The 72,089-nt window shown below is 43.1% G+C and overlaps 1 protein-coding gene across 1 annotated transcript; it reads left to right on the plus strand.

Moving 5' to 3' along the window:
• The first annotated feature begins 1,696 nt into the window (after positions 1–1,696).
• Positions 1,697–39,193, plus strand: MAPK11 (mitogen-activated protein kinase 11). Its single transcript, XM_069956102.1, has 12 exons — positions 1,697–1,883; positions 8,174–8,303; positions 15,385–15,443; positions 21,269–21,380; positions 24,890–24,919; positions 25,247–25,294; positions 30,571–30,685; positions 33,922–33,993; positions 36,045–36,124; positions 36,522–36,600; positions 36,876–37,049; positions 38,860–39,193. The coding sequence occupies exons 1-12, from the start codon at positions 1,771–1,773 to the stop codon at positions 38,931–38,933; spliced, it is 1,086 nt and encodes a 361-aa protein (XP_069812203.1). The 5' UTR covers positions 1,697–1,770; the 3' UTR covers positions 38,934–39,193.
• The last annotated feature ends 32,896 nt before the right edge of the window (positions 39,194–72,089 follow it).

The following is a 72,089-nucleotide window of genomic DNA, read 5'->3' on the forward strand; positions in this document are numbered from 1 at the left end:
TATCTCACAGACTACATAGAACATGGCGATCCGTGATACAATTTTGGGTCTGCTCTAGGACCTGTGCTTTTTCTTGTTGTGCAGCAAAGATCGGGGCCCTGTACACACATACGGACCTGTGAATAAAGCCATTTAAATCTATTGGCCTATGCAGGGCTGCTTCTGCCATAAGGCAAGGTGAGTTTATTGCTCAGGGAGGCAGCTTTGTAGTCGTTTGTAAGGGCGGCAGATTCTATGGAGTGGCCATGAATTATACTGTCTTCTACACACCACTGACTTCCCTGACTCCATGACCTGTGGATGACAGCTGAACACAGAGCTTTTTTGCATATCCTTTCTTCCCAGAATTCTCAGTGAAGCAGCAATGGTCTGTAAGTCTCCACACATCTTTATGACGGCTTCTCCTTAAGGAGGGTCACTACCCCTTTGATCCACAGCTGGACACAGAGGTAGAATGCGAAGAAGTCAGGACTGCAGACAAACCTAGAATCGGCCCTGGGCCTATATTCTGTCCGCAGTTGCAGTTCTGTTAAGGTCCTCAATGTCCCATAGGTTTCTATGTGCCTATACACATCAGCAATGTTTACAGGTCCATAAAAAGACATATACTAGTGAGGTCTGTAATTACAGCCTGAACACACACACACCAATAGTTTTAGGGTGGCCTCACACGTAATTGAATCGCAGTAGATTTTACACTGCGATTGCTGTAATGTCAGTTTGAATAGGATTTCATACTCGCCACTGAATTTTTATCCCGCAGCCAGTATGTAAACGCCGCCCCCCTTAACCAGTGGCAGCCCGGTGAATACATTACCGGTCCACTCTCTGGCTCGCTTCTGTGGCTCCCAGCATCCTGACGTCCCGCCACAGATTGGCTGAATAGGACATGAGGATGGTGTGAGCCCCAGAAGTAGGCCGAAGCGTGTACCAGTAGCATATTCACCGGGCCGCCGCGGGTTAAAGGGGTTATCTAGCGCTACAAAAACATGGCCACTTTTCCCCCTACTGTTGTCTCTAGTTCAGGTGCGGTTTGCAATTAAGCTCCATTTACTTCAATGGAACGGAGTTTCAAAACCCCACCCAAACTGGAGACAACAGTAGGGGGAAAGTGGCCATGTTTTTGTAGCGCTGGATAACCCCTTTAAGGGGGGCAGCGTTTACATTCCGCTGCGAGTATGTAATCCTATTCAAACTGACAGTACAGGAATCGCAGCGGCTTTTGGTAAAAAAAACACTGTGATTCTGTTATGTGTGAACCCACCCTAACTGAGCTGCAGAAAATACAAGCAATGCGGAAGATACTATGGAAATTTTTTTTTTTATATTGCTGACAGAAAACTGCCAAAATACGGTGTGCAAAAATATAGTGATCTGTGCATGAGGCAATGCAGATACACAAGAGATCCCATTGACTTCAATGTTCGGGTTTCCATCTGGTTTCTTTTGCAGAATTTGAGAAGACAGTGATTCTTGTCTGCTCAGATCCTGCAAATAGAGCCTCAAAGGAACACCGGGGGAAGCGTGAGAGGAAGCTGCGGTACCGGGGCAGTGTCCATAGAGAAGTAGTGGTGGCGGCTGCAGGTGTGTGACAGGACGCCCTGGTATTCCGGGAAGCTGGCCCGCTCGGACATGGAGGACTAGTCGCTTCCCTCTTCCCTCCACCTGACCCGTCTCTCCTCCCCCACCCGCCCAGTCCTCTTCTCCCTCCGCCCCCTCCAGCCTCCTCTCCTACCGGGCGGCCAGAGCTGTGTTGGCCGGTTCCACAAAATGAGCAGCCGCGGCGGATTTTACCGGCAGGAGCTGAACAAGACGGTGTGGGAGGTACCGGAGCGGTATCAGCATCTCACCCCCGTGGGCTCCGGGGCCTACGGCTCAGTCTGGTAGGTAAATGGGCCCTGAACAAGTGCGCCGCATCCCTCCCCCCTCCCGGGCCCTACAGCCAGTGTCTGGGGCGGCTCGGTCCTAGTAGGTGTCCGGAGTGATGGTGGAGAGTGCGGATCCGGGATCTCTGGGGCCCTGTACCGCTCTGCTGTGTAGTGTGTACAGGAGCCTAGTGCATTCCTCACTTTGCCTATGTATCTACCACTGTATCTGTGCCTATGTATCTACCACTGTATCTGTGCCTATGTATCTACCACTGTATCTAAGCCAGCTACAAATACTCCCCAGTGTGGGGCTTTAGTGTATGGCCTACCCTCCCCACCATATAATTAAGTGTAGCTTTCTGCCAGACTTCAGGTCATTTTGTGGTTTTATTCTAGGTATATATGTTGGGCCGGTGAAGACCACCCTCCTAATCCCCTCAGACTTTTTAGAATTTTCAAGTACTGCAAAGAGTCACACTTGGAATATGAGATGCAACCTTATGTATGAGACTGCGGCAATTTTGCAGCATAAGTCAGTGGGGTTTGTTAGGTTCTGTTGGTGCGTAGTTTGTTGGGCTCAGTAGTTCCTCTGGCGTGATCAGCAATCCTTTGTTAGACTTTACATTGAATTTAAATCTGTGCCCGATCTATGGCACAATGAGCTAGAAATGGAGATAAGAGTGGTAGTAGAGTAAGGCCTTGTTCAGTGATTTCTCTAGGCCGCAAAAACCTCCCACAATTTTTCTTTGTGATCAGTGAGAAATCATCCATACTTGCATCCATATCCGTAAAATAATACTAGTTTGTTTAGTTTTGATCCGTGCTTTTCACATACATCAACAAAAAAACACGGATCCCACAGACTTGTACTGGTAATCCGTGCGGATCCATAAAAAAGCTGAACGTGTGAATATCCCAATAGAAAACAATAGGCAATAAGTTGATCTGTAATTGCAGCTCCGCAATTCCGGAAGACTTTGTTGGAGCATGTGATTAGGGCCTAAACGTTGCTAACTGGTCCGTCAGTCATGCAGGTGGTAGGATAACTAGTAGATATTAGCACATCTCGAGACCGATCTTTTTGCGTTTGAATACCTGTGGCTGAAGAAGTTGTATGCCACCCTAGGGAGTACAGGAAAACATGGCTACAGCCTATGGCCTATGTTCACACAATGTATAAACAACGGCCATTGTTTTGAATAAGAATTGCACTGAAGTCTATGGAAACGGCTGGAAATAATTGACATAATCATTTCGTAGGCTGTTGCTCAATACATTGTGTGAAACAAGGGCCGTTGTTTGCATTGACTTCAGTTTTCTGCGGCCCTAAAGAGTCCTTGAAAACCTGGATACAGCCTGTGGTTTTATTTATTTCCCACTCCTTCCTTCCTTGTGTTGTGATGGTCACACTGACATGTCATCCTATTACACAGAATTTTATGTATAAATGACATATGTATATATCGTATATAATATACACTTACAACTATCCACAACATTTGTCATCTTTGCTTTTTTTCAAATAAATCTACCAGCCTGTCCTATTAAATGATGTTGAGCTATGGGATTTGGTTAATAGCCGAATCTATTATTTAGTTCAGGTCCTAGAACTAGTAGTTCCAGTTATATGGATATACTCCTCCCTGCATTTTTGGAATATTAATATAGCAACGATTCACATTTGTAGATTACTAGTCACTGACTTTGCTTGTGTCAGGGCTGTCGGCTGCATAGTGGCTGGGCAGGTTCTTAGAGGTGATGGTGAAGCCACATCTGTATCCTGTGGTTCCAGTTTAGCAGTCAGGAATATTTCTGGAGATTTCTGATTTGCGCATTCCATATTTTACCCATTAAACTGTGCTTTTCTATTCAGAGAGATCTAAATAGGATGGGAATAATTCTCGGATCATATCTAGAAGAATCCCTGCTATGACCCACAAGGAGATTCTCTGATATCATCAATGTTTCATCTGTACAGTCATAATAACAAACTAATAGTTGTTAACGTAGAAACATTTTATAAGAGTCAAAAAATTACAGGTTCCGTGTACACATGGCTATTATGGCTGGACACTGACATATTTTTTTTAATCATTGATAAACTTGACCAATAGCAATCCAAAAAATAAAAGATACACACCATGAGATTCTTTTCAATTTCTTTATCCAAAATTGTTTCAGGATAACAATGCACATAAGGTATATCACCCAACACTCGTGCTCATCAAGTTCAGATGCTGTGTGAGAGACGAAAAAGTCCTTTAAGGCTCAATCAGAGCTCTGTCATCCTCATGGAGACGATCGGCGTCGCGGGAGCAGACGCCGGATTCTGCGACATTTCGTGAAGGAACTCCACTTTGTCAAGCTTGACAAAGTGGAGTTCACGAAACGTTGCAGAATCCGGCATCTGCTCCCGCGACGCCGATCATGAGCATGATGAGCACGAGTGTTGGGTGATATACCATATGTGCATTGTTATCCTGAAACAATTTTGAATAAAGAAATTGAAAAGAATCTTATGGTGTGTATCTTCTATTTTTTGAATCACTACGGAATCCCAGCAGATCACCCATCGCGGATTCCGCAGCTTGCTCGCAGCCGTGCGCATCTCTGCTTGTTCCTTAGGCTTCATTCTATGGTTTGGCAGATTCCGCCGTCTGCCCGGAGAACGAACCCACTCATTCTTTGGGAAGATGGCGGAATCTGCCAAACCATAGAATGGAGCCTCTGGGACCAGAAGAGATGCGAGTGGGGTGAACTGCGGAATCTGCAGCGGATGATCCACCGAGATTCTGTAGTGTGCACATACCCTAAGGCCTCATTCACACATCCATAATGTGTAATTGTGACCGTCCACATTTACACGGACCTATTGATTTGATTGGATGATTCATGATGTGAAATGCCAGTATTTTTGCGGCACAGAACATGACCTCAATATGCATTCCATAACAACTACAGATGTGTGTATGGGCCATAGAAATTAATGGGTCTGCAGTTGCGGACAGAATATGCAGGTGTGTAAAAGGGACCTAAGGGTTCTTTTACACATAGCGATCTTCAGTCATCCACAGCCACAAACAAATGCTAATCGGCACTGGTATGTAGTGCCTTTACAAGGCACAATAAATTGTGCAGCCTGGATGCATGATTGACTGCTGCATCATTTGTGCAGCCATTAATATTCACAGAGAGATGCATGGCCAATAACAATAGATTTTACCACCGCTGAAAAGATCCAATCAGCTGACAAGCGGGTATTTTCCTGGCACACAGGATGATTAATCAGTCAACAATCGGCTTGTGTAAAAGGGCCATAACACAAACTTGAAGTAGACTGTCTAAGGCCATGTTCACATGGCATATCGTACCGGCCGCTCCGGTCTCTGCAAAGATCATCCCAGCTGGTACTGCTGTACCGGCCAGATGATCTTTATGGATGTAGAGTTCTGATGTGGGCGCTTCGACGCACGCCCGCATCAGAACTTCCCATAACACACTGTGAAGCATGTGGCCGCAGCCGCTTGCTCCATAGTGTGCACTGACATGGTTTCCTACGGCTGCTATTCACTAAATAGCGGCCGCAGAAAACTGACATGTTAGTTCTTTGCGGCACCGCTTGGGATCCCAGCCGGAGCATATACTATGTGTATACGCTCCGGCTGGGATCCTATAGAAGAACATGCAGTGTAGCTATGTGTACAAAGTAAGGCGGTTGTTGCCGATTGCAATAACGGCCATTATTTTACGCTGTTTTAACATAGCCTAAAGATGCCCCAAATTTTCAAACTGCATGAGGCAGTGGTAAAAATGTGTCACGCTGACTAGAAACTGTCGTTTTTTATTTTTCTCCTCCAATTTTTAGTCTTTTAATGGGGGTGAAAATACAAATAAATCTTGTAAAAACATACGTTTGTTGAGGTGACTTGTGATAGTATTCCTTGCTCACAATTCATAGATGTTGAATAATCCTGTTTATTATTTCTGATACTCGAATTGAATCAGCCTTTCCCCAGAGAACTCCTTAATCGCTCCCTCTGGGCAAATATCACTTGTTTTAATTATTCTAACGCTTTGTCTGCATTGAGAATTAAGCTTCCCCAGTCCGTGGCTGTACATGTAATTCTTTTCTGTTTATAATACAAGAGGGCAAAAGATCTGTAAACAATCATTGAAATTAATGTTGACCATGAGATTGCATTGTGTTAAAGAAAACTTTTTTCCCCCTAACATGAAGTTAGTACACATGGATCATTGCTATTGTTAAAATCTGTAATGGTGCGTTTACACAGAGAGATTTAACTGATAGATTTTTTTTTAAGCCAAAGCCAGGAACAGACTATAAACAGGGTAGAGGTCATAAAGGAAAGACTGAGATTCCCTGTCTTTTCAAGTCCATTCCTGACTTTGGCTTCCTAAATTGGTCAGATAAATCTGCCTGTGTAAACTATGCGCACACTATGGAAATCACAAGGATAACATGTCACTCGACGGATTGCGCATCCGTGAAAAAGCGGAATGTGTGGATAGCACAATAAAAATCAATGGGATCCGCAATCACGGACAACTTTGTGGGACGTGTTAATAAGGCCTAAGCTCAAAGGGATTGGTTACATTCATCACATATGCTGTACCTGTGCTATGCCCGCAGGCAGGATTTATTGTTCTGATGGGGGTGGGGGGGGAGGGGGGGCTGGAGTATAAGAATTTTTTTTTTTTTTTTTTTTTTTTTTTTTTTTTAGTTAAAGGAGAAGTCCGGCAAAAATTATTTTTTTATATGTTATTACTTATGGAAAGTTATACAATTTTCTAATGTACATTAATTATGGGAAATGCTCATATACTGCTATTTCCCTTAATTTAGTGTATCAGGAAGTGTTAGAATTATCTCTGAAGCAGTGACGTCACGACCAAAGGTGTAATTCCTATGGAGTGTCCAGCAGGGGGCGCTCTATATATAGAAGTCAATGAGTACCATTGACTTCTATATATAGTGCGCCCCTGCTGGACACTCCATAGGAATTACAGTGTATGTAATGTAATGTAATGCACTGTACTGTTGTGACTTTATGAATACATTTATGGAATACTTTGGGGAGCAAGTGTCCTTGCTCCCCAAAGTATCCCATAAATGTATTCAATGAATACATTTGCAGGGCACCGAGCAGGGAGGGAGAGAGGTGCCATCTACCTCCACGCTCCCTGCTCGGTGCTGGGAACATATACAAAGCACTACTCCCCCATTATCTGCAGATAATGGGGGAGTAGTACCTTTTGCTATCCCTATCACCGCCCGCGCCGCCGCCGCTCACACAGGGGCTGCTATTCATGCCCCCCGCCGCTCCCCCTCCTCCTCCTCCCGGCATCAAACTTACGAGTCGCTCGTAACTACCCGCCCGCTCGCGCCGCTCCTAACTACCCGCCCGCTCGCTCGCCCGCCCCGTTCCTGGCCGCCGCTCTCTGCTCATACCGGCCGCGTCAGCCTGCCCCCACCCCGGCCGGGGACACCAGGAAGCGCCGTGCTCCCGGCCGGGGTGGGGGTGGGCTGACGCGGCCGGCATGAGCAGAGAGCGGCGGCCAGGAGCGGCGCGGGCGGCGGGGAATCAGCGGCGCGATGAATAGCAGCCCCTGTGTGAGCGGCGGCGGCGCGGGCGGTGATAGGGATAGCACAGGTACTACTCCCCCATTATCTGCAGATAATGGGGGAGTAGTACTTTGTATATGTTCCCAGCATCGAGCAAGGGGGGGAGGTAGATGGCACCTCTCTCCCTCCCTGCTCGGTGCCCTGCAAATGTATTCATTGAATACATTTATGGGATACTTTGGGGAGCAAGGACACTTGCTCCCCAAAGTATTCCATAAATGTATTCATAAAGTCACAACAGTACAGTGCATTACATTACATTACATACACTGTAATTCCTATGGAGTGTCCAGCAGGGGCGCACTATATATAGAAGTCAATGGTACTCATTGACTTCTATATATATATATAGAGCGCCCCCTGCTGGACACTCCATAGGAATTACACCGTTGGTCGTGACGTCACTGCTTCAGAGATAATTCTAACACTTCCTGATACACTAAATTAAGGGAAATAGCAGTATATGAGCATTTCCCATAATTAATGTACATTAGAAAATTGTATAACTTTCCATAAGTAATAACATATAAAAAAATAATTTTCGCCGGACTTCTCCTTTAAAGAAGTTTCCTCTGACAGTTCATACCTGAGTGCATACAAGGTGACAGCAGCAGCTCACTACTTCACTGTATTTATTGTGCTGTTAAATTTTGTTTTCCAGCTCTGCCTATGACACGAAGACAAGACAAAAGGTGGCGGTTAAAAAGCTTTCTAGGCCTTTTCAGTCCCTTGTTCATGCACGACGGACCTATAGGGAGCTACGATTGCTCAAGCACATGAAACATGAAAACGTAAGCAATGCATTTCCATTTTGAGAACTGTTGAGGAAGTATCACTATTCATGTATCTCTGCATAACAGTATTGCTACACTCTTAAGGCCCTATTACACGGAACGATTATCGCTTAAAATCGAAATGGACAATTATCTGTCTGTGTAATAACCAATGATGAAACGACTAATGAAATTTCGTTCATTTTGGTCTTTTAACATGTTGAAAAATTATCGTTGGTAATTCGCTGATTGTTCGTGCAATAAGACGTTCGCAGATAAAACATGTTTTGTGGGCTGTCCTGAGGAACGATTAGCGACCATATAACTACGTAAAAATGATCGTTCATAACTGTAATCGGTGAACCAAATAACTTCCCCCAAAGGATTGTTATAGCAAATCTTTGAACGATTATCGCTACGTGTAATACGGCCTTTAGGCTTTGTTCCCACTATGGAATTTTATCAGGAAAAGGTGGTTACTTTTTGATAATGATCATGCCTTTCCTTGATAAATGATGTCCCGTTCCTGTAGTGGGAACATAGCCTAATATTGTATTCATATGCCACATATTAGTTGCAGACATTGCTGTGACAAGAAATTTGCTTAATCAATGTAAATAGAGTGTTTTTTTTTATCAAGCATATGAATTTATGGAAGCTGCATTCAGGTGACTGGGACGATTACCGTATTTTCCGGCGTATAAAACGACTGGGTGTATAAGACGAGCGGCCACTTTTCCAGTTAAAATATAGCGTTTGCTATATACTCACTGTATAAGACTACCCCTATTCCAATGCACACCAAATAAATTTTAATAAAAAACAAAAGACAGCAGCGAAATCTGAGAGGCAGAGAAGGAGGGACAGTAATACCGGTAGGATACAAGGGCAGTCCAGATGGATGGAAGAGGTGTGTTTTTCTCGGCACAGCGCCACTCTACTGTATCTTTTTTCCATATCCCGGACGCCTGCAGCTTACTCTGCCATTCATACAATCGCTGCATATGGCAGGGAAGTGGCCGTCGACACCTGGCATATAAGATGGCCCCTGACTTTTGAGAAGACTTTCCCGGGTTAAAAAGTAGTCTTTAATACGCAGGAAAATACTCTACATAAAATTCTGCAACACATCTGCTCTCTATGATTTGCAGTTAGTGCCTTTTTCCCCCGCTTTCCCTCCTTCTTCTGTATTTTTCTTTAGTTTTACTATTTACATAGTGGCAGAACATTCTGAAAGGCATTACAGTACCAAGGAGGTATGCTTAAAGGGGTTCTCTGGACAAAAGTGAAAAATCCAAGGGGAGAACGTAATAAACTAGTTTTACATGCTCATCCCTGTGCCCCTGCCACGCCCTCAGTTCTCTGTCGCCCTGGTCTCCTCAATATCACAAGTTTCTGTCTCTTCACTGGCGCCACAGGAACTACCTGCTCAGCCAGTAAGTGACTGCAGTGGTGTCCCGCATCATTCACTGATTGGCTGAGTGGGACTGTGGCAGCAAAATTTTGTCAGCTTTGGGAGATTGTCAGCCGTGATGCTGCGGGGGCACGGGAATGGGAAAATAGAACTTGTGTATGATGATTTTAAAAAAATTACATTGACTTAAAGTGTGGTAGATGCAGGTAAAAAGATGTTTTAAGGGTGTATTTAAAAGTATAAACACTGATATCATTTATCTATCAACATCTATTGTCTTCATTCCATGCTGACAAACCCCTAACGGTAAAGGCTAAATGGGAGGCAGACGTGGGACCTATTACAGAGGAGCAGTGGAGTGAGATCTTGGCGCTGACGCCTAAGTTGGCTCTGTCTGAAACACATAGGAAATCACAACTGTTCCTTCTTCATAGAGTCTATCGAACGCCGAAATTTCTATATGATATAGGCCTGATGCCTGACTCTATAAGTGCCCTCGATGTCAGATGGAGGGAGCCCACATAATTAATATTATGTGGAGCTGTACAGAACTGGAAAGATATTGGAAAGGAGTCCTTGCTCTAATTAAAAAAGTATACCATATCACGATACCCCTTGAGCCCTTGCGGTGCATACTAGGTCTGGTGGGCGGGTCGGCTGAACCCGCTGGAGCGGAATTGGCAATATGCAGAATATTATATCAGGCCCGCAAATTGATAGCCCAGAATTGGTTACAAGCTGAACCCCCTACTATGGTTGAATTGACCAATAAATTAAATAATATGATACGACTGGAGAAAGGGATATATAAAAAAAGGAAGGCCATGAAGTAATATGAAACCATTTGGGGCCCATGGGTGGACACTCCTGGTTTGCCGTCCCACTTTTTAAAGCGTAACCCTATGGAAGCTTTTCTATTGTTGGCTGATCAAAACGTAGACGCCGTGCGGAATAGGCCTTAATGGACTCGAGGCCTCTAGTGACTTTCTATAATTAGTGCTGCATATTGTAGATGTGCTGGAGAGAATGTTGGTGTGAGTGGGGTCCCCTGCCTGGGGAAGATGTAAATTGATGATCAGATATGTAACAGAACGTACTGATACATTTATACAAGATATATTTTTGTGATGACTGTGTTTTCTTGTTAAAACATGTGACGGGGAAGAGACATGTAGTCCTAAGGGTTGGGGGGAGGGGGAAGTTGTGGGAGGGAAGGGGTGGAGGGGTTTGTTGTAAAATTGAAAAATGTTTAATAAAAAATATCTGATTAAAAAAAAAAAGTATAAACACTGAAAAAAATGAGAAACTACAACTTTGGCATAATTTACACATGCAGTTTTCTAAATGTGGAAACAAGCTATGGGTTAACAGACACTGATTCACAGATTGTAGTGCTTAGGGTCCTTTTACACACACACACAGATATCTGACCAAGCCAAAACAGAGAACAGGCAGAGATTTCTCCACAGACAGATTTATCTGACAGATTTTTGAAGCCAAAGCCAAAAATAGATTAGAAAAGAGGAGAAATCTCAGTCTGTCCTTTATGACCTGTTCTTTGTTTATATTCTGTTCCTAGTTTTGGCTTAAAAAATCTGTCAGATAAATCTTTCTGTGTAAACACACCATTAACCCCTAGACGACCCTGGACGTAGGGTTACGTCATGGAAGTCTGTCCCCAGACGACCCATGACGTAACCTTACGTCATGGGTGGTATTCCCGCTATGAAGCGCGCTCCGGAGCGGAGCGCGCTTCATAGGAGGTGGGGGCCGGCTGCAATCAGCAGCCGGGACCTCACCGGTAATGACACGCTGCAGCGATCGCGCTGCCGCGTGTCATTAACCCCTTAAACGCCGCGATCGCAGCGACCGCAGCGTTTAAGTGTAAGTGACAGGGGGAGTCCCCTGTCACTTACCGATCGGGACCCCCGCAGTGTGACTGCGGGGGTCCCGATCGTTGAAACGGACTGCTGGAGGTCTCTTACCTGCCTCCATGCGGTCCGATCGGCGATCTGCTACACTGAGCCTGCACAGGCAGGCTCAATGAGCAGATCGCCGATAACACTGATCAATGCTATGCCTATGGCATAGCAATGGTCAGTGTAAAAATCAAACTAATGTATGTACAAGTCCCCCAAAGGGACTTCAAAAGTGTAAAAAAAAAAAGTTCAAAACACTAACACACTACCCCAAAACCCCTCCCCCAATAAAAGTCTAAATCACCCCCCTTTCCCATTATATAAATAAAACATATAAAAATAAATAAATAGATAAACATATAATATACCGTAGCGTGCGTAATTGTCCGATCTATTAAAATATAACAAGCGTCATTGCGAACGGTGAACGGCGTACACGAAAAGAGGGGAAAAAGTGCGCAGATTACCGATTTTATGTTACATTATATATTAAAAAAAATCAATAAAAAGTGATCAAAACGTCCGATCTTCACAAATATGGTATTAATAAAAACTAGAGATCATGGCGGAAAAAATGACACCCCATACAGCCCCATAGGTGAAAAAATAAAACCGTTATAAGCGTCACAATAGGCCCATTTTATTAATATTTAATTGCCAAAAAAAAGGATTTCATAAAAAAAAATATATATAACATTAGAGAATCTGTGTAACCTGCATATGGTTGTGTTCGGACTGACCTATAGAATAATAGTGTCATGTCGCTGTTACCATATAGTGCATTACGTAGACACAGGAACCCCCCAAACGATACCATATTGCATTCTTATTTACGATTTCACCTATTTATATCTTCATAAATAATATATTTGGAATTCCATCATACATGTTATGGTAAAATGAATGACGCCATTACAAAGTACAACTATTCCTGTAAAAAACAAGCACTTACATGACTTGTAGATAGAAAACTGAGAGTGCTAGAGCTCTTAGAAGGGGAGGAGGGAAAAACAAAAGCACTAAGATCAAAATTTGCGCGGTCCACTGGGTCATTTTGGGCCTGGTCCTCAAAGGGTTAAAGGACCCACTGAAGTAATCAAATAGCAGGTGTGCAGTTCTCAGCAGATTGAATTTTGGTTTATTTAGCTGTTTTTACATCCAGCCCTACTCCAGCCAGGACCCCTTTAAGTGAGTCACTTAAAGTGACTCTGTACCCACAGTCTGACCTCCCCAAACCACTTGTACCTTCGTATAGCTGCTTTTAATCCAAGATCTGTCCTGGGGTCCGTTTGGCAGGTGATGCAGTTGTCATAAAAACAACTTTTAAACTTGCAGCCCCGTGCCCTTTAGCCGTGGCTTAGTTTGTGTATGCATTAGGCTGGCACAACCTCTCCGTCCTCCTCCCCGCCCTCACCATTTTTCCTATTCCCCTGCAGTGAAAACTACACAGGTGCCTTAACGATCCAGCCCATGTGCCCTCCCCACAGCTAGCGGATAGGAGGCAATCTGCCTGGAGCATTCCTAATGATGATGAGGAGGGGGGGGGGGACAAGAGATTGTGCCAGCCTAATGCATACACAATGTAAGCCACGGCCATTGGGCACGGGGCTGCCAGTTTAAAAGTTGTTTTTTATGACATTAACTTCATCACCTGCCGAACGGACCCCAGGACAGATCTTGGATTTAAAGCAGCTATACAAAGGTACAAGCGGTTTGGGGAGGTCAGATTGTGGGTACCGAGTCGCTTTAACTTTATTACTGTAAATTCACTTATCTCTACCAGCAATGTTAACAGTGTAAGGTTTCTGGCAAAAGATATTGCCATAACCACCATTGGGAATTTCTGGGCCTATAAAATCAAAGAGACTGGGTCTTTGCCTTCCTACTTATGTGTCTCTTCGGGGGAGAAGGCAGAAGAATAGAAACTAACCAGAGGTTTATAAACAGAGCCGCAGGGATAAGGTGAACATCTATACATGTATAGCTGATCATAGCTGTAAATCCTGCCACAAAAATGTATATTGACATCACAGAATCGGAAGCCGGGTTGGGGGACCATGAGCTGTGACTTCCATGCCGTGCACTGTGGGGGTATGGGTAAAAACCCCCTTGCTGCTCATTAACTGAATTCCCTCGTCCCAAAATAGTTGAAGCATTATACCCGGGGGGGAGGCCCTAGTCATTCAATGCAATTACCTCTACCACCATCATCCTTTCCACTATTCCCGCTCACTCTTTTCCACACATCTGGCCCACTGCACTAAGACCCCCAAAACAAATAGATTTTTGCTGGTTTCAGAACTGGGATAGACCGGTAAGCAATTCAATGTACCTCTGCAACATTTTTTTTTTTTTTTTAACCTAATGTCGGAGCGCCCCTTTTAATGAGCATTTTAGTGGCCATATTGGAGCACAGATTGATTGGGACGTTCAGTGCTTGGCAATGTTCAGAATCCCCATAGAGAATGAGTGGGGTGCTTACTATGGGATGCAGTTTTCCTCCATTCCGGAGATAGGTGCCTATGGTCAGACTCCAACAATCAGCTTGTTCTCCTCCACTCTCTGGATAGGGGATAACTTTTGGTGTTGGCAATAAACCATTAAACCATCTACAACAAGGCTTGTTTAATACTTTATTTTTTTTCTACTTCTTTTTAAGGCCGCTCTAAATTGCAGATGGTACAAACTAAACAATTTAAAATGTGTGACTATAGTAATTTTGTTACAATCCTTTGTTTGTAGACATGGGAAAATATCAATACCAGTACAGCCACACCCTGAAAACCGTATTCTCTGTTATTAGACACAAGATGGCTTCATTTAGTTTGAGTGCACTGCCTGTCTGAGTCATTGCCATCTCCCTCTAGTGCTTCCCACTTAAACGTACATTAATTCCTGCTGTCACTTTGCTGTGGAAAACCAGACTACAGGAATCAGGGCCATACTGAAATGTCTTACTGCAGATTGACAATATAAATGGAAGAAAATGCAATGAGATAGGAAAGTCTATGCCGTTCACTGTTCTATCATAAAGAATATATTATGCAGCCTTGGTTCTTTTTAAGCCTATTTTTATCATTGATTTCTATGCTCTGATCTAATTATACTGCTGATCTAATCCATCAGAATGTAATTTGATGGTCTTTAGCGAGTGCTCCTATGTTGAGATGTTATAATTGAATAAAGCTGTTTGGTGAATGTACAAAGGGTTTTCTCTGGAAATAAATACTCAGCACGCTATCTATCCATAGGCTGTGCGTCACTTCTCATTTGTGAGACACATCATAAAACTGAGTTGTACATTTTTCTTTATGGAGCTCTTGTTTTCAGCAATTTCTGCAAGAAATGAGATTGTATAAAGTTTCTCTGTTAGTGTCACCACATTACATATTAGACAGCATGGTGTGTAGCAGCACACTGACAATAAGTAGTATTGTTTCTTTTTATCTTTTCTACTGCAGGAATTGAATGATTGGGGCTGTCAATTCAATACTGCAGGATGGTTACTAATCCTGTGACAAGCTGTCTGTGTTTGGCATATACATTTCTGAAGTCTCCCATTTTATAGTTCTATAGCATAACTCTATTTTCTATTTTAAAAATATATTTTTTTTATTGCGCCCGCTATACCATCGAAGTGCATTAGATGTATTTTGACAACAATACTGTCTGATACTGTTCTATGTTGAGCCTAGGAAAAATACATCGATCTTCAAAAATGGTAGATTGTCTGCGGAAGAAAACATTCTTTTTATTTTTCTTTCAGGTTATAGGACTGCTCGATGTCTTTACCCCATCTACTTCAGTTGAAACTTTTAATGAAGTGTAAGTATTGGTAACACTTATAAAATATAAGGTACAGTGTACACACCTGACTTATATAAAAAAAGAACAACATACTAACTATAGTGAAAAAAGAATAGAGTTAATTTCCTTTCCTGCATCCTTGGGTGTGTTTTTAAATCTTTAGTTTAGGTAATATGTAATTTCGGTGGTTTGGTGCACTAGGGGCAACACTACTGCTGATCTGCCCCAGCTGTCTACTCAAAAATGCTGAGATGGCAATCATCCGTGAAGAGGACTGCTGGAATATTCATGATGAGGCGCAGGTAGGGTGGATCAGTGCACTAGTAGTCCCACCCCAAACCACCACCTAATTTACTTTTTAATCAAACTAAAAATTTAATAAACAAAGCCCTGAGGATGAAGGTAAGAAAATGTCTCGTACACTCTGGAAACATAACAGCAGGTTAGTCTACTAGCCTGCTTCTGGTTTCACATAAAGTTTCCTATGTTGTTTGGAGCAGGATTAAACTGGATATATGTGTATTTTACAGTGGACCAAACATATTCCATAGTAACAGATGCATGATAATGTTCCTGAGGTTGATAAATCTGGACTGAAGTGTAGTCTATAAGGGGTCAGATACATATAGCTTTTCTTGTCATGGTAGCCATGGAATGAACAGTATATTTGTGAAGTTTACAGTTGAAGGAACACATTTCATAAAACAGATGAAAAATAAGCAGGAATATTACACATCCGTTTCTATAGAATGGGTTTATTCCACTGTAAAATGCACCTGTATGTGTCACAATTGCAGGAGATTTCATAATTTTATAGGAGCTTTTGCAGCTTTACATATTGTTCATTCTTGGTCTACCAATTATAGTAGACTTTATGTTTTATTATTTTTACATTTCACCCATTAATTGTAATGTTCATTCCCTTCCTTCCATTCTTATTTTAGGCTCTCGCACCTAAGAGCCATCTGCCTTTTTTAATCTGTGGAGAGTCAGCCTGCTTGTCTGCCTCTCTCCCTGTACAAACTGTAGTGCAATATAAACAGAATTTCTGGACTGACTATTTTTGTTCCCCTGGACGGACCTAGATGAATAGTGTTGCATGGGAGTGAAAGGACTTTGGTTCCCTTTAAAGTGCTTCCATCACTCCAAAAATCTCTTAAGTAAATGTGCCTTTACATCACTGAACACACTTTCTAAACACGTACCTATGCCATGCGCCACAGCCCAGTATGATCAGGAAACCTACTTTAAAAAAAGTCCTGCACTATTTGTAAATGTGGGGCAGCTAGTCATCTGGAAGTTGTGGCTGGGGCATGTAGTCACGTCCCCTGTGTGTGCCAGCGCTGTAATCAAGCCCCCCTCTGGGCGAGATTCACAACATTGCGCACAGCAAGATACAACGCTGCAGTACTGCACTTGTCCACTGTAATCAGGAGATCAGAGCGCCAATGAATTAGAACACCGCATCCTACAACTTATGGCTGATACAGCACTGGCACAAACAGGGGACCGTGACTACATTCCCCAGACACAACCCCCAGATGACTAGTTGGCCTGCATTTACATATAGTGCTGGACTTTTTCAAAGTAAGTTTTCTGATCATACTGGGCAGAGCGTAGGTATATGTTTAGGAAGTTTGCTTGGTGATGTACCAGCACGTTTACTTAGCGCTATATCGATTTTTGGAGCCATTGGTTCCCTTTTAAGGGGGGCATGGTACACATGCTTAACGAGTGACTAGAGTGGATACAGGGAGGCGTTTGTACAGAATGTAATGTACAATGCTTGGCAGTTTTCCCAAGATAAGAGATGTGGGAGTAGTCTAATCATATACTTGTCACACAGATCTATGAGCTACTATTACATTTACATATATAGCTTGTTAGCATCTCCTAACAATGAAATCAAGATGCAGGGACTAATCTCCTGTGCACATTGTTCGCTTTTTTTTTTTTTTGCCTGAAACTTAAACTTGTGTGACGACTCTGCTCTAAATGATCATAGATAAGAGATTTCATGTGTGAATCTGGTAATGATGTGGTTTTCACACATTCTGCACTTATTATATACATATGTAGTCATAAAATACTTTCTGCTGCCATTGCTTTGTTCATTCTGTAAAAAGTTCCTGGAAAGAAAGTGAACATGATGTTTTTCTAAACTTAAATTCACAATAACTTTCTGAGAACCAGTGTGTATTATAGCGCTGAATGGCTTCACCATTTTAACTTTGGCTTTTGAAAGAAACCTATGTATTACTGAAAAGTATGTCTATGAATGAATGGAAAGTTATACTTTCTTCTTTCAAATTGATTGGTTAAGGCACAGTTCATTCTAGTGGTGTCACAATACCAGAATTTTCTTACATTTTTTTTTTCATATGAAAAAGACATTAAGCATAAACTTTGTCAAAAAGTTAAAGACAAGTACACAACAGAAAAATGAACTCCTTGAGTCGATTCGGGAGAGAGGCCCACCACAGGAGCCTTCATTGTGGGGCCCAAGCTCAACCTGAAATAAAGTGCTTACACAGTATACACTTCCAGAGCCCAACCGCCCCACCACCACCACCACCACCACCACCAAATATATAAACATATTACCTTAGGTCTAGAAAGTTACTACGGACATGTATGATCTATAGCACGTATACAACAAACAATAAATAAAACACCAAACGAGGAAATGGAAAGACAAAAAGAAGAGACCAAGGAGACACAAGGGAAGGTCCACAGACCCCTGAAAGAGGAAAGCAGACCATGTTCAAGAGGGAACATCTCATTATCAGGAAAATAACGAAGAAAAACGGTGGTGTGAAACTCGACGAATGCTTAGCTCAGAAGGGCTGCAAAATCTCAAGAGCTTTCAAAAAGAATCCAGGGAGACCATACCTACAGGAATTTTTCTATACAATCCTGCCCCTCGTCTACCAACGCCTCAGCTTATTAAATGGCTTTGAGCTCTTTGTGCCCTTAAGACAGGAAAGGTGTTACTGCCAACTCTCACCGCCGAGGTAATACCATCCTTGCAGCGGCCAGCAGATGCCTCAGCATGCCCTTCTTCTAAATTGCCAGGGTCCCCAGCAAGAGATAGAGCAAGTCCACTTGGGGCTTGTGTGGCAGGGCACCCCCATCAAATGTGCTGCATCTTACCCTCCTTGGCATTGCTCCTCCAACATCTATCTGACACCTCTGTATACATTTGGTCTAAAAGTTTAGGACACCTGTTCTACGAAGAATGAAAGTACAAAGAAAAGAAAAGGTCACACTTAGGTCCCTTTCCCATGCCAAAAAGAAGGAACTACATCTGCATTGCACAGAGAAAGCAGCATAGAGGACAGTGTCCATGGACACCCCCCTCAGAGACCAATACCCAGTTGTACCAATACCAACTTTAGTATTTTGGTATTGCTGTTGTATAGCTTAACATAGTGTCGAAAAACAGGGAATCTGATATCGAACTAATTTTAAGCACCTAGTATCGCTATTTTGGTGCATTGTGTATCACTAGTTCATTTGTTTTTTTTGTTTTTTTTTTACCCCTTTTGTCTATCATATGTTTTGGGGACATATCCCTGCATATACGTACAAGGAGCATCTGTTTTACAGAGAAAGGTGTCCTCCAGCTTCTAAAGTGTAATGTTTTTAAAATTTAACTTTTTTCTCAAAGCATTTTAAGAAAAATTCCAATAAAGACTGAATTTTAGAAGCTGGAAAACACCTTTCTTTTTGTACATCTGTGTAGTGCAGGCATCAGCTATAAGGACTGGCTGGTTAATTATCTATTAAATTGATGCAATAATGGTCTATGGATGCCACTCTATGGCATCCATCATCGGCACCCACGTCAAGTTATTCATTATGCACATCAAGTTATTATTACATCTATTTAACACACATGACATGAAAATCTATGGAAAAGCTTATGTATAAGTTAAATGGATGCAAATGATTGATGCCATACAGTGCTATCCATCACACATAGATTAGTATGACATCTGTTTTACCGGTGCATTGTTTCACATGATCCCACAGAGGGCTTGTTAAAGTCTATTCCATATTTTGCAGTATACGGACACATTAGGTTAAAGTGTACATCGGTTTAAGGTGTTTACATGAATAGACCAGCGTCGGCGTGGGAATGCCGGTGAATTCCTGGGCATCGGTCTAGCCCACCCGTTACCAGTGTGATGAAACCCCCTCTGACAGGGCTCTATTAGAATCAAGTGTTTTACTTGCGATATACCTGATGGTACATTCTCTTTAATAACCCTATAGACATTAACACATTCACTGGGTGCTTTTCCAGTGTGCATTCTAAATGTAGATGGGAATTATGATGTAAACCGTTCCTTATATACTTCTGCTTTGTATATTTCTTCTTTAAGGCCATGTTCAGACTCTGTATAACAGCGGCTGTTCTGTGCCGCGGCCATGTCACAGAATGGCTGTCTGTGAAGGTAACCCCAACAGTTACTGCAGTACTGACCGGATGAACATGACTTTTAAAATGGCTTTCGAGCACATTCAGGTGTGTCTGCGTTCCAATTAACCATAAAGTGCCTGAGCCGCACTTTACATTGTTTGCACAGTCTATTTTGTGCGGCCTCTATTCAGTGGATTGCGGCCGCATTTAATGCCGGTGGTAGTGTATACATTGTGTGCGATCAGCCGCTGTGATTAAACAACGGCTGTTATTGCAAACCTGCTGCACAGGCCATTGTTTAATCAAAAAATAGTGTGTGAACAAAGCCTAAGATATTTTCATTCATACAGTGATTTTTATAAACATACTGTATAACTGGAGGACCTATTTAATAATCATGTACAGTAATCTGTTGGCAGGCAGTATTTATACACATGCCAAGGATGATGCATGCATTCAGATAGTGCCTGTGCTGTAATGATATAAACCTAGATAACCTGTTTGATAACCTGTTGCCTTTGGTTAAGACCCGCCAGGCATCCACTTTGTTGGGACGCTCATGCTCAGTTCAGTCGCAGTCATCTGATCTGTCCAATTAGTACTGGCAGTTGGTTTTCACTTCACATGCAACAACATACTTTAATAATGAATAACAAGAAACATGCCAAGATTTGTGCACGTCACATGTAAGGACTGCCCCAAACAAAGTTGGAGTTATGTTGCATGGACACACAGGCTTTAACCAAACACAGATAAAAATATGACAGATCTGTTTTATAGTTCAGACCTTTTGGGGGATCTAAAATCCAGGTGCAAGATCCAGAATGCCTCCTGTTCACAGAGGACTTGGAATAGTAGAACTGTACCTGCACTGCTTGCTCTGTTGTTCCCAGTGCTATGTGTCTCTAAACAGCGTTACCAGATACTGTATCCGAGGCTTTCCTTCTCTGGCATCTAGTATTGCCGATTACAGATACACATCACTCAGAGCAAGGAGGGGCAATGCAACTGTGCTGTGCCTGTACTGTCAGCTATTGTGTACATTAATACATTGATAAGATATAAGAATTTTTCAATAAACTCATGCTTTGATACATAGATCTAGGGGACAGATCTAGGAGATGCCAATGTTAAACATAAGCTCAATTTGAGGAACACACGGAGTTAATTCAGATTTTCTTTAGATTCTACCTACAGATTTGCACCAGTAGAATCAACAATCTACAAAAAAAAAATTGTGTTTATTTTGCCACACAGATCTTGATTTCTGGTGCACATCCTTTGAATCCACAGTGTCATTTTTTGGTGCAGATTTTCAGTACAGATTTCAACTCCTTCAATGTACATGGGGAAAAATTGAACCGCAAGTTACCACTTGTCTAATTCTATTGCATTGATATTTCTTTCTATTTTGTAGGTATCTAGTCACTAATCTAATGGGAGCAGACCTAAATAACATTGTGAAGTGCCAGAAGCTTACAGATGATCATATCCAGTTCCTTATATATCAGTTGCTTCGTGGACTTAAGGTAATTTATTTTTTACTCTACAAAACTACCAACCGCATTGCTGCCATTCCCCAATTAGCATGCAGTTGCAGCTGATGCTGGAAGATCTCATTGCCTGGAACTTTCCAGTGTGAGACGTATCAACGGCAATGCAATTTTACGGCGTCAGCTGTGACTGCATGCTGATTCCGTAATAGCACCATAGTGACAAGTACCCTTAAGGGTCAGACTTGGTCATGGCATTCTGTGTTTTTACACTTCTGTAATTGAAAGAGTGTTTCTATTCTTAATACAAACATTAATAATCCTTTCCTAACTACCTACAAAACAAGATGGCCCTTATACCCAGACAAGCAAGGTATCAGAGATGTTAGAGGGGACAGAGAATGGACTATAAAGGGGTTTAATAAGATTAGAACAGTGTCACATCTGTCCAAATGTAGTGTCTGGTTTTGCAGCTCAGACCTATCAATTTAAATTGAACTTGCAGTACCAGAAACCAGAGCTGCAATGCCTGACGAAGTTCCTGTTGGGACGTATAGGATATTATGGGTCCCCACAAGTTGCTCCTCTCCCTCCTAACTTGGTGATATGCATTTTTACTAATTGCTGGTATTCTTTGATTGCACTGTTTTTTTGTACATTTATTTTGCAGTGTATTCACCACTTACATAGCACACATAGCATCACATAGATTTTTGATTAGTTCATTCTTTCTAATTTTTTGTTATCTATTATTGTGAGGGATTGTTGAGCTATATTTCTTGACCGTGTTGCTGACCTGGGAGACCCTGGACATTGTATGGGTCTCACTTGTTTTCCCCTTTTGGGAATTTTAATTGTTTTTAAGGTGTGTAGGGATCTTTTTTTTTTTTTTTTGTTTTTTTTTCCCTTGCCATTGTCGTCCTTTTGTATATGCTTTGTTACATTCAATAAACTTATAACTTTTGTATCCTATTATCCTTTTTTTGGTGTGCTCCTTCTGCATGACCTACCCCTGTTCTCTTTTGTTAGTAGTGTTTGCATATTGGTTTGTCTTAGGAAGCACCCTCTTTTGCTATGTTATATATATATATATATATATATATATATATATATATATATATTGTTTGGTTATGAAGGCCCCCTTTTCTCCGTTTGCTTGCAATGCCAGATAAGGGTCAAGGATATAAATGAACGAACTCTGAGCTTACTTAGGTTTGTCTAAATCCCAGGAAGCTGAAGAAGTTGGATGCAGTCCTAAGGGTACATGGAAAGCATCAATACAGCCATAGGCTGTATCCGTGTTTCCCAGGACTCATTATGGCTGCATCCATCTTCAGCTACGGGTAATCAAGTGCTGCTCGCTGTGGTTTGGATAAGGTTTGCTTATCTCTAGTCAAGGACAATAGTGGCTCTGTTTCTGGAAGAAAATACAGACCCTTTTATCTTATCTCAGACTATCTGTCTAAAGTTAATGTATTGCCAAGATTATTATTTTTTTTTAATTTTTTTTTTACTGATTAGAGTCAGATACTTAAAAAAAATGTAATGTTTTTTATTTTCTGTTTAGTAATTTATAATAATGCAGTTGTTTTTCCTGAGCTGTTTATAACAGTATTTACAAGGATTCTTTATAGCAAGCATATTACACCATGTAAATATACAGCAATGGGCAGGAGCTGTCCTGTTGACATAAATAGAAAGGTGTCTGGGCTCTGTGGGCTCTAAAAGAGTCATTCCGCAAGAAGCTGCAAACATAATCTTTTGTCGCCTCTATCTACTGGTGTCACCTATTACTGTAATTTTGTACAGATCACTTTCCAGCAGCTTCCTCCTTATCACAGACAAAACAGGAAGACTTAGAACAGCCTTTTTTTAGGCTCTGTGGTGAATATTAACATTACAAGATTTCAGGATCATTTTAAAATGCACATCATAAAATGCAAAGTTAGAAAAAACATAACCAAAATATTAAATAAATATTTTACTTTTTTTGGATGTTTGGAACTGTCCTACAAAACTATAATGGCAAGATTTGCTTGTTTTCTGCAATTGGTAAATACTGATAAAAAATGAGCCCAAATACTAACCAAAATTCAGTGTGCAAATCATATCAAGCCCTCTGCCCCAATTACCTTCTTTTGACACTTAGCGCAGGCCTCCCTGCCCTTCATGTACGTGGTCATATGGCATGACTGCTGAGGTGGAGGACATTTGTGGGGCAGTGTGATGGGTGAGTAATTTAGTTTTTCTTACCCTGATCCTAGCTTGTACTACAAAATTTTACACTAATGGAGAATAACCAAAAATGTTATAATTGAAGGTTTGCTCTTTTTTTTTTTTTAATATATTTTGTATAAATATATTATGGGGAATTATACAAAAAAAGTACACTTGAAAAGCAAAAGACCACACACAAGAGTCAGAAGTGCCTCTTTAACATGACAATAGTGCTAGCTACAGTGGTTATATTAATAAATGTCTGTATACCACCTGTAAGCAGATAAAAGCAGAAACGTTTTATTGAGTATTCAATGCTCTTGCATTACTTATAGACAATGCTAGTGCAACTAAACCACCCATTTCACAGTGTATTATTGTTTTATCGCTTTTCATAATGCACAGTTGGATCCCATGTGCATAAAAATTTCTATCAATCCTTTTTCTTTGTTGCTCATAAATACGTCTTTTATACTCCTTGTTTTTCTTCCTTTATTTTTTTTTCCCCCCAGTAGAAAGCTGTAAAGATGACAACCACTCGGCAACCTTTCCTGCCTACCCTTACACAAAAACTCAGCTAGTTAAAATGCAGGTTCTCTTAGGTGTAAGTTTCAGACTATGTTAAAGGGATTCTGTCATCGTGAAACTTCCCCCTCCCCCCCCAATCCATTCCTAAAGTAATCTGTAAATAGGATATAAGATGCCAATCTGTAATTTTTATCTTTCTGTAATCTGTAATTTTGAAATTGCAGATTCAGAATGAGCTTTGTTTAATCTGTCTAATGAAAATTTTAGTTTCGGGGGTGTTTTGTGGCGGTCTCTTAGGAATTGCACAAACAGCAGTTTTATGAAAGGATAGATAGGATAGAATTGCTGTTATCTGACTGCAGACTAAGTCAAGTTACTACAAAGTTTTTATTGTAGTCTGACACATCTCCGGCCTTCTCATTGGTTTAAGATGCTGTTTGCTCCTCCCCCTTCAGAAGTACCGCCTGGCTACTGTTTAGAAACACAAGTCTATCACAGGCTCTGGAGAGGGCAAAGTAAATAAAGCACAGAAACTTGGTGTGTAAATCGGCTTTATACTGTTCTATGCATTCAATATAAAGAAAATGTTTCTTAAACATAACTTCTTAACATATAAGAAAGTCCAGGGGCCCACTTTCTCAAATGACAGCTGTACTGTTCTGCTGTACTAGTGCAGCAAATAGTGAGTCCTCAATGATTAGTTCAAAAAGCATATGTGGCAATAACAAAATAATAACAAAAAAAAGTTTAGCATTATATATGTCTGCCAATAAATAAAGGTTTTCAATTTGTCTCTACAGTATATCCACTCTGCAGGAATCATCCACAGAGTAAGTACTCCTTATCTGTACACCTTTGATTTCCAGTTACTGGTAAACCAGTCAGCATCATAATGTAAATGACCGCTGTTTGCTTCAGTTTTTAAGTCAAATGTGCAACGTCCTGAAAACTATTGGTAAATGAAAACAGGGCTGTCTGTTACATCCAATGACTTTCTATAGGTGCGCGTTGGATGGTTGTGTTCTGTCACGGGGTGGGGATTGTTTTTCTTCATGGAACACCAGGCCATTCAGATATGGGTTTTTCATGTACCATAACCCTTATGTAAAAACCTTATATTCATGTCCATTTTATTTTTTTTTAAAACTTTTTTTCAGGACTTGAAACCCAGCAATCTAGCTGTAAATGAAGATTGTGAATTAAGGGTAAGCGTGAAGTAGAGTTGGTCTTTAACCCCTTCAAGACCGAGCCTATTTGCACCTAAAAGACCAGGCTCATTTTTCAAAATCTGACCTGTCTCACTTTATGCGCTTATAGCTCAGTGATGCTTTAACGTATGCTAGCGATTCTGAGATTGTTTTTTCGTCACATATGGCACTTTATATTAGTGGCAAAATTTGGTCACTACTTTGTGTGTTTTTTGTGAAAAACATCAAAATATCATGAAAAATTGAAAAAATTAGCATTTTATGAACTTTGAAATTCTCTGCTTCTAAAAAAAGAAAGTTGTATTAAATAAATTAGTAACTAAGTCACATTACCAATATGTCCTCTTTATTCTGGCTTCATTTCATAAACATATTTTACTTTTTTAGGGTGTTACGGGGGTTAGAAATGTATCAGCAAATTACCACATTTTCGTGAAAGTTTCCAAAACTGATTTTTTTTAGGGACCAGTTCTTATTTTAAGTTGATTTAGGAGGTTTGTATACTGGAAACCCCCATAAGTGACCCCATTTTGGAAACTAGACACCTTAAAGAATTAATCTAGGGGTATAATGAGCATTTTAACCCTACAGGGGCTGGAGGAAAGTATTCACCATTAGGCTGTAAAAAAATGAAAAATTAAAATTTTCCAATAATATATACATTTAGATTAAAGTTTCTCATTTTCAAAAGGAACATGAGAGAAAAAGCACCCCAAAATTTGTAACACATGTTCTCTTGAGTACTACGGTACCCCATATGTGGGCGTAAACCACTGCATGGGCACACAGCGGGGCTCAGAAGGGAAGGAGCGCCAATTAGCTTTTCCATTGCAGATTTTGCTGAAGAAGTTTCCGAGCGCCAGGTGCATTTGCAGTGCCCCTGTAGTGTCAGCAGAGAGAAAAAACCCCATAAGTCACCCCATTTTGGAAAGTACACCCCTCAAAGAATTCATCTTGGGGTAGGATGAGCAATTTGACCCCACAGGTGTTAGAGGAAAGTATTCAAAATTAGACAGTAAAAATGAAAAACTCAAATTTTTTCCAATAATATGTTCCTTTAGTTTGAAATTTTTCAATTTCACGAGGAACAAGAGAAAAAAAGTACCCCAAAATTTGTAACGCAGGTTCTCATGAGTACAACGGTACCTCATATGTGAGCATAAACCACTGCATGGGCACACAGCGGGGCTCAGAAGGGAAGGAGCGGCAATTAGCTTTTTCAATGCAGATTTTGCTGAAGAAGTTTCTGAGCGCCAGGTGTGTTTGCAGAGCCCCTGTAGTGCCAGCGGAGTAAAATCTCGCCATAAGTCACCCCATTTTGGAAAGTGCACCCCTCAAAGAATTCATTTTGGGGTGTGGTGAGCATTTTGACCCCACAGGTATTAGAGGAAAGTATTCAAAAGTAGACAGTAAAAATGAAAAACTCAAATTTTCCCAATAATATGTTCGTTTAGTTTGAAATTTCTCAATTTCACGAGGAATAAGAGAAAAAAAGTACCCCAAAATTTGTAACGCAGGTTCTCCTGAGTAAAAAGGTACCTCATATGTCGGTATAAACCACTGTATGGGCACACAGCGGGGCTCAGAAGGGAAGGAGCGCCAATTAGCTTTTTCAATGCAGATTTTGCTGAAGAAGTTTCTGAGCGCCAGGTGGGTTTGCAGAGCCCCTGTAGTGCCAGCGGAGTAAAATCTCGCCATAAGTCACCCCATTTTGGAAAGTGCACCCCTCAAAGAATTCATCTTGGTGTGTGGTGAGCATTTTGACCCCACAGGTATTAGAGGAAAGTATTCAAAAGTAGACAGTAAAAATGAAAAACTCGAATTTTTCCAATAATATGTTCCTTTAGTTGGAAATTTCTCAATTTCACGAGGAATAAGAGAAAAAAAGTACCCCAAAATTTGTAACGCAGGTTCTCCTGAGTAAAAAGGTACCTCATATGTCGGTATAAACCACTGTATGGGCACACAGCGGGGCTCAGAAGGGAAGGAGCGCCAATTAGCTTTTTCAATGCAGATTTTGCTGAAGAAGTTTCTGAGCGCCAGGTGGGTTTGCAGAGCCCCTGTAGTGCCAGCGGAGTAAAATCTCGCCATAAGTCACCCCATTTTGGAAAGTGCACCCCTCAAAGAATTCATCTTGGTGTGTGGTGAGCATTTTGACCCCACAGGTATTAGAGGAAAGTATTCAAAAGTAGACAGTAAAAATGAAAAACTCGAATTTTTCCAATAATATGTTCCTTTAGTTGGAAATTTCTCAATTTCACGAGGAACAGGAGAGAAAATTCACCCCAAAATCTGTAACGCAGGTTCTCCTGAGTAGAACGGTACCCCATATGTGGGCATAAACCACTGTATGGGCACACAGCCGGGCTCAGAAGGGAAGGAGCGCCAATTAGCATTTTCTCTGCAGATTTTTCTGAAGAAATTTCTGAGCACCAGGTGCATTTGCAGCGCCCCTGTAGTGTCTACAGAATAGAATCCCCCCAAAAATCACCCCATTTCGGAAAGTACACCCCTCAAAGAATTCATATTGGGGTAGGATGAGCATTTTGGCCCCACAGGTATTAGAGGAAAGTATTCAAAATTGGCCAGTAAAAATGAAAAACTTGAATTTTTCCAATAATATGTTGGTTTAGTTTGAAATTTCTAAATTTCACAAGGAACAGGATAAAAAATGTACCCCAAAATCTGTAACGCAGGTTCTCCTGAGTACAACGGTACCCCATATGTGGGCATAAACCACTGTATGGGCACACAGCAGGGCTCAGAAGGGAAGGAGCGCCAATTTGCTGGAGCAAAACCGCAGCTAGTAACAGTTATTAGAATAGCGCAGTTACTAAAATACAATAAAAAAAATTAGATTACAGGTAATGTGGGGTGGTTACGGGTAATCTGGGGTGGTTCTGGGTAATCTAGAAGTGGTTTCGGGCAGTCTGAGGTGGTTACGGGCAGTCTGGGGTGGTTACGGGCAGTCTGGGGTGGTTACGGGCAGTCTGGGGTGGTAATGGGCAGTCTGGGGTGGTTACGGGCAGTCTGGGGTGGTTACGGGTAATCTGGGGTGGTTATGGATAATCTGGGGTGGATACGGTCAACATGGGGTGGTCACAGGCAACCTGCTGTGGTTACGGCAACCTGGGGTGGTTACAGGCAACCTGGGGTGGTTACAGGCAACCTGGGGTGGTTACAGGCAACCTGGGGTGGTTAGAGGCAACCTGGGGTGGTTAGAGGCAACCTGGGGTGGTTAGAGGCAACCTGGGGTGGTTATGGGCAACGTGGGGTGAATACGGACAACCTGCTGTGGTTACAGACAATCTGATATGGTTACAGGCAACCTGCTGTGGTTACGGACAATCTGGGGTGGTTGCGGACAATCTGGGGTGGTTACAGGCAACCTGCTGTGGTTACAGGCAACCTGCTGTGGTTACGGATAAACTGAAGTGCTAATAGGTAATCTGAGGTGGGTACCTGTAATCTGGCGTGGTTACGGGCAATCAGGAGGGGGTCACTGGCAATTTGGGGTGGTTAGAGGCAAGGTGCGGTGTTCAGAGGCAAGGTGCGGTGGTCAGATGCAAGGTGCGGTGGTCATAGGCGATGTGCGGTGGTCATAGGCGACGTGCGGTGGTCATAGGCGACGTGCGGTGGTCAGAGGCGACGTGCGGTGGTCAGAGGCGACGTGCGGTGGTCAGAGGCGACGTGCGGTGGTCAGAGGCGACGTGCGGTGGTCAGAGGCGACGTGCGGTGGTCAGAGGCGACGTGCGGTGGTTGCGTGCAATCTGGGGGGTTACATGTAATCTGGCATGATTACAGGCAATCTGGGGTGGTTCTGCCCAACCTGCGGTGGTTATGCCCAACCTGCGGTGGTTAGGGGCAACCTGGAGGGGTTACAGACAATCTAGAATTGTTACGGATAGAGTGAAGTGCTTATAGCTAATCTGGGGTGGTTACATGTAATTTGGGGTGGTTACAGGCAATCTGGGGTGATTACGGACAATCTGGAGGGGGTCACTGGCAACGTGCGGTGGTTACGGGCAACGTGCGGTGGTTACGGGCAACGTGCGGTGGTTATGGGCAACGTGCGGTGGTTACGGGCAACGTGCGGTGGTTACGGGTAATCTGGGGGGTTACGTGCAATCTGACGTGATTACGGACAACCTGGGGTGGTTACGGGCAACGTGCGGTGGTTACGGGCAACCTGCGGTGGTTACGGGTAATCTGGGGGGGGGGTTAGGGGTAATTTGGGAGTAAACTGTAATTATTACTATAATAAAAAGTGTGTGTTTTATTTTTTTGTATGTTTGTCACTTTTTGTACTTTATACATTAATTTTCACTGTATTACTATGATTACTGTGATATTTTCTATCACAGTAATCATAGTTCAGTGACAGAGACCAAATTGGTCTCTGTCACTTTAAATTTTCAGAGCTGGCTGCTTCTGGCGCGCATGCGCACATCAGAAGCAGTCAGGACTTCGAGGAGGAAGGAGCTCCGTGGGTTCCGGTGAGTATATGGGGAAGGGGGGTGACTGGGGGACGGGGGTGACAGGGGGGGTGGGGGGGCGACTTGGGGGGTGGGGGGACATCACTTTTTATCCCCTGTCACCAATCATTCATGGTGACAGGGGATAAAAAGTGCCGGCGGCACATGGCACAAGCGATCAGCGGTATATAGTATATACCGCTGATCGCTTGTACCGGGACCCCACAGGGGGGGTCCCGATGACTGCCCCATGCTCTCCGCTACCTCCGGTGGCGGAGAGCATGGGGCTTTCATTCATTTTTCTTGCTTGATCACTGTGAACAGACATTAGTCTGTTCACAGTGATCGCGGCGGCCATCTTGGATCCGATGGCCGCCGCGGGAGGGGGGGTTAGTGACTGGGGCACTAGGGGGCTGATCTGGGGTCTGATTTTTACTTATTTCATCTCCCCCCACCGTGGATTCACGGTGGGGGGAGATGAAATACAGCGGCGGCACCGGCCCATTAGTGACCGCCGTTTCGGCGGTCACTAAGGGGTTAATGGGGGTCAGCTGCGGAATCGCAGCTGATCCTCATTATCTCCGGTGCTGTACACAGATGAGAGCAGGATCGCTGTCTCTGCAGCGATCCCGTTCTCATCACAAAGCCCCTGTCAGTCAGGAACGTATATGTACATTCCTACTGCACGGGGCATGTGCAATAGGAACGTATATATACAGATGGCTGACGTGAAGGGGTTAAAATATCATCATTTTAATGTGAGTCTACATTAGCTGATTTTATTTCTCTGTCTTACAGATTTTAGATTTTGGTCTGGCAAGACAGACAGACGATGAAATGACTGGATACGTAGCAACTAGATGGTATCGTGCTCCAGAAATAATGTTAAATTGGATGCACTACAACCAAACAGGTAAAGGAAAAAAAATTACTAAATCAATTTGACTGCTTTTGTGCTAAAAGGGGATGGTCACTTTATAGTAAAACTATTCAGTGTACAGGATCATGTGGTCATGCGCTGTCCTCGGTGCCCTTCATAGGCGCATACAGGCTCAGTTGTGGACACTGGGGGGCGGGACATGGTCACATGCTCCTCCATGTCAGCCATTTTATGGACAGATTCGCCACAGAGCAGGGCAGCACAGCCTGGAGGAAGGGAGTATGATTTTTAGCTCTGAGGTACACAGGGAGCTGCTGTCAGTAAGTGCAGTGAGTACAGATACTAATACTGTACACTCGATCATTTTACTATAAAGTGGCCAACCCCTTTTAAGCTGTAGTATCAAAAATGTAATGCTAGCATTGAGCATACATGTGATCCTAAAGCTCAGGCTACCACAGCACTCATGCCCACTTGTTCTTTCACTCTTTCACATTCAGCCATATTTTATTATGTGAATGGAATGAGCTGCAGTTCTAGGTACATCTGCTGGTACGACTGCTCCTTCATTGTGTTTGGAGGGAAGAGGAGTTTGTTTCAGACATCTGACCCCTGTTAAAATTTATTTACAACCATTTATTGAATATAAGGCCAGACTAGATGGTACTGGTGGTCATTTTCTGCAGAAAAATTTGTATGGAATTTTATCCCTAGAACTATTTAAAAAAAATTCCCAGGTAATGTTTACATCTGATAAGTAGTTTACATTCACATTATACACAGCATACCAATGCAGGGTCTGTCGAATTAAATGGACTGAACTGAGGGACATTTTACACAGGCCGATTTGTCTGCAACGAGCGTTCCTAGAATTGCTCATTTAAGCTTGTACAAAAGTGCCAACGATCAGCCAATGTGCAGGAAAATGCCTGCTCGTCGGTTGATCACATATTTTGTGCTGAAGTAAATTTTAAAATTATGGGTCACACATCTCTGTGTGAACTGAAGATTTACCGCTGATAATGATGAATGTTAATGGTCTCATAATTGATGCAGCAATCGTTTGCGCAAACCGGCTGTGCAATTTATTGTGCCTTGTAAAAATGCTGCACTGAACGGCAGGTTTGGCCAAAGATCGGGTTGTGTAAAAGGACCCGTTGTCTACTAGTGACTATTTGGTTTGTTTCCAGGTATAGGCTATGTTCACACAGAGTGTTTTTGCTCAGTATTTTACAACCGAGACCAGGAGTGGTTTGAAAACTCAGAGAGGCTATGTTCACACATTGTTGAAATTGAGTGGATCGCCGCCGTTTAATGCCAAATAATTGCCGTTATTTGCCATTAAATGACGGCCATCTACTCAATTTTAACAGTGTGTGAACATAGCCTCTATGTGTTTTCAAACCACTCCTGGTCTTGGTTGCAAAATACTGTGTAGGAACATAGCCTTTCCTTTATGACATGTTCTTTGTTTATAGTCTGTTCCTGGCTTTGGCTTCAAAAATCTGTCAGATAAATCTCTGTTAAAATCCACCATTAGTCTCTATAGTCAAAAGATGGCAGCTCTTCTGTTGCTGTTTTCATGTCTTATGGATAAGATGCATTTTTATATGACACAATAAAAGTGAAGTTTTAATTAGAAGGATTACTGTTCTTGCTTGAAGGGAATCTGTCAGCTCCCGGGCCCTAACTAAGGTGCTGGCAGTGTGCTGTAATTGGCAGTCCCTTAGTATGCATAGTGACTTTTGGTAAATTTCCGTGCAATAGATTTTGCATTTCACGTCTCCTACTGTACTGAAGAGGCAAAGAGGAGTTGTTTGTGCCACACTCTGACCGCCTCACCACTCCTTCCCCTCCCTCTTCTTCATGAATAATCAATGATGCCTGACCTGCTGACTCAACTGTCAGCCAGTGTCTCTTATTGCAGATCAGTCCTCTGTAGGTTCAAATCCCCTGATGGACATGAAATAGAGGACTTTGGTTTTTTTTCTCATTATTGTATCATTGTTTAGGCTATGTTCACACACAGTATTTTTGGTCATTTTTTTTGCAACCAAAACCAGGAGTGGATTGAAAACACAAAAAGGCTATGTGTCAAACACTGTTTAAATTAAATGGATGGCAGCCACTTAACAGCAAATAATTACAGTTATTTTAAAACAACCGATATTTGCTATTAAATGACAGACATACACTCAACAGTGTTTCTATAGCCTTTCTATGTTTTAAATCCACTCCTGGTCCAGGTCTCTAGACGTTGAGTTACCCCTAGACCACAGCTCCACAACTATGTCTAAGTGTTTCTTTTAGACATAACCTGCTTACAGAGGGCTGATCTGCAAACAGAGACACTGGCTGACAGCTAAGTGAGCAGGAGGCCGGGCAGCATTGATTATTTACGAAGAGAAGGGAGAAGAAAGGAGTAAAGAGGTGTGGCACAAACAACTCCTCTTTGCCTCTTTAGTACAGTAGGAGATGTGAGATTGTGCAAAATCCACTGCACTGAAAATTACCAAAAGTAACGATGCTCACTAGGGGACTGCCAGCTAGAGCACACAGTCCTGGCCTGGGAGTTGACAGATTCCCTTTAACTTTTTTGTTCTTATAAGACTACCCATCTGCTGGCCCTTAAAGTAACACTGTCACCCCTTTTTTGCATTTTGACTGCTCTCTACAGGTGTAAAGGGTAAATTTTACAGCTTTCATTACTTATTTTATATTATACGTCATTGTGCTTGTTCTGGTAAAAAGTGGTTTTTATTATCTGTGGATTGGGATATGTGGGTGGGGTTTCGCGGTCTAAGCACCACATTGCCCCACCCCCTCAACAGCCATTGGAAGGGCCAGCCTAAACGTCTAGGCCTTTGCGGGGATGATGTCACGGATGAGGGTGGGGCTAAGTGGCGCTAGGGGCAGGGCGATGTGGCACTTAAACTGCGAGGCCCCGCCCACATATCCCAATCCACAGATAATAAAAACCCCTTTTTACCAGAACAAGCACCATGACGTATAATATAAAATAAGTAAGGAAAGCTGTAAAATTTACCCTTTACACCTGTGGAGAGCAGTCAAAATGCAAAAAGGGGGTGACAGTGTCACTTTAACAGATTACCCTGTGTGTGTAAAAGGACCCTTTAGAATAAAATTTTAGAAAAATTTGTGAACTCCTTCTCAGGTGCTTCTTTATGATGGAATTGGGCTTTGTTCACCTTTTAATATTTTGTATTTTTTATGCTTTTCTATTATATTTTTATATTTTTTTTTTTCAGTTGACATTTGGTCAGTTGGATGCATTATGGCTGAGCTGTTGAAAGGCAAAGCTCTATTTCCAGGAAATGACTGTATCCTTCTATTACTAATATCCGTTATCCAAGAGGGCACTGTATAACATTGTAACTTGTAGAAATACAAGGCACTTTACAATGTATATGGCAATATGAATTCAAATATAGTTTAATAGTGAAAATGTCATTTAACATTACAATGGTCACTGTGTTATTAGTAATGTACAATTTTAAAACAATATATTTTACCATGTGATCATTTATTTAATGAAAGCTAAGCCAGAATGTAGAAGTAGTGTGTGAAAAATGTATTACACCTTTTAGTTCTTTCATAGAAATAAGGAGGGTAAGTTGCCGCAAGGTGCTGTATATCAGATTGATTAATGATAATCAGCAAGTGTGACACCCCCTCTCCCCTCTATAAAAGCAATGTTTTGGCAGTTGATTAGTGTGTAGCGTCAGCAGTGATCAACTGCTAATGTTTGTCTATATGGAAAGGGTTATTGGGTCATTTCCATACATTTTTTAAGCCCCTCATTTTACGAGACCCGCTGCGGATCCCTGCCCTGTGCATTCTGCGGGCAGACAAACTCGCAGCAGGACGGACATCCCACTGCGAGTTTGTCAGCAGCCCGCCCCTTTAACCCCCGGCCGTCGGAGCGTATACATCACCAAGTCCCGCTCGGCCAATCAGTGCGCTGCCCTGCTGCAGCGCACTAGTTGGCTGAGCGGGACATGAATACGCCGGGAGCCCTGAAGCAAGCCGGAGCCGGGACCCAGTGACATATACGCTCCGGCGGCCAGGAGTTAACGGGGCGGGCTGCTGACAAACTCGCAGCTGCATGTCCATCCTGCTGCAAGTTTGTCTGCCCATAGAGTGTACAGGCCTGGGATCCGCAGGCAGACGCCTGCTGCGGATCCGCCCAGTGTGTTTGTACCCTAAGAAAGATTATTCACAGCTGGAAAACAATCCAGCTAATTCACCCCTAGGACTTGCACTGCTCAAACAAATTGCAAACAACCCAGGAGCTACATTTCAGAATCTACAGGCCTCAGGTATCATGTTTATGACTGTACATTTGGCTTGTTTGGAAGGGTTGCCAGGAGAAAGCCTTTTCTTTGTAGAAACATTATGGCAGCATAGTGTAAGTTTGTAAAGTGGCATATGAACAAACTGCAAGGCTACTAGAACGTTGTCCTTTAGACAGATGAGACAAGTATGGAGGAGTTTGGCCATAATGCCCAGGGCCAGATTTGATGAGAACCAACACAACATATCAGCAAAAACACCTTAGGCTGCATTCCCACATTCCATGATCCTGACGGATCACGGACGTGGCGTGCATGTACCGGAGTCCCCTCGGAGCGGGGGAGACTGTATTCAAAAGCGCCGCGCTGTAATGAATCAGCTGCGCGGTGCTGTTACTACAGTGCGGCGCTTATGAATACAGTCTCCCCCGCTCCCAGCATCTAATTACAGATGCTGTCCGGGCGCGGGGGGACACCGATACATGCATTCCACGTCCGTGATCCGTCACGGAACGTGGGAATGCAGCCTTATAGTGGTAGAGAGTTAATGATTGTTTTGCAGCCACAGGATCTGGACACTTTATAGTCATTGAGTCCTTTGTATAGCAGAGTCTTCTAGAGTCAAAAGTGAGGCCACCCATCCAACAGGTGAGCTTTGCAGACCACGGTGGTTACGCGACAAGAAAATTTAAAGCACAATGGCGGAAAAAGAAGAGAATTAAGGTGTTACAATGTCCCAAAGTCCAGTCCCAACACAATTAAAATGCTGTAACTTAAAAGAGGTTGTGCAAGTAGTAGCAGGAACCATTCTGCAGCTATTGGACATCACATGTGGGTGTGACTTTCGCTCACATGTGATGAAGTAACACCTGCCCCTTCTGATTTTGGAAGTATACCTGGGAAGAAAGGAAATAAGCTAAAGCAACATTGTAAGGAAGATTTGGCCAAATTGATGTAAAAAGGCTTATAGTCATACAGAAAACTATTACTTCAATTTATTGCTGCTGACAGTGGGTCTTCAAGCTATTCATTCCTGGGGAGTTCTTCATTTCGGTTAGTGTTTTCCTAAATATCTTTAGATATTGACCAATTGAAGAGGATAATGGAAGTTGTTGGCACACCTAATTCTGAATTTCTTATGAAAATTTCATCCGAGCATGTGAGTTCTCTGCTTTCTTCTATTCATAAGTTCATCAAACTTTATAGTATGTACCAAAGTATTATTTCATTATTGGCAAATGTCATTCATCTGACAATTACATTTCCTGCACTCTAACCTGTGTTCAACTATGGTGGTGTGTCTCAATATTTCTATGAAGGGAAGGACTACTATTATGTCCATTATTATAATGATTATTTAACGACTGGCCATGTCGGTGGTCTGAAAAATGTGGTGTGTGTAAATAGACCTTTTCCTAAAAACAATAAGAAATACAGCAGGCAAAACAAGCACGGGAAATTAGAATAGAAAAAAGTGCAAACGCGTTTCTGCTCAAGTAATAATGGCAATTTTATTTTTCATAATCCATAATGTTTTTTTTTTGTTTTATAAATAGGCTAGGAGGTATATTGAATCCTTGCCACACATGCCACAACAGGATCTGAATGAGGTATTTCGAGGTGCCAACCCTCTAGGTATGCGTCTATTCTGCAATATTCTGTGACTGTTATACTTAGAAAAGGGAATACAATAACTATGTTTTTATTATACACTAGGTAATAATTTTTGCCATTAATAAAGCATAACCGATATGACACCACTGGGCATGTAATATATAATGTCAGTGCTGAACAGGAATTGCATTTGCCCAAGTTCTTTTTTCCTCTGAATAATCTTAATATTTTCTGTGATCCAAATACTTTTTTCTACTGGAAGCAGTATGATTTTGACAAGGTGTCTATCTTTTTAGCAATTGATCTTCTGAAGCGGATGCTGATTTTAGACAGTGATAAACGGATTGCAGCCACTGAAGCCCTTGCACATCCTTACTTCGAGCAGTATCATGATCCAGAAGATGAGCCTGAGGCTGAGCCCTATGATGAATCTGCAGAAAATAAAGAACGCACAATTGATGAATGGAAAGGTAGAGGGCTGTTTGTGTGTGTGTGCGTGTATGTGTGTAATAAGTGTGAATAATTAAAGCCTTCATATGTATTCAGTCCTGTAAATATTGGAGTTAAAACATAGACAGGTTGTATTTTGTACATCTTCGCCCTAGATCCTGAGATTTCAGGAGCCCAATGTTTACTATGGTTGCATCTGTTTAAAAAAAGGTCTAGGCAACAGCAGAACATAAAATAGCTTAAAAGAACCTGTCAGCACTTTCTTGTTGCCTGAACCACGAACCATTGGGGCAGTCCCCAGTGGCTTTTGCCTGCCACATCAACCTTGACTGATAGATCTCTCCCTATACCTAAATAAGTAGAGATCTATCAGTTTAAGCTAGCAAGGCAGGTAGGAGTAACCAGATTACTAATACAGTGACTTTTGGTTCAGGCAGCAGGAAAATGGTGATGGGTCTAATTTACCAACAAAAAAGATAAATATAGCTTGTGGGAAGACGAGATTCGCTCATCTCTAGTAATAACAGATGGCTATGATTACACAGCTGCTTGCCATTAACTCCTTAAATGCAGCGACAGGATAAGTACCTGTCACAGACTGACCAGGACTGCCACATCATGACACTGGGGGCCCCAATCACTTTCCCTGATAGGTGGGAGGAGCAATACTTCTATCCTGTTGATTGGCAATCTCCTCAGAGTCTGCCTCAGGCAGACTGTATGGGAAAATTGCAGATAATACTTAAAGCGTAACAGTCATGTTTTTTTTTATTGCAGAAATCAGTAGTATAAGCGATTTTAAGAAACTCTGTAATAGGTTTCATTAGCCAAAAAAGCCTCCTTCTGTACTCAGAAGCAATCTCCCAGCCTCCCCCCCTGACTTCTTATTTGTGCATTATCAGGCAAACACGTCTTCATTACAGAGAAGCTAGTGAAGATGGGCTCTGCTCTCTCCATTGTAAGCCTATGAAGCGGGGAGGGGCTGAGGGAGATGAGGGAGCAGGAAGAGGTGACATGAAGGTCAGCTGTTTGTAGACTCTCTGGGCAGCTAAAACGCTAAATTCAGGTGTCAGAAAGGTCAGTGCTTATCTATGAACTTACTGAGAGAAGATTGCAGGGTGTTGTGCTTTGCAGAAATCTTCCGTGCTCAGTCACTCCTAACAGCCCCTCCCCTCTCCATAGCCACATAATGGAGACAGAAATCCTGCTTCATCTGATGTGAGGGGGGAGGCTGGGAGATTGCTTTTTCAGTACAGAAGGAAACTCTTTTAGTACATAAAACATATTACAGAGTTTCTTAAAATCGCTTGTACTGTTGATATTTAATGTTTTCAGAAAAATGGCCCTGAAATGACAGTTACGCTTTAACTACGCTTAACTGGCCTACGTTTTTATCTTTTGTAACTTTTTATATGCCTCATAATAAAGACAACAAAACTTTTTTTTGGACGCTGTGGATCTTCTCCTCCTTCTTACGCTTTAACTATGCAAAGTGCGTGTAAAAAAAAAAAAAAATCAATAAAAATGTAAGAATATATAAAATAAAACCTCATCCCCATTAAAAGTTTAAATTACCCCTCCTCATTATACAAATATGTAAAATATATTAGGTATTGTAGCGTGTGGAATTGTCCAATCTATTAAAATATAGCTATCGTTGCCGCACGGTGAACAGTGTAAACGAGGAAAAAAAACACCAAGATTGCAGATTTTGTAATATTTGCTTTATCACTTATAACTGAGCCATTGTTTTGTATGTATGCTGCATGACAAATGTTCCTGTTTTTTAAAGCCTTAAAACCTTTTTTTGCGTTTGTTTCTTCTCACCAGAGATTACATATGAAGAGGTTGTTAGCTTTAAGCCACCCGATATTAAAATTGATAATTTGGAAATTGAACAATAAAGAGTGCTCCTTCTTACAATGGACAATTACAGTATTGGCTTTGGCTTTTGCAATGTGAAAGGCTTCTGATGACCAAAGACAAGAGGGTCCTGGCTATTCCATCATCGTAAGCTCAGAACTGCTGACATAAATCCATCACCTTTTCATGAAAAATATCACCTAAAATCTAGCATTTTTCTATTGCTGCACACAAGCACAATTGCATGTGTTTTTTTTTTTATGTCATCTTATTAGCTTATCTGCTGTATGAAGGTCCCTTTCTTTAAAGGGAACCTGTCACCCCCCGTACCGGGGTGACAGGCTCCCGACCCCCGTTAGAGACCCCTATACTTACCTCATCCCGCCGGGTCCCGCTTCTGGATTCGGTCGGGTCCCGGAGATCTCAGCCGCTGCAGCCCGGCGCGCGCGCTGACAGATGAGTCCAACGCTCATAGAGAATGACGGAGCGCTGGACTCTCCCGTCATTCTCTATGAGCGTTGGACTCATCTCTCAGCGCGCGCACCGGGCTGCAGCGGCTGAGATCTCCGGGACCCGACCGAATCCAGAAGCGGGACCCGGCGGGATGAGGTAAGTATAGGGGTCTCTAACGGGGGGTCGGGAACCTGTCACCCCGGTACGGGGGGTGACAGGTTCCCTTTAAGGTTAGGTTATCAGATATCTGTCCAGCTCTTCCATGTTCTTATGAGAATACTTGAAACTTGTTTTTATTTATTTTCATAGCTATCCATAAGGTGGTATCCAACCTAGTTTTCTTAATGACACAACCCCTTTAAGTGTGACAGTGTTCAACTGGATTTATCCTTATTGGCGGCTTTTAGTAAGGATGGAAGCAACTTCTCTTGCCACGATTACGGATGATAAACTGAAGATCTTGAGGGGTCATCTTTGGTGCCAGCATTACAGATACTACCTTTTATTAATGTCATAACAGCCCTTGATCTTTAAGATCTTGAAGATGTAAGCTATTGCAAACAGTCAGGTTAGTTTACCATATAAGATTAGTTTAGGTTTAATGGTATGCTGGGACATACGTATATCTGTTTTGTACTACTACTGGAAAAATTACACTCTGGATTGTAGTAAGCACTTTCCCTTTTCTTTCTGTCATCTGCTGAACATTCCTCTTAACTATCCCTAGCAGTGACCTGCTCTGTCCAACACTCGTATATTTTGTGGCTGCTACTCTATTCTGAATTCACTGAAAAATGAATTTCAGATTCACTGTGGGACAAAATCTATTGTACATAATCTTGTTCTTCTGAACTTCAGTCTATAGTAATGATAGACTTCTATGAGCACCGTGATGTCTGGGTGCCCACAGATAGTTTTGACACCCTGCGTAAACTGTGGGTGAAAATTATTTTTATGCATCGCTATATCATGATACAGCACGGCATGTACATTTACAGCGACATAAATATTTTTCATGAATGTGAAAAGCAGCCTTTTAGTGTGTTCTCTGCATGATAAAATTATGTTTATTGATACTAGAAGAGGAGCTTCATCTAAAATGGCTTCACTTATCAGGTAAAAGATTACTCTTTGGATTGAGAGGATTTTTGCCAGCTTTAATAGCGGGTGCCTTCACAGGGTGGCAGGGTGCGGTTATGCCTACTAGAACTTTGTTGACTGTCTGGGAGATTAATGTGGAAAAAAAATGTTGGTAAGCCTTGTATTTGTCCTGCTGCCAATAAAATCATTCTTTTAATTATTTGTCGTCTGGTTGTTTTCCTACTCCTGATAGGGCATATTGAGGCAATGTAATTGATTAAAAAGGGGATAATAGATGTTGATATTTCATTATCTGCATTGTTAAAAAATGTATTAGTTGGTATGACTGAATGTCATGCTTACTCTTTAACCCTTAACTCTTTTTCTTTGGCGGGGGGGTTCGTTTTTACGCCGTGTCTCCTATGGAAAAACTGACATATATGTTCCTCAAGTTGTTACGATTACAACAATATGCAACATGTATAACTTTTATATTATCTGGTGGCCTGTAAAAAATTCAAACCATTGTTACCGAATATATGTTTCTTAAAATCGCTCCATTCCCAGGCTTATAACGCTTTTATCCTTTGGTCTATGGGGCTGTGTTAGGTGTCATTTTTTGCGCCGTGATGTGTTCTTTCTATCGGTACCTTGATTGCGCATATGCGACTTTTTGATCGCTTTTTATTACAATTTTTCTGGATTTGATGCGACCAAAAATGCACAATTTTGCACTTTGGCTTACGCCGTTTACCGTGAGAGATCAGGAATGTGATTAATTATTAGTTTGGGCGATTACATACGCGGCAATACCAAACAGGTTTGTTTATTTATTTATAACATGGGAAAAACTTTTATTAGAGGAGGGGGCTTTTTATTAATAACTTCACTTTTTTTTTAAACTTTTACACTTATACTAGAAGTCCCCCTTTCTGAAACTCTGTGTGCTCCCATCTTCTACTTACAAAGTAATTTACAGTCTCCAGTCGCTTTTTCTGACTGTTGTATGTAAGGACTTGCTTTTTCCATATTAAGTCATCTGCTTATTCTTTAAATGTTCTTTTTTTCTCATTTTGGGGGATTCAGAACAGATTACCAGTTTTCCATAGAGTCTTGGTCTCAACATACAATGGTCATTCTGGAACCAATTACTATTGTATGTTGAGGGACCACTGTATATGTATGTATATATGCAATAAAGAAAATATTAATGGAAAGGGAATTTTTATCCAGTATGTTCCATGAAAAATGCAAAAGATCCAATAGGATTCTCTGTTGATTTAAATATCTGTATCTATGTGGTTTATCAACAGGTATTTGTTCCAAAAAAGTTCGAATTTATGTCAGAAAGATGCCTTTATACGGAGCTTCACCGCAGCCCAAGTATTGCAATTTACAGGGACAGTCTAGTAAATAAATGGCATAACTAGAAGAGCAGTTGCATGCATTTATTTTATTTGAAACTTTTAGAAACATTATTACATGTTACATTAGAAACAAATGTGCAGCATAGACACATGTTCACCTTACATCACACTGTTCTCCCCACAGCTCTGGTTCAGACTGACTTAAAGGTTTTTTTTTTTTCTTTTCGTAGACAACTAGGGGCTAGAACACTATGCAGACTGTGTGTTTTTTTAAAATAACCATAGGATTTTTTGGAACAATACATCTGAGGATCGGGTCATTTTTGACAATTGACCAATGTTTAAATAATACTCTTGAACTCTGTTTTAATTTGGAGCGATGTCTTATTTTTTTCTTCTTAATTTTGTTATTTGGATGGGGGGGCTGGCTAGGCAGTTGGTCCCCCACTGATCAGTTTATTATCCCCTGTCCTCTATGGCTAGGGTATAAGGTCAGTGACAATACCCTTTTGAGCAAAATTCTAACCCGAAGTTGGCGAGGGGTCAGCCAGTTAGCAATTTCCTCCTGGATGAAGCCAAGCAGTTCCCGCCTTGTGTGGCTGCGCTCACCCATGCTGAGCAAATGCAGGACAAGCTGTTGTAGTGGGTTATCGCATGACCCAATGGAGGAGATAGAGGTAGACGGTATAGAGCAAGAGCTTCTGCCTCAAACAAAAGTAGAGGAACCCTGGCTTGCACTGATATTGTTGCGTGGTTTGTGACGAGCAGTAACATTGGGGTCCCGATTCTGCGAGGCAGTGAGGTGGTGGAGTTCCAGGTGCCTTCTCATCGAAGTGGTACCGAGGTTGCCACTTGATCCATGGCTCATTTTCTGTTTACAGAAAAGCACACCTGTTTTTCATTGTTGCCACTAGCATAAAAAATTTGCCGAACTTCAAAACTGTATTGGCAGCTCTTTAGTAGCTGATGGTGAAGAGCTATCCCTTTTGCCTTGTGGAGGTCAACTGCTTCCTTGATACTCGCTTACAGACACAACCACACCTTCATCCCCTGATGATGCCAAATGCCAATCACGTCTGCAACATCATCATCATCTTCGTTGGTGGTGGTATCTGATGATCCCAACAATAGTTGGCTCAGAGTATGGCTACTGCCTGGTCCGGAGCTTGAACTCTGGAGGAGCCAATCTACAGCTGCAGGCTGGTTGGTCACAACTTGACCACTGGCTCGTACAGGTAGCTGCGCCCTGTTGCCACGCCTGTTGCTATTTGCTTCACCGTGACCAGACTTTTGCTGCTTAGACATGAATCTATTGATGATGATGATGACGATCTAAAAATGGATGTAATATTCCATGTGCATCTGAGAGTTAACTTCACCCAAGAAAGCCAGAAAGGATGTTATTTGTTAATAAGAGACTTATAACAGTGCCAAAATATATAGAAACGGAATTGATGTAATTTTCCACGGGCTTTACTTGACAAAGACCCCAGCAGGGGTCCAAACACTGTATCTATGTAAGCTTGGCTTTTCAATAAAGATTGAAGATTATCATTTGGATGCTGTTGGACCTTCTCTTTACATGTAACATGAACCCATTTGGGCATCGTGAGACTCCCAGCGTGCATCTACCTACTACACCAGGGACTATTGCTGCTACTGACTCCTTTTCCAGTTTTAAGTTATTGGTTAATAAGACACTTATGTCAGTGCCAAAATATATTCATACAAGGAAGGGACATAATAGGCCATGTGCCTCTGGGTTACCTTCACCCAAGATGGCTCCTCTCTGCTGCAGCATTATCCTCATCACTATACAAATCCTCATCTGTATCGCTTCACACAGTAAGAGACCCCTCTGTCACCTCATATAAGCAGCATGCCCAATACATGTTCCCAAATAGAAGTCGGGCAGCTCTTTACCCCCATATAATGGACAAGCCCACATATACATCACTCAAACACCACAACGTCAGAGTGAGAGCGGCCTATTGAGATAGATAGATCAAAGAGAGGGAATTGTCTGTATCAGAAACCAGGAGAAGGAGAGGAGGGCAGAGAGAACATGGAAATGAGGAGGGGAATATAAATGTTATGGGGCAGTCTGTGGCAGAGAGCTGTATGGAGAGGAGAAAGTGGATAAGGGGAGCTGTAGAAATCACACAGACCCTTCTATACATCAATTTATCTTCATATGTCAAAGAAAGCTAGGTGAATTTATACCAGAAAATAAACGGTGGAAAACATGAAGTGTCACATATGCAGCTTGTGTTACTGCACCCATATACTGTACATACTTTACAGGAGGAAGGGTCTGTGCAGGATGAGAAGGGCAGTAAAGGAACAACTGGGCATCTTCTGAGAGGATGGGCACAGGAACTTACAGATTTTTATTGCCCTAAGCCTTTTTTTTACGTCTGTCCTGTCAGAACTGAGCAGACTGGAACTATGGAGAGGCTCTCCCTGCACAGGGGATCTGTTATAGGAGCCAGGACACACTGACTGCAAGAGTGAAGACAAAAGGAGGGGGGAATGTAACCCTTGGAGGGCCCTGATACAATGAAGAATAGGACTTCAGGACAGCTGTATCTCTAGTAAGACCTGCCCGACATTGCTGCTCTCAGCATGAATCATCTCCCGGCTGCCGCTCACCTGTAATATAATGCCAGAGATTACCCTTAGACTTACCTTAACTCCTGACTTTCCCCACCAGTGCTGTGTGCCAGGAAAATATCTATGGCCTGGAAATAAGAGCTGACTGCTATCAGAATGTTGCCCCCTGCCGGCAGGGAGGAGTCCTGTCTTTCTTCATGATTTGGCTTTGTGTGCCGTAACAGAGTCACTGTAGGAGGTTGGGGCGCCCCCTAACTTGCCAGGAGTTATGAGCCCTGTGTGAGCGCACAGGTTGCGAACCCCAAAGGCCGGCCCTGCATACACAAATCAGCACACAAGCACGTACACAAACACAAATCCACACACCTACACCAACAGTAGCTCCTTTTGGAAAGCTGCTTTACTTTAGAATTTTTTATCAGTGTATCTGAAACAAATATTTTTTCACATAGATACAAAAACATATCACCCAGGTGCTCACGCATGCGTGAGGAAGGAAGTCCCGCCTCCCAAAACGTCCATTCAGCTGCGTGAGAACACGCTTCACCAGTCTTTGGGTATACAGCTGGAGGATAGCGTTCCTTGTGAGGACTGATATGATGATCAACTTTACAGGGTGTGTAATAGTTCCATTGAGTGGAGAGAAGAGTAGCTCTCATTGGTGTGCAGATCACAAACAAGTTCACTACAGCTGTGCAACAGTTACAAATATATAGAAAGTGACTGCTTATGGTAAAACTAAAATATACACTTTCATTACCACATTGTTCCTCATAGTTCAAGGCTTTTGCGAGGGGTGTTCAAACTAGTAACATCCGTGGTGGGACATTACACATTTGCACACAAGCACGCACAAATATGCACACAGTTATCAACACACATGCGCACAAGCACATACACACAAATAAGCACACATGCATATATATGTGTGTGTGTGTGTATATGTGTGTGATATATATTCACACACAGAAATCAGCACACTTACTCTCTGCAGGAAAGCTCCAGGGCCCATGTGCTGCAGTCTTCTGGTCATCACACAACAGCTACGGCCCCTCCTTCTCTTCTTCTGTTCTGACATCCCAGCAGAGGAGAAAGCAGCCAACGAAGGTCATGAAGGGCGTTACAGCTGTCAGGAGCTTCTTTGCAGGGAGGCTGGTAAGGCAGGCCCCCCTGGATCCTACTGTAAGCCCGGACCCCTGACGGCTGTATCGCCAATACTGCCCTGGTGGCGGCTCTGACAAAAGGGATTAGGGATAATCCCTTGTTCAAACCACTGTCCTAAAACACCTGAAAAAGTTTTACCATGCCATTTTGTTTAAGGTTCGCTCAATCTCGGGCAAAAAGTTAGGTTGATTTTAGAACCTAATCCTAGCAACACTGCACATCTATTAGGGAAGATATGGGGGCAAGGTCTCAGATGCATTCTGTAAGCATACATGGAAACACAGCCTTAGTTTAAATTGTTCCTATGATTTAATCTTTTGTTATTTTTTTTTTTCTTCACATTTTAACTTATTTCAGTGACCATTGTAGTTATTTCTATTATGAAATTGTATCAACAAGTCATTACATGGCATGTAACCGTGGGGTGCGCGCCCATACCCACCTGATCAGAGGTCCCTTGGTGAGGTCTGGGCTTCCGATCAGCTCTATCGCAATCCTGGATGCCTTTTGAAGGCCCCTGGGCTTGCCAATGATATTCCTCTACAAAGGCATGGCTGTGTAAATTGCCTGTTAATATAATGTTGGTATATACAATACCCTGCACTACTACCCTGCACTACTACTACTACTACTAGCCAGGCCTTGGCTGTCCATACATGATTGGATTTGTAGTTTTGCAACAGCTGGAGAGCCAAAGTTCCCTACCCCTGCGTTAAAACGTCACAGAGCTATACCTGCATAATGTGTGACATGTCAGATTATGAAAAATGAACTTGCTCATTAAGCTGTTTGATCTGTGGCATCTCAGATATATATCAGATCGGAACAAACTGTGCGTAAAGTACATAAATATGTTGTATACATGACCATACAGTGACAAGTAAATTGTTGAAATTAGAAACATCACATCAGACAAGTACACAAAGTAAGGTCAGCATATCGTATGATAATGCATTTGAATAAGTAGATGTGTTATACATTTTGATGTTAACTTATTTAAATTCTCATTAAACATTCTTGTCAACATAATTAAAGATAAACCATAGCGTAATCCCAAACCAAACAACAAAAATGTCACTCAGATGAAGTGTGACATAAGCAGAATTATCGCCAAGCCAACCTGAAATCGGCAAAGGACAGTAATCTAAGTGACAGACATACGCGAACTGTAGAAGCGCTCAAAAAATCTATCATTCATAAATGGACTGGGAATCAGAAAGACAGCTGACTGCACATAGCAAGCATAACCTGTCAACACGTCTTCACAGCAATATTCTAAGCAGAAGTGTGGAATGAGTCCTTATGTCAGTGCAGTAGCTGTCTTTTAGGAGATATAAGGCATATATAAAGTTTTGGAAGCCATATTTGGACCATAAAGCATAACTATGTAACAAAAAAAAATTACGGGGATGGATAAGAAAACACAAAATAATGGTAAGACTTGCAGTTTAGTACACTCGTGTGGTCATACACACGAGATACTCATTGGGCAAGGTTAGCTGCCAATTCATGGGATTGTACAAACCGTTTAACCAAACAGACAGCCTCCAAAAGGCATATTGTTTTCAGATAAAAGTTGCAAAGATGATGTGAATGTAATGTTAACCACGTCGTTTCGGATTGAGTAAAATTTCAATTAATTAAAAAACACTGATGAATGTACATGAAGAAGAATGGCACCTATAAAAAGAAAACAGCTGCATCAATGTGCATAGTTTTACTTTACAAAAACTGGCAACTGAACTGAGATCCTATGATTTGCTGGTGAAGTTTGCGCACAAGTGAGCACCTGGAGCTTATTACATAGGGACACTGTTTGATAGTGACCTTGTGTTTCCTGGCAACTGAGCATTCACTAGAAGTATCAGTACAGATCAGTACTATCAGTACAGATACGTGATTGCATTGTTCACATTCTGGAAGGTAAATTAGTGGAGGTTTTATTGAAATCTGACATTATTAACAATATAAATATATAGGCATGTGCACTAAACCAAAGGGCCCATTTACACAGAAAGATTATCTAACAGATTATTTGCAAAAGATTTGAAGCCAAAGCCAGAAACAGACTATAAACAGAGATCAGGTCATAAAGGAAAGCCTGAGATATCTCCTCTTTTCAAATCCATTCCTGGCTTTGGCTTCAAATCTTTGGCAGATAATCTGGCAGATAATCTTTCTGTGTAAATGGACCCAAAATGTATCAAGATAAAAAGTGACAAATATATTGCAAATTGAAGGGTTTTTCGTTGTTTGTTTTTTACATGTGTATAGTATTAACTATTACAGTAGGCCGTGTTCATACACTGTATGATACCAGTCGTGTCACAGAATAGCTGGTGTCAGTGAAGATCATCCTGGCTGGATACTGCAGTCTGGACCGGATGAACTTCATTTATGTTGAATTGGGATGCAGGTGCATCCGTGTGCTTCCAAATCCCAAATCACCATAGCAAAAAATGGGAAGTGCCGCCAGAGCCTCACTTTCCATTGTGTAAACTGACAGTTCTGTGTGGCCGCTATTCAAAGAATAGCGGCAACACAAAACTGACATGTCAGTTTTCCATGCGGCCACTCGCAATCCCGGACGGAGCTTGTATACACTCCAGTCGGGATTTCACTAATTTTCAATGCAAAGTGTCTTTTGAATTAATCATGGCTGTTGCAACAACGGCCATGATTAATTCAATAAATACATTGTGTGAACATAGCCTTATGGAGTATGGGGAAAATGCCCATGGTAGAGTGTCCTTGTAAATGCTATCCTGTAAATTAGCAAATAAATGGCTTAGCCAAACTCTAAGGTTTCTGGCAACAAGGACTGGTGTAATAGTTATTTTGGCCGTGGATGCTGCCGCAAAATATAATCTTTTAGGATATATTTACAAGTATAGGATCTGTGAGGGATTTGTTGTTGCAGATATCAATGTAACTAAATAATTGAACACAGCATCAAATCTGCCGCTTCAAATGTTTGACTTTGACAAATCACAGCTGATCACTGGTGAATACAGGATAAAGTCTCTCAACACCATAGACTTGGGATAAACTGATTTATATTTGACTTTAGTTTCTCTGCTGTGGTGACAAAGGACAACCAGTAGTTTAAGAAGGTAGTTGGGGCCCTATCCAGACCTGAACATTCCCTTAAAGGAGAAGTCCGGCCAAAATTTATTTTTTATATGTTATTACTTATGGAAAGTTATACAATTTTCTAATGTACATTAATTATGGGAAATGCTCATATACTGCTATTTCCCTTAATTTAGTGCAGGGGTACTCAACAACTTTTAGTGAAGGTCCGCTTACCGGGGTCTATTGTCAGGTGAAGGTCCGAGCTGAACATCCGTAGGAAACGTGTTTTGTTACTTTTCACAAACGTTCAACTATTTACGTACAGAATTGCTGCTTATTAGCGAGAAAACTGCCCTTTTTTCTCTCTCACCAGCACTTTGATATTAGGTACAAAGGGGGTAGTATAGTATATGGTAGTATATAGCCCCCCCCCCTGTGCGCTCACCCCCTGTAGTATATAGCCCCCTGTGCACTGTCCCCCAGTAGTATATAGCCCCCTGTGAGCTCCCCCAAGTAGTATATAGCCCCTTGTGAGCCCCCCCAGTAGTATATAGCCCCCCTGTGAGCTCCCCCCAGTAGTATATAGTCCCCCTGTGAGGTCCCCTCTGTAGTATATAGCCCCCCTGTGAGCTCCCCCCAGTAGTATATAGCCCCCCTGTGAGGTCCCCTCTGTAGTATATAGCCCCCCTGTGCGCTCTCCCCTTATAGATGGCCCCCAGCCCAAAAAAACAAAGCACAACTCACCTAGCACCTTGCTCCCCAGCTGTCTTCTTCTTTTCTCCTGTCGGTCCGGCCCCCGGCTGATACGCGCTCTCTGGGGATGTCCCGGGGATTCCCCAGCAGAGCGCGCATCAGTGACCTCAGTGTACGCCGCCGTCCTATATTTCCGGGAAGTAAAGGCTGGCGGCGTACACTGAGATCACTGGTGCGCGCTCTGCTGGGGAATCCCCGGGACGTCCCCAGGGAGCGCGTATCAGCCGGGGGCCGGACCGACACTGCCCCCAGCCCCACAGGCGTACTGAAACCTAAGGACAGTACTCCTATGGGACGGGAGGCAGTGCGGTGGGGAGCGGGACCTCCTAACTGTCCCGGGACGGACCGGATCCGGGCCGGTTAGGAGGTCTGACCAGGGGTCCGGACAGCTGGCCTCCAGTTGAGGACCCCTGATTTAGTGTATCAGGAAGTGTTCGAATTCTCTCAGAACCAGTGACGTCACGACGAAAGGTGTAATTCCTATGGAGTGTCCAGCAGGGGGCGCTCTATATATATAGAAGTCAATGAGTACCATTGACTTCTATATATAGTGCGCCCCTGCTGGACACTCCATAGGAATTACAGTGTATGTAATGTAATGTTATGCACTGTACTTTGCGATTGAATACATTTATGGAATACTTTGGGGAGTAAGTGTCCTTGCTCCCCAAAGTATCCCATAAATGTATTCAATGAAAACATTTGCAGGGCACCGAGCAGGGAGGGAGAGAAGTGCCATCTACCTCCCCCCTCCTTGCTCGGTGCTGGGAACATATACAAAGTACTACTCCCCCATGATCTGCAGATGATGGGGGAGTAGTACCTGTGCTATCTTATCACCGCCCGCGCCGCCGCTCAGACAAGGGCCGCCCGCTCCGCCGCCGCCACTCACAGAAGTGCCGCCTCCTCCTCCGCTCCCCCTCCTCCTCCCGGCTTGAAACACTATGGCCCCGCTGACTCCCTGCTGCCCGTGCCGCCACTCACACTATCCGGCCAGCCGCCGCTCTCTGTACCTGCAGGCCGGCCGCGTCAGCCGGGAGGAGGAGGGGGAGTGGAGTAGGAGGCGGCACTTCAGTAAGCAGCGGAGCGGCACCTCTATGAGCGGCGGCGGCGATAAGATAGCACAGGTACTACTCCCCCATTATCTGCAGATAATGGGGGAGTAGTACTTTGTATATGTCCCCAGCACCGAGCAAGGAGGGGGGAGGTAGATGGCACTTCTCTCCCTCCCTGCTCGGTGCCCAGCAAATGTATTTATTGATTACATTTATGGGATACTTTGGGGAGCAAGGACACTTACTCCCCAAAGTATTCCATAAATGTATTCAATCGCAAAGTACAGTACATTACATTACATACACACATCCATTGTAATTCCAATGGAGTGTCCAGCAGGGGCGCACTATATATAGAAGTCAATGGTACTCATTGACTTCTATATATAATGCGCCCCCTGCTGGACACTCCATAGGAATTACACCTTTTCGTTGTGACGTCACTGGTTCTGAGAGAATTCTAACACTTCCTGATACACTAAATTAAGGGAAATAGCAGTATATGAGCATTTCCCATAATTAATGTACATTATAAAATTTTATAACTTTCCATAAGTAATAACATATAAAAAATAAATTTTCGCCGGACTTCTCCTTTAACCCCTTGCCTCTAAAGCCTGTTTTGGCCTTAATGACCAGGCTCATTTTTCAAAATCTGACCTTTCTCACTTTATGCGCTTATAGCTCAGTGATGCTTTAACGTATGCTAACGATTCTGAGATTGTTTTTTCGTCACATATGGCACTTTATATTAGTGGCAAAATTTGGTCACTACTTTGTGTGTTTTTTGTGAAAACATCAATATATTATGAAAAATTTGAAAATTTAGCATTTTATGAACTTCTGAAATTCTCTGCTTTTAAAAAAGAAAGTCATAGCACATAAATTAGTTACTAAATCACATTACCAATATGTCTTCTTTATTCTGGCATAATTTGGTAAACATATTTTACTTTTTAGGGTGTTATGGGGCATAGAAATGTATCAGCAAATTATCAAATTTTCATGAAATTTCCAAAACTGATTTTTTGGGGGGACCAGTTCTTTTTTTAAATGGATTTAGAAGGCTTGTATTCTGGAAACCCTCATAAGTGACCCCATTTTGGAAACTACACACCTTAAAGAATTAATCTAGGGGTATAATGAGCATTTTAACCCTACAGGGGCTGGAGGAAAGTATTCACAATTAGGTCGTATAAAAATCGAAAATTAAAATTTTCCAATAATATATATGTTTAGATTAAAGTTTCTCATTTTCAAAAGGAACATGAGAAAAAAAAGTATGCCAAAATTTGTAGCGCAGGTTCTCCTGAGTACAACGGTACTCCATATGTGGGCGCAAACCACTGTATGGGCGCACAGCGAGGCTTAGAAGGAAGGGAGCGACAATTAGCTTTTTTAATGCAGATTTTGCTGAAGAAGTTTCTGAGTGCCAGGTGCGTTTGCAGTGCCCCTGTAGTGTCAGCAGAATAGAATCCCCCCAAAAGTCACCCCATTTTGGAAATTACACCCCTCAAAGAATTCCTCTTTGGGTAGGATGAGCATTTTGACCCCACAGGTATTAGAGGAAAGTATTCAAAAGAAGACAGTAAAAATGAAAAACCCGAATTTTTCCAATAATATGTTCGTTTAGTTTGAAATCTCTCAATTTCACGAGGAACAAGAGAAAAAAAGTACCCCAAAATTTGTAACGCAGGTTCTCCTGAATACAACGGCACCCCATATGTGGGCATAAACCACTGTATGGGCACACAGCCGGGCTCAGAAGGGAAGGAGCGCCAATTAGCATTTTCAGTGCAGATTTTTCTAAAGAAGTTTCTGAGGGCCAGGTGCGTTTGCAGAGCCCCTGTAGTGCCAGCAGAATAGAACCCCCCCAAATGTCACCCCATTTTGGAAAGTACACCCCTCAAAGAATTCATCTTGGGGTGCGGTGAGCGGTTTGACCCCACAGGTATTAGAGGAAAGTATTCAAAATAAGACAGTAAAAATTAAAAACTCGAATTTTTTCAATAATATGTTCGTTTAGTTTCAAATTTCTCAATTTCACGAGGAATGGGAGAGAAAACGTACCCCAAAATCTGTAACGCACGTTCTCCTGAGTAGAACGGTACCCCATATGTGGGCATAAACCACTGTATGGGCACACAGCAGGGCTCAGAATGAAAGGAGTGCCAATTTGCTGGAGCAAAACCGCAGCTAGTAATAGTTATAAGAATAGCGCAGTTACTAAAATACAATAAAAAAAATGAGATTACAGGTAATCTGGAGGTGGTTACGGGTAATCTGGAGGTGGTTACGGGCAACCTGCGGCGGTTACGGGCAACCTGTGGTGGTTACGGGCAACCTGCAGTGGTAACTGGCAACGTGGGGTTGTAACGGGCAACGTTGGGTGGTTACGGATAAACTGAAGCGCTTATAGGTAATCTGGGATGGGTACATGTAATTTGGGGTGGTTACAGCCAATCTGGAGAGGGTCACTGGCAATTTGGGGTGGTTACGGGCAATGTGCGGTGGTTAGAGGCAACGTGCGGTGGTCAGTGGCAAAGTGGGGCGGTCAGTGGCAACGTGGGGTGGTTAGAGGCAGCGTGCGGTGTTCAGGGGCAACGTGCGGTGGTCAGGGGCAGCGTGCGGTGTTCAGGGGCAACGTGCGGCAGTTACGGGCAATCTGGGGGGTTACAGACAATCTGGAGGGGGTCACTAGCAATTTGGGGTGGTTACGGTCAAGGCGTGGTGGTTATGGGCAACGTGCGGTGGTTACATGTAATCTGGCGTGTTTACGGGCAACCGGCGGTGGTTACGGGCAAACTGGGGGGGATTCGGACAACCTGCGGTGGTTACGGGTAATCTGGGAGTAAACAGCAATTATTACTATAATAAAAAGTGTGTTTTATTTTATTTGTATGTTTTTCACTTTTTCACACTTACACTTTTTCACTTTTGCTTTTTACACATTCATTTTCACTATATTACTATGATTCCTGTGATATTTTCTATCACAGTAATCATAGTTTAGTGACAGAGACCAAATTGGTCTCTGTCACTTAAAATTTTCAGAGCTAACTGCTTCTGACGCGCATGCGCACATCAGAAGAAGCAGTCAGGACGTCAAGGAGGACGGACCTCCCTGGATCAGGTAAGGTATATGGGGAAGGGGGGGGGGGTGACTGGGGGACGGGGGCGACTTGGGGGGGGCACGGTGACATTTTTTATCCCCTGTCACCAATGATTCATGGTGACGGGATAAAAAGTGCCGGGCAGCACTGGGAACAGGCGATCAGCGGTATATACTATATACCGCCGATCGCCTGTTCCGGGACCCCACAGGGGGTCCCCGATCACTGCCCCATGCTCTCCGCTACCTCCGGTGGCGGAGAGCATGGGGTTTTCATTCATTTTTTTATTTCCATCGCAGCGAGCAAACATCGTTTGTTCGCAGGGATGGGGTGTGGCCATCTTGGATGTGATGGCCGCCCGGGGGGAGGGGGGGTTAGAGATCAGCCACTAGGGGGCTGATCTGAGGTCTGATTAATACTTATTTCATCTCCCCTACCGTGGATTCACAGTGGGGGGAGATGAAATGCAGCGGCGGTGCCGGAAATGGCCGATACCGGCGGATCGCCGCTATAACGGTAATAGCGGCGATCCGCCAGTATCGGGGGGGGGGGGGGGGCCCGGAAGGGCCGGGGGGAGGATCAGTAGTGGCGGCAGGAGGAGGCAACATGCCACAGCCTCCTCCCGCCGCCTGATCGCCCCGCAATTGTACTAATCTCCCCATAGACGATGCGGTCGCATTGACCGCGGCGTTTATGGGGTTAACTGCCCGGGGGGAGCGCGGCTCCCCTCTGGGCAGAGGCATCAGAAGGATGCTGTGTGACACAGCCTCCTCCTGCTGCCCGATCTCTCCTAGGGACAGCGGGGGGAGGCAGGGAAGACATGACGTTTGGGAAACGTCATGTTGCAGGAACTACCTGCTTTACATGACTTTTCCCAAACTTCATTTTGTGGCAAGGGGTTAATGCTGTCTTTGGGTTCTAAATGACACAAGACCAGAAACATACCCCTACCTTGTGGAAACAGCTAGCCGTCGGGGTGTCCTCTAAAGCAGTGTTTCTCAACCTTTTTAAGCCAAGTACCCCCATGTGGCGAGATGCTCCAGCCGAGTACCCCAAGGATGTGATATAAACATTGACTTAGGGTTGATTCACACATACGTTTCACATCGATATCTGCTGCCATACTCTGTACTGTTATGGCCTATGGCTCTGTGCTGTGAGAATGTAGCCACTGCCTATTACAGTAATTAGCAGCCAGGCCTTGAATAAATGATGATTACCTTCCCGCGCTCCCACCTGCTTCTCAGTCTTGCAGGTCCCTAACGGCTGCTAAGCCAATCAGTGGCTGCAACAGGACAGTGCACTGACTGGCTGAGCAACCATCAGGGGGCCACAGAAGTAGGCTGGAGTACAGACAGGAAATCATATGTCCCTTTCAGCTAGGTATGCCCCTGGAGCTAGATATGTTCCCTGCAGCCAAATACATCCTTTGCAGACACATATACCCCTTTCGGCTAGGTATGGCCAGATGTGCCCCTAGCCACGTATGCCTCTGAAACCGGATATGCCCCTAGCCAGATATGTCCCCTTTAGCCAGTTATGCCCCCTGCAGTCAGATATGTTTCTTGATGCCAGGTATGTCCCCTGTAGCCAGATATGTCTCTTGCTGCCAGATCTGTCCGATGGAGCTGAATATGTCTCCGTGCAGCCAGATACCTCCCCCCATCACAGCCAGATTACTCCCCTCATAATAGCCAGATACCTCCCCTATCATAGCCAGATACCTGCCCCTATCATAGCCAGAAACCTGCCCCATGAAGCCAGATACCTCCCCTATGTAGCCAGAAACCTGCCCCATGTATCCAGATACCTCCCCCATGTAGCCAGAAACCTGTCCCATGTAGCCAGATACCTCCCCCATGTAGTCAGATACCTTCCCCATTTAGTCAGATTCCTCCCACATGTAGTCAGATACCTCCCCCATGAAGCCAGATATCTCCCAAAGTAGCCAGATACCCCCTCATATAGTTAGATACCGCCCCATGTAACCAGATACCCTCCCACATTGCCAGATACCTCACCATGTAGTCAGATACCTCCCCCATGTAGTCAGATACCTCCCCCATGTAGTCAGATACCTCCCCCATGTAGTCAGATACCTCCCCCATGTAGTCAGATAGCTGCCCCATGTAGTCAGATACCTCCCCATGATGTTGCTATCGATCAATGATGAACTGAGTGAGGTCTGGGGGAGTCACCCCTTGGAATTTTTTTTTACCTCGGCACCCCTGAGAAAATAACCTTCTACGAAATACAAAAAAAGTAATTCATTGACTCACAGGTGACGTCTTCTGAGGTGTCACTTTCCTTTTCTTTTCCCTCCGGCCCAGACCACCACGATGATTTCTTGCAGCTACAATTAATCTCTTCTGAACCTGCCAGACAAACATATTAGGCTCCACAGTTTTCCAGCAATTTCCTTCCCCTTTTCCCACCTATAGGCTCCCATACAGTAGTAAGTCCACTGCTTGGTGTCATGTCCAGTAAAGTCAGTAGGTATGTGGATCCCCCCCTGCATGTAAGATCTCCTGATCATATAGTAATAATGCCCCCTGCTGTGCCCCCATATAGTTATAATGTTCATGCTGTGCCCCCATATAGTATTAATGCCTCCTGCTGTGCCCCCATTTAGTAGTAATGCCTCCTTCTGTGCCCCCACATAGTAATAATGTCCCTTGCTCTGCTAACATATAGTAATAATGTTCATGCTGTGCCCCTTATAGTAATAATGTGCCATGCTGTGCCCCCATAGTAATTATGCCTTGTTCCCCCATATAGTAATAATGACCCCCTTCCCTGCTATGTCCCCATTGTAAATCCCCCCCGTGCCCCAACACAAACAAAAAAAACGTTATACTCTCTTTTCTATCCTTTGAGCCATGGGGAGATCACATCAAGGCCCAGAGCTGCAGAGTGAGGGCTAAAGGGGGAGGGAGGGGGTGACAGAGGGAGAGAAGAGGTGAAGGGAGGAGAGTGAGTCACATGTGGGAGAACACTGCACTCAATAAACTGTCCTCCTAAATCTTTGTTTCCCAATCAATGGCTTTTTAGCTGTTGTCAAACTTTAACTCACATTATACCTTGCCAGTAGTGCATGGTGGGAGTTGTGGTTATTCTGCAATTGGAAAGTTATATGTTAGAGAACACCACACTAAATATACTGTCCCACAAATCACTGTTTCCCAACAAGTGACTCTCAAGATGTTGCCAAAATAAAACTCCCATCATGTCCTGCTAGCAGTACATGATAGTTTTACAGCAATTGGAGAATTACATGGCCTCTAAATAAAAAACTAGTGAGCTGTGCAGAGGCTTTCCTGCACCTGGGGAAAAGATGGTGTGTTTCGAGCTTGAGGTTGTATAAAGGCAGATATGTGTTTTTATCAGTGCCATTTTGCAGTAGATGGGACTTCTTTATTGTTTTTTTTTCCACTTAGGTCCACATCATGTTTTTTAGCCCCATGCCAGGCTAAACGTCAGGAATCTATGAAAAAAGTTTGCTGAAGTAAGCCTGATGTATAGCCCAGCATGTGGCCGATGGCCCCATTGACTTGACTCATTTTGTGACTAGATTCTGTCCATTGTCCGGACATGTAGGCTTCCTGCACAAAAGAAGTATTTGTCAATGAAATGGACAAAACATAGTCACAAAATGATTATGTCCTCCCAATTCAAGTCAATGGGGATATTGGCTACACGTCAGGCTTACTTCGGCATAGTTATATTACTTACAAAGTAGTATAATTTCATAATACAAAAAAAAAAAACCTTCTACGTAGTACTGCTTTTCCTCTGGTCCCTATAGTAGCAGCTATGGATGATACAATAAGCGGCTGCAGGAGCCAGTGAGTCGATGCAGCAACTGAAAACATGTGCCCTTGTTGGGACAACCCCTTTTCGCTTAGACCAGTGGTTCCTAACCTTTTCCATCTCGGAGCATCCCGTAGAAAAAAAAATTCTCAAAATACTGAGTTGTCACTTTTCTTTGCATTCGGCCCAGACCACTATGATGATTTTTTGCAGCTTCAGAACCTGCCAGACAAACAACTTAGGCTCTGCACTTTTCCAGCAACCTCCTTCCCTTTTCCAATTTAAAACAGTGGTAATTTCGCTGTTTGGTGTAATGTGCAGTAAAGTCAGTAGGTATGTGGGCTATCTCCTGTATGTATGATCCCCTGCTGTGCCCCCCATATAGTAATAGTGTTCCCTGCTTTGCCCCTCATATAGTAATAATGTCCACTGCTGTGTCCCCTATATAGTAATACTGTCCCCTGCTGTGCCTTCATATAGTAATAATGCCCCCTGCTGAGCCCTCATTTAGTAGTAATGCTATCCACCCCCTGTGGATAAGACTGTACTCTGTTCTTGGGGGGGGGGGGGGGGGGGGGGGCTGGTAGAGGGTTAACTTACCTTCCAGTCTTCTCCCGTCATTTTGAAATCAGCTGCTGAGCAGGCACACCACTTCAGCCTTTGAATCAGACTCCATATTAGAAGAGGCAGAGCCTGGATACTTGGATCGCAGGGTGCCAGGCTCTGCTGATGAAGGAAGACATTGGGGTGAATACCCCCTTCCTTGCTGGGATTGGTACATGGTGATATCAATGTGGCCCCCATGGGGTAAAGTGAGGATGGCATGCATCATAACATGTGGAGGTCACATTGTTCAGTCTGGCACACAAAGGGTTAAGTGGGGATGCCATGCATCCATACTTAACCCCTTGTGTACCATACTGTAAGCAGCATCTGCCAAGATGTTGCCTGCTGTTAGGTCCAGAACACCTGCAACAATTATTTTTAATCCTGGCTGGTTATGGAAATTGGGAAACCCTTTACGTTTTTTTTTCTAAATTAATGATTTATTTATGGAAAAAAAGGCATAGGGTTGCCCCTATTTCCATAACCAGCCCGGTTTAAAAACCAAACAGCAGCAGCCTATTAGTATCAGTGTGAGGGGGTGGGGGCTGCCGGTGGACATTCTATTTTACTATTCTTACCTTGGTAATATACCATTGTTACTATTTTGGTACTTTATATTTATTGCCTCTGCAAACAACATATAGGTGTGTGCTTTGACATTTACAGTAGATAGAACATCACATATTTTGATTTTTTTTCACACCCTATGTAGTCCATCTGCATTACCCCCTGCTTGTATGTTCGTTGTCGTTGTTTTTTTAACATTCTTCCAGTTGTAATTCATCATTCTTTTCCTGCTTCTTTTTGTTCACATGTGCTTTTAACTAAATAAAGATTTTTCATATTGTGATAATTCTGAGCTTCAGTTGTTCTTCTATCGGCTTGTTAGTATCAGTGTGAGAAGGCAATTTTTTTGGCCCTCCCCAGCCTAACCTAATAATACCAGCCTGCTACCACCCGGGACTACTGGAACACGGATCTTACCAGTACCCCCGGCTTAGTAATGGATGCCGTCTATCAGACAGCTTTGACTACTAAGTCTGAAAGTAAAGAAAAAATAAAACACTACACAATAGAGAAAAATATTTTATTTAAAAAAAAAACACCCCGCCACCCATTTTATTAAATAAAAAACAACGCTGGTCATCGACGTAGTCCAACTAATCCGATATAATCCACAGGATACCGATATCTGAAAAACAAAAGAAAAAAAAACGCACAAAAACAGGACGTCGCACTCAGCCAATCAGTAGCTGCGGCGGGGCAGCTCACTGATTGGCTGCGCGGGTTGCGTCGGGAGCCCCGAAGCAAGCCGGAGCGGGAAGGAGGTAGCATGCTTCGGCTAGCGGGCTTTAACTTACATATATGCAGCGGGATGTCAATCATAGGGATGCACTGACACTGGATCCCCAGTGTGTGTATCCGGTGTGTGTGAAGGCATCCTAAAGAGAAAAAAAAACAAAAACAAAAAAACCAGTGAGGGAGAAGAGGAAGATCCCTCGTTCCCTCTTCCTTCCTCTTCTTCCTCATCGTCATCATCATTTAGTGATCACAAGCCCCCAAGGCGCTGCCCCAGGAAGCCCCACAAGCCCCCTCAAGTGACCCCACCCCGTACGAACCACAGATTCCTGAGTTCGTTCGGGTCACTTGTGGGGGGTTTCCTCTGTTTTGGCAGCACGGGGGCTCTGAGAGCCCTTTGTCCTCCATTCTGGCCAAATCCAGATTCCAAAATCCAAATTGCACTCCTTCCCTTTGGAGGCTTTCCGTGCGCCGGCTTTGCACTCTGTGTCCACATGTGGGGTACTCCTGTAATCGGGGGAAATTGCGCTACGTGATTAGGGGTTCATTTTTTTTCTTTTAACCCCTTGTGAACATGAAAAACTCAAAGTTACACCAACATTTTAGTGTAAAAAAATTTTATTTTTCATTTTGACAGCACATTGTTCCACATTTGTGTCCGTCACCAGTGGGGTCCATATGCTCACTGCACCCCTTGTTAGATTCCTTGAGGGGTGTAGTTTCCATAATGGGGTCACTTGTGGGGGGGGTTTCCAATGTTTTGGCAGCACGGGCACTCTGCGAACCCGACATGGCCTTTGTCCTCCATTCCAGCCTCTAAATGGCGCTCTGTCCCTTTGGTGGCATGCCCTGTGCCCATATGGCACATTATATCCACATGTGGGGTATTTTTGTACTCAGAGGAAAGTACCCTACACGTTTTGTGTTTTTTCTCTTTTAACCCCTTGTGGAAATGAAAAAAATCAAGGCTAGACCAACATTTAGTGTAAAAAAATGTTAAATTTTTACACTAAATCATTGATCTAGTCTTTATCTTTAAGGGGTTAAAAGATAAAAAAAAAACACGAAATGTGTAGAACAATTTCCCCTGAGTACGGAAATACCCCACATGTGGACATAAAGCGCCATGCGGGTGCAGGGTAAGCCTCCGAAGGGAAGGAACGCCACATTGTTCTGAAAATCTGTGAAGCACGTGTGGGCTCCAGATGCTCACCGCACCCCTTGTTACATTCCTTGAGGGATGTAGTTTTCTAAATGGTGTCCCTTTAGTGGTGTTTTTTAGGTTTTGGCACCCCAGAGCCTCTACCAACCTGAAGTGGTACAGTCAGAAATGACCAAATATAACGGAGGCGTTGAAATGCACTAGGCGCTCCTTTATATCTGAGGCTTGTGGTTGCGTCAAATAGCGTAATAGGGCCACATATGGGGTATTTCTATAAACTGCAGAAACGGGGCAATCAATATTGTGGTGCATTTCTCTGGTAATAGGTTTATCATTATGAAAGATATTGGATTACAAGAAAATCTCTGCACAGAAAATTAAATTTTTCACATTTCTTACACACTTAGGTTTTATTTCTGTGACTCCCCTAAAGGGTTAAAAAACTTTTTATGGATGTGCTTTTGCAGAGTTTGGGGGGTGCAGTTTCTAAAATGGGGTGCTTTGTGGGGCTTTCTAACATACAGTCCCCATCAGGGGCGGGCTGGGCCGGGGGGCAGGGGGGCATATGCCCCCTGGGCTGGTCTTCCCCCAGCTGTCAGGGCCGCATGGCGGCTGACAGCTGGCTGGAGTCCTCAGTGCCTCCCCTGCTTACAGCCCCGACCCTCTTCAGTCATATTTACCTGTGGCTGTGGATCCGGACTGTGATGGAAGCGGCCGCTGAAGCCCCGCCCCCCATGACGTTAAGCCCCGCCTCCTTTATGGCCATTATGCTTTCCTATAAGCCTATGAGGCTTATGGTAAAAAGCAAACTGCTGTACGCAGTATCTTCCTCCGGCCACTAGAGTGCGCTCTCTCCTCCCAGCTGGTTCTCCTGTGTCTGGGCTAGAAGAGCCTGAAGACCGAGAAGATGGTGTCTGCAGGAAGCCAGGTACCTACACAGGAGGACATCTACACAGCAGGCCATAGAGCAGGGGGAGGGAACCAAGGCTCTCCAGATGTTGCAAAACTACAACTCCCATCATACCTGGGCAGCCATAGGCTTACCATAGATGATGGGAGTTGTAGTTTTGCAACAGCTGAAGAGCCAAGGTTCCCTATTCCTGACATAGAGGATACATATATAAAGAAGGATACATATATACAGGAGACCTACACAGGAGGATACATATATACAGGAGACCTACACAGGAGGATACATATATACAGGAGGAGACATACACAGGAGTATATAGAGGATACATATGTACAGGAGGAGACATACACAGGAGTATATAGAGGATACATATATACAGGAGGAGACATACACAGCAGTACATAGAGGATACATACAGAGGAGTATATAGAGGATACATATATACAGGAGGAGACATACACAGCAGTACATAGAGGATACATATATACAGGAGGAGACATACAGAGGAGTATATAGAGGATACATATATACAGGAGGAGACATACACAGCAGTACATAGAGGATACATATATACAGGAGGAGACATACAGAGGAGTATATAGAGGAGACATATATACAGGAGGAGACATATATACAGGGGTACATAGAGTATACATATATACAGGAGGAGACATACAGAGGAGTTAGGGCTGGGCGATTAATCAAATAAATTTGCCCAGAAGGTTATAATCGATTTCGATTAAAATCATAAATTAAATTTTCACAAAAAATCACTGCAGGCAGAGCAGCGTAGAGTGATGGGTTGGCGGCTGGGCTGGAGTTGCAGGTCAAGCAGGCGGCGCGGAGGTGAGGTGCATGGCGGGCGGCGGTGCGTGGAGTGTCGCGCCGGAGGTGAGGTGCAGGGCAGTCGGGCAGTCCGCCTAACAGAGCCGCGACTGACCTGCCCCAGCTATACATATCACGTCCAGTTCCCCTCCCGGCCACACGTGCAGGTCCCTGGTCTCTGGAGGAGGCTGCAGGGACTGTAGTGGTGATAGCGTCGCTTCAGGTCCTGGAGCTGAACAGCGGGATCTGCATCCCCCGTTCCCGCTGTACAGCTCCAGTAATGGCAGTGACGCTATCACCACTAGAGTCCCTGCGGCCAGGGCCGTATTTACCACTAGGCACCTGTGGTTCAATGCCTAGGGCAGCACCTTGCAGGGGGGCAGCACCAGGGAGCAGGGGGACAGAAAAAACTAATTCTTTTGTTTTTATTTTTTTAGTTTCCCTTCTCCCGTTCAGACTTGCCAGTAAATCTGGTGTCTTTTCCAGGGGGGTGGGGGGTATGGTGGTATTGGTCAGGTCTGGTATCGCCAATAGGTGCGTGAAGATGGGGCGTCTTCAGGTTTAGTGCCTAGGGCAGCAGCAGCTGTTAATACAGCCCTGCCTGCGGCCTCCTCCAGAGACCGGGGACCTGCACGTGTGGCCGGGAGGGGAACCTGTGTGCCGGGGTGAGAGGAGGAGGGATATGTGCACTCCTGCCCCAATCACGCCCAGCTGCCCCAGTTTCCCCCAGTATGCCCCTGTCACCTCTCATTTATACCTTTATTACTACTACACCCCTCATCTTTACCTGTACTACTACAGCCCACATCTATACCTGTACTACTACAGCCCACATCTATACCTGTACTACTAATTCCCCTCATCTTTACCTGTACTACTACTAATCCCCCTCATCTGTATTACTAATACACCCCATATCTATACCTGTACTACCTCACCCTTCATCTTTACCTCTACTACTACTACTAATGCCCCTCATCTGTATTACTAATACACCCCATATCTATACCTGTACTACTACACCCCTTATCCACTATACCTCCACTACTACACTCTACCTAGATGGAGGCACCATGTGTCCCGCTATCCCCACCCCCATCCCCTCGCTTATCCCGGAAATGCCCCTGCCTGCATGTGTCCCTGCTACATAGAGGATACATATATACAGCAGTACATAGAGGATACATATATACAGGGGGAGGCATATATACAGTAGTACATAGAGGATACATATATATACAAGAGTACATAGAGGAGACATATATACAGAAGTACATCGAGTGATATAAACTATTGTAAAAATACAGTAACCCCAGCTTTCCCAGCATCTTATACTCAGTATGATGGAGGTCACCCAGCTCTCCAGCATCTTATACTCAGTATGATAGGGGTCACCCAGCTCTCCTAGCATCTGTCTATGGGACCGTTTCGTGTCATCACTGAGCTGCCCAATAGACTTATACAGGAAAGTGAGTTCTGACCCTTTCACAGGGCACAGTAGGATATTTGGTCACCAATGACTGGAAGGACCGAAGATGTTATAGGTAAGAGGTTAGAGGCCAGAGTGGTCCTTTAAGGATGGGCCGCCAGCCTGCTACTCATGGGCCAGTGCTGTGTACTTGCCCCCCGGGCTAAAATTTGCCAGCCAGCCCCTGGTCCCCATAAATACACTTATAGGCTCGGTTCACACGTTGTAAGAGTGCGGCTGTATGTGCGGCTGTAATTGTGCGGCGGTATTTTTGATGGTTCGTGTGTATGCTGGGAAGTATAGGATATGCGGCTGCACAGTGCACACTATCTCTGAATCTACGGCCCTATCGTAAACGGACCCGTAAAAAATGAACAAGACCATTGTTTGCGGCTGGACATGCGGCCGTGGATTGACAGGCGGTCCGTACGGAGTACTTCAAAAATAGCAGGCAATGATGCCGAATGCCGATGCCTCTAATAGTTAATATATTAAATTAATCAAAGACATTTTATTTGTAATCAAGACACTTTCGTTGATCAATAATTTATTTCTAACGAATCCATCATTTTGCAATTAAATATACTGTTAAAAAAAATAGATATATAAATAAATGTATATTTATCTATATATTTATTTTTTGACAGTATATTGAATTGCACAATGATGGATTCGTTAGAATTAAATTATTGACCAACGAAACTGAATTTATTTCCAAGAAAATGTGTTTTATTCATTAAATATTAATTAGTACAGGAAGCTCTATAAGCCGTGAATTCATATGCCGGCAATAGAGCATTCTGTACTAATCATCACTTTACTTTAATGAAAACATCAAATGTTTCTTCTAATTATGTTATGACAATAACATTATTAGAAGAAACATTTAGAATTATATGTGCGCTCAGCTGATTGGCTGTTCGGCTGAGCGCACATATAATAAGCCGGTCCGCAGTACAGTCACTTCATTGTGCTGCGGACCAGCGAAGGGGACACATCGGGGTGAGTATAGAGCTCTCCCCACCCCCTCCCCGGCACTGCACCCCTCCCAGCAAGGAAGGGGGGGTCAGTTAACCCCTTCCTTGCTGGGATGGGTGCAGTCTGACATCAGTCTGGCCCCCCGGGGGTTAAGGGGGATGCAATACATCCTCCCTTAACCCCTTGGGGGTCAGACTGTAAGCAGCGATCTGTAAAGATGCTGCATACTGTAAGGAGCACAACACCGCTCACAATGATGGGTGTTGTGCTCCTGTTTGTGTTTTTTTTGTGTGTTTCTCCCTTTTTGTTTTTCAGATATCGGTATCCTGGGGATTACGTCGGATTCCATGGACTACGTCGATGACCAGTCTTTGAATTTTTTAAATAAAATGGTCAATGAGGGGTGTGGGGGTGTTTTTATTTGAATAAAAAAATTTTTAAACTTGTGTCTTGTCTTTATTTCTTTACTTTTTAGACTTAGTAGTGGAAGCCGTCTAATAGACGGAATCCATTACTAAGTTGGGGCCTAGTGTTAGCCGGTATAAAATGGCTAACACTAAACCCCCATTATTACCCCAGTACCCAATGCCACCAGGGGTACTGGGAAGAGCCGGGTGCCAGTGGTCCCGGAGCGTCAAAATTGGCGCTCCTGGACCGGGCGGCAGCAGGCTGGTAAGATTTAGGCTGGGGAGGGCCTAAACCAATGGCTCTTCCCACCCTGGTGTTACCAGGCTGCTGTCGTTTGGTTTTTAACCCGGCTGGTTATAAAAATAGGGGGGACCCTATGCGGTTTTTTTTTTTTAAATAAATAAAAAATAAAAAAAAAACGCATAGGGTCCCCCCTATTTTTATAACCAGCCGGGTTAAAAACCAAACGACAGCAGCCTGGTAACACCAGGGTGGGAAGAGCCATTGTTTTAGGCCCTCCCCAGCCTAAATCTTACCAGCCTGCTGCCGCCCGGTCCAGGAGCGCCAATTTTGACGCTCTGGGACCACTGGCACCCGGCTCTTCCCAGTACCCCTGGTGGCATTGGGTACTGGGGTAATAATGGGGGGTTAGTGTTAGCCATTTTATACCGGCTAACACTAGGCCCCAACTTAGTAATGGATTCCGTCTATTAGACGGCTTCCACTACTAAGTCTAAAAAGTAAAGAAATAAAGACAAGACACAAGTTTAAAATTTTTTTTATTCAAATAAAAACACCCCCACACCCCTCATTGACCATTTTATTTAAAAAATTCAAAGAACAACCGCTGGTCATCGACGTAGTCCATGGAATCCGACGTAATCCCCAGGATACCGATATCTGAAAAACAAAAAGGGAGAAACACACAAAAAAAACACAAACAGGAGCACAACACCCATCATTGTGAGTGGTGTTGTGCTCCTTACAGTATGCAGCATCTTTACAGATCGCTGCTTACAGTCTGACCCCCAAGGGGTTAAGGGAGGATGTATTGCATCCCCCTTAACCCCCGGGGGGCCAGACTGATGTCAGACTGCACCCATCCCAGCAAGGAAGGGGTTAACTGACCCCCCTTCCTTGCTGGGAGGGGTGCAGTGCTGGGGAGGGGGTGTGGAGAGCTCTATACTCACCCCGATGTGTCCTCTTCGCTGGTCCGCAGCACAATGAAGTCACTGTACTGCGGACCGGCTTATTATATGTGCGCTCAGCCGAACAGCCAATCAGCTGAGCGCACATATAATTCTAAATGTTTCTTCTAATAATGTTATTGTCACAACATAATTAGAAGAAACATTTGATGTTTTGAGTAAAGTAAAGTGATGATTAGTACAGAATGCTCTATTGTCGGGAATATGAATTACCGGCTTATAGAGCTTCCTGTACTAATTAATATTTAATTAAGAAAACACATTTTCGTTTAAATAAATACAGTTTCTTTGTTCAATAATTTAATTCTAACGAATCCATCATTGTGCAATTCAATATACTGTCAAAAAATAAATATATAGATAAATATACATTTATTTATATATATATATATATTTATTTTAACAGTATATTTAATTGCAAAATGATGGAATCGTTTACATTTAATTATTGAACAATAAAAGGGACTTTATTAGACAGAAAATGTGTTTTATTAATTCAATATATTAACCATGAGAGACATCGGCTATAGTGCAGAGGATCGCAAACCCCGGTAATAGCGATTCATGTAAACTGTGTTCCCTGCTTTCCCAGATGCATCCAGAGGTGTTTGCATCACTTTCTTAACATTTTATTTGTTATTTTTAGTTGAACCAGATTTCAAAGTAAATGACCGTATGTTTTGAGCCGCATGTCTATTTTTTCCCATGGCCGGAGTTTCACCCGCACATTTACAGCCGCATAAAAAATACAGCCGCACAGTTACAGCGTGTGAACCCAGCCTTCACCTGAACAGGTCCCTAAAAATATCTGATTTTGAAATTTTACTGAAAACTTGGAAATTTGCTGCTTATGTTTTACGCTTTCTATTGTCGAAAAATAAAATGCTGCCAACATAAAGTAGACATGTTGCTAATGCTATTTAATATATAATTTATGTGGTATAACCACTTTCTGTATAAGCAGAAAAGTTTTAAAGTTGGAAAAATGCATTCTTTTCACAATTTTTCATGTTATTTTGGTTTTTTTCATAAAGATTCGTTATAAGTATCGATTTCAATTTACAAGAAATGTGAAGTACAATATGTCACGAGAAAACAGTCTCAGAATCAGCCAGATAGGTAAAAGCATCCCGAAGTTATTAATGAATAAAGTGACACTGGTCATATTCATAAAATTTGCTCCGGTCCTTAAGGCCATTTCAGGCCCGGTCCTTAAGGGGTTAAGTATGGATGCATGGAATCCACACTCAACCCTTTGTGTGCCAGTGTGAACAATGTGGCCCCCAGGGAGTAAGTAAGGATGCATGGCATCCTCAATTAACCCCATAGGGGCAATATTGATGTCACAATGTACCCATCCCAGTAAAGGAGGGGGTTAAATTGCCCCCCCCCCTCGCCACTGATGAGAAGACAACGGGAAGAAGACCGTAGGGTAAGTTAACCCTACAGTGTTTCCCCAAGGAACAGAGCACAGGCATGCACTCTCGGGACAGGGATATAATATTACCGCTTCATAAAGCTTTGGTGCGGCCTCATCTGGAGTATGCTGTCCAGTTTTGGAACCCGATTCATAAAAAGGACGTTCTAGAGCTGGAGAGGGTACAAAGACGGGCAACTAAACTAATAAGGGGAATGGAGCATCTTAGTTATGAGGAGAGATTAAAAGAATTACATTTGTTTAGTCTGGAGAAGAGACGTTTAAGGGGAGATATGATTAACTTATTTAAATATATAAATGGCCCCTACAAGAAATATGGGGAAAAGATGTTCCAGGTAAAACCCCCTCAATGGACAAAAGGGCACTGCCTCCGCCTGGAGAAAAAAAGGTTCAATCTCCGGAGGCGACAAGCCTTCTTTACCATGAGAACTGTGATTCTGTGGAAAAGTCTACCACAGGATCTGGTCACAGCAAAAACAGTAGAGGGCTTCAAAACAGGGCTAGACAAGTTCTTAGAGCAAAATAATATAAATGCGTATGTATAGAACTTATCATCATTCCCCCTTCCCTGTATCCATCCCCTCCTTGGTTGAACTTGATGGACATGTGTCTTTTTTCAACCGTATTAACTATGTAAGTATTAAAAAGGCTTTGGATAATCTCTGTCTGTGGGTTTGGCCATCAACTTTGAAAAAGTCAGATTTGGCTGACAAAACATGTTAGTCTAAGGCATTGTTTTTAAATTATCACTATGCGGGAGTTTAGCTTACTAGGATTATAGGTTTGGATTACTCCTTATGGCCAAAGGAAAGAGGGAAATTAGTGAGCATGTATAGAAATCGCTCAAACCCACAGACAGAGAGATTACCCATAGCCCAGCCCAGCAGTAAGCTTTGCTTTACCAAGGGACAACGCAGCATTAGTGTCTTGAGGTTATCTGATGCTGTGTTGTCTTTCGATATGCAATGAATTCATGATACATTGTCCAATGTCCCTTGGTATATTTTGAGGAAGTTATTATGTTGCAATGGTATTATAGTCTACTATATTACTACAAAGCAATCAGCCCTGCAGTATGAAGTAATATTGTAGCATGCACTCTAGACCAGACATATATATACGTATTGCTGACGTGAAGGGGTTAAAAAAAAATATTACCATATATCATTACTATACATACCTACGTCACACTGACCAAATCCTGTATACAGAGACCAATATTTATCAATAATTCCAGTATACAAGAGACAACTAATATCGCCACGCCATGACCACTGCACTTACCACTAAGGTAATTAATCACGAAGATGAATAATACATGTGGTGGTAAATACTTTCAATGAAAGTATGTTAGGAGTGACATTTTTATTGGCCAATAAAGGTATCACCCCTAGAATACTTTGATCAAAAGTATTTACCAACATATGGATTTTTTTGGCTAACACGGTACCATACTATTTTTTTCTAAGATGAATAATACAAACAGTACCAGTTTACAAGAGGCAAATATTACCACCACATACTGACTAATACCACCATTGCTACTAAATAAAATCCACTGTATGAAAATCAATATCACCTCAAACTGTGACCATTCAAAGCCCACCCAATCTGGAGACAAGAGTGGGGCAAAAGTGGCCATGTTTTTGTAGCACTGGATAACCCCTTTAAATACATACACACACAAATAATTTCTGGTCTTTTCCTCATCATAGTGTTTAAAGAGTAGCAAACAGTGATAGACCAACACATGATATAATTCCCTGTGTTGCTTCAGCATTCCTGACTTGGCTTTTTTCTCTGACTACATCCCAGGATCAGGGCACTAGATACTATAAACGTATAAGTAAGTTGATTTTTTTTTTTTTAACTGGCCATTGGTCCCCTTAAAACTTCTGGTTTATTTCTGCATAGATGCAATCCAGAATGTAGCAATACAATTGAGGAATAGCTAACCCACACCATCCTCTTTTGTAATAGGCTTGTTTTATGCAATCATGTACATCATTACAGCGTGTTATTCTAGTAGCACAATAAAATCTAAAGTGTACAAAAAATAGAGCCATTTTATTTACTGGCTTAGCCCCTTCCCACCATTTGACAAGTGTCACTTCTGCTTGTAATGAAACGGAAGATTATAAACCTTTACGCTGGAATATAGATCCTGTCTCTTATATCATGTCAGGATCTACAGCTCTGTACCTGGTATGGACCTCACAGGTTCCCTTTAAAGTGACTGTACCACCAGGCCCAGGCTGAAGCACTGGAGGCGGGCCGACCCACCCTTAGTGGGAGGAAACTCCAGCCCCTCCATGATAGGGTTCCATTGATTCTAATGGAGTCACATCATGGAGGGGCTGGGGTTTCTTCCCACTAAGGGTGGGTCGGCCCGCCTCCAGTGCTTCAGCCTGGGCCTGGTGGTACAGTCACTTTAAGGTCATGTTCATACCTAATCCATTGCAGACTTAATGCTGCTGATTCAATCAGTTGAAATAGATATATAAATATGCAACGTGGGCTCCACAGTGGATGACGCATCAGTATTCTATTTACATCTCTTTATACTGCTATAGGCACCTGGTTCCTGGTGTATGGTGTGGTTCTTATTACTGTGGGGACCCACCAGTTTATTTGTAGACCAATCATGGTCACTATTTTTAGGTGTTTTTGGGTTCAAAATCCGCTGTGGATCCCTGCCCTGTAGTTTCTATGAGAAGACATACTCGCAGCGGGATTGACATCCCGCTGCGAGTATGTAAGGAGACTGCCCCATTAACCCCCCCGACGGCCAGAGCATACTGTACCTGCTACACGCTCCGACTTGCTTCAGGGGTTCCTGGCTAGAACCCCTGTGCTGCACCACAGCCACTAATTGGCTGAGCATGACATCCAGACGCCGGGAGCCCCCGAAGCAAGCCGGACTGTTAAGCTGGTACAGTACGCTCTGGCCGGTGGGGGGTTAACGGGGTGGTCTCCTTACATACTCGCAGCAAGATGTCAATCCCGCTGCGAGTATGTTTTCTCATAGAAACTACAGGGCAGGGATCCGCAAGAGATTTCACTGCAAATTTGCAGTGAGAAATCTGCGGATCCGGCTTGTGTGTTTGTACTCTTTGTATGGTGTGGAACACTACCTATTCTTCTATGGGATCCCGGCCGGAGCGTATACACATAGTATACGCTCTGGCCGGGATCCCATGCGGCGCCGCAATTGCGGCCGCAGAAATACCTCTCAGTTCACACAATGAAGTGAGCAGCTCCGGCCGCTTGCTTCATTATGTGCTATGAGAGTTCTGATGCGGGCGCGCGCTGATGCGCCCGCATCAGAACACTGCAGCCGTAAAGATCATCCATCCGGTACTTAAGTAGCAGCCGGGATGATCTTTTCAGAGACCAGCCGTTCCGCGACCCAGCTGGGTCACGGAACAGCCGTTCTCATACCCCGCGTGAACATAGCCTAAGGCTGGGTTCACACACAGTATATTTCAGTCAGCATTTTGGTCCTCATATTGCAACAACAATTGAAAACACAGAAAGGTTCTGTTCACACACTGTTTAAATTGAGTGGATGGCCGTCATTTAACGGCAAATATTTGCTATTAGTTAAAAACAACGGCTGTTGTATTGAAATAATGGCCGTTATTTACTGTTATATGGCGGCCATCCACTCAATTTCAACATTGTGTGGACATAGCCTTTCTGTGTTTTCAATCCACTCCTAGTTGAGGTTGCAAAATACTGAACAAATACTGACTGAAATATATGTAGTGTGAACCGAGCCATAACCTGAATGTTAGTTGTATGTATAATAAAGATTATACCTTGTTTATTTATCTGATATATGAGAGTGCATTGTCGTTTATAATAGTATCGCTTTGTGTTTAATTGCTTATGGTTTGACATATTGAAGTGCACCTCGGTTAATTACTTTCTGTGCACCATCTCTGTATTATATGGCTCAATAAATAAGTACTTTGGATCGCAAACGAGTGCCGCACTACTTTCTACTTCAATATTACTATTCCAAGGACTTTATCCTGTGGGTTGCTGAGCACCGTGGATCCGAGCTTTGCGTCCAGGTAAACCAGATTTGACTGCCCCCCTTCGTTGGTGGTGAGACAGTGCCGTGCTTCTAAAAAGTTCCCTATTGCAATTAATTACTTATTGTTGCTGTGCCCACCTTTATCTTGTAATTCGTCTACTCTTCAGTGTATGACAAAGTCATTCATTTATACCCAGGGGATTAAGATTAAAATCTGCACAGGAAGGCCCTGTATCCAGAAGAATATATATAATAGAAGAATATATTACTGGTTTCCATTTCTTCTTAGGTGTTATTATCTAACCTGGCATTTATCATAAGATCCTAAAGGTATATGTTGTAATTAAATAATGGTTAGAAATAGTGG

Source organism: Dendropsophus ebraccatus, chromosome 1, assembly GCF_027789765.1.
Source record: "Dendropsophus ebraccatus isolate aDenEbr1 chromosome 1, aDenEbr1.pat, whole genome shotgun sequence".
Lineage (NCBI taxonomy): Eukaryota > Metazoa > Chordata > Amphibia > Anura > Hylidae > Dendropsophus > Dendropsophus ebraccatus.

Coding starts and splice junctions, on each gene's coding strand:
- MAPK11 (XM_069956102.1), top strand. CDS start 1,771: ATGAGCAGCCGCGGCGGATTTTACCGGCAGGAGCTGAACAAGACGGTG. Junction 24,920..25,246: donor CTGCAGGAATCATCCACAGA/GTAAGTACTCCT, acceptor ACTTTTTTTCAG/GACTTGAAACCCAGCAATCT. Junction 33,994..36,044: donor TCTATTTCCAGGAAATGACT/GTATCCTTCTAT, acceptor AAATATCTTTAG/ATATTGACCAATTGAAGAGG.